The sequence below is a fragment of the Delphinapterus leucas genome, chromosome 2 (genome assembly GCF_059928025.1).
Source record: "Delphinapterus leucas isolate spDelLeu-1000000601 "Yukka" chromosome 2, BTC_Dleu_Yukka2, whole genome shotgun sequence".
Taxonomy (NCBI): Eukaryota; Metazoa; Chordata; class Mammalia; order Artiodactyla; family Monodontidae; genus Delphinapterus; species Delphinapterus leucas.
Window position 1 is genome coordinate 169,990,343 of NC_143130.1, and position 72,089 is coordinate 170,062,431.

A 72,089-nucleotide genomic window follows, 5' to 3' on the forward strand; every position below is an offset into this window, starting at 1 on the left:
CCTTCTACTTCATTCTCTCCAGGACCTCGGCCCTAACAGTCCTTGTAACCCTCCAGACTCTACAATCCATTTCACCCAATGTGCTTTGCTGTCTGCCACTTACCTCATGCTCTCACACCCTTTAACCCACTTTAAATTCCGTGGTCACTTTCATGGGCTCTCTCATTTCCTCAGACTTGCTTAGCTGAACCTGGCTAATCCATTGCTCCCCCTGCTTGGCCCAGGGCTTATGAGGCAGAATGCCACTGCAGGGGATCACGAAACCAGGCTGATACATCTCACTGTAAGTTCAGGGCCCAGCTTGAAGTGGGCCCTGGATGCTATCCAGAAATCACCCATATTCTCCCTATAATTTCGTTTCCCAGTCTGCTAAGTGGCACTTTCACATCTTCTCACTCCTAAAACCCCATGACCTCCCCCCCAATCCTCATGTTCAGCTGGTGACCTCCTTTCCTGTTTTTCTGAGACAAGTCAATCAATCAGAAGAGAACCTCTACAAGCACCCCCAGAGCATCCACCACTCTACCTGCATCTATGACTGTACAGTCTGCTTTGCTCCCTGTGAGGATGTGCAAGCAAAAGAGCAAAGAGCATCTCACTCTCCATCCAAGTTTACAAAGATTAACCCGCTGCAGCCGCTGACAGCGCACTTGGTGCTTCAGACAAAGACATTATGGCAATAACAGGATGAAGCCCTCTGTGCTTCAGACAGAGGAAATTAAAGGTGGTAACAGGATGTTCTGTGCTTTGGACAAACAGGTACTTAGATAGTTTGATGCATTTCAGGAAGAATTTTAATGAACCCTGCTTTTTGCATCCTCCGTACGTAGAAAAGCACTATAACCATTAACTTGAGATACCTGTTCTTTGTGATGAGCAGTAATCTTTTGTGGCCTCTCCCGTTGCGGAAAACAGGCTCCGGACGCGCAGGCTCAGCGGCCATGGCTCACGGGCCCAGGGCATGTGGGATCCTCCCGCACCGGGGCACGAACCCGTGTCCCCTGCATCGGCAGGCGGACTCCCAACCACTGCGCCACCAGGGAAGCCCAAGCAGTAATCTTTTACCAAGATGTATGCTGACTGCAAGTATTCCCTAACAACAACAAAAATCACATATAAACTAGCCTCCCCCCTGCCTCTTTGGAGCAGTTTCTCAGAGCTATCGGAGATGCTGTCTCCCAGGCTATAACCCTTAGTAAATCCTGAATAAAACCTAACTCACAACTCACATTGTGTGTTTTTCTTTAAGTTGACAGATGGACAAATTGTTCTTGTTCCTAGCTCAGGCATCCCTTCCACACATGTCCCATATGTGCCATCCCCTCTCATCAACTCAAAGGCATTGCTTCAGCTTCCCTTTTTCTCTTGCATTATCAGTTTTTCTTTCTCTTTTGGATCTTTCTTGAAAGAGAGATATTCCATGCTGTTTCTCCTCCAATCTTTAAAAAAAGGAAAAGCAGGGAAAGAAAAAATCCTCTCTTGACCCCATCAGCCCCTCTAGAAACTGCCGATTTTTCTTTTCCTTTACAACAAAATTCCTTAGAGGAATGGTCAGACTCACTCTTTCCAGGGTCCCATATTCCTCTCTCTCTCTTTCTCTCCAGATAGATAGATAGATAGATAGATAGATATAATGGAATACCACAGAATAATGAAAATTCCTCATGCTACAATGTGGTTAAATATTCCACCTAGTATTGACAAAATAAGCCAGACACAGGAGAAAACATACACAAGGACTCCGTGTACGTAGATTTCATAAGCAGGTGAAATTAAACTAGATGGTATAGCTATGCAAAGTTAGGGGTGCTGACTTAAAAAAATGCACAATGTGAGAGTTGTGAGTTAAGCTTTATTTGGGGCAAAATGAGGACTATAGCCCTGGAGACAGCATTTCAGATAGCTCTGAGAAACTGCTCCAAAGAGGTAGAGGGGAAGGTCAGTATATATGTGATTTTTGGTGAAGGGGGAGTGCATGCAATCAAGCACATATTTTTTGCGGAAGGTTTCTGCTAGTCACGAGGAGCAGACATCACCATGAAGGATTTTAGTGGTTTTCTAGACATGAAGAAATACAACAATTGGGCTCATAAAATTGTCTCCTGAAAATATCGAACTATCTGAAGACCTGTTCTGCTAGTTTTTCCCGGAGCACAGAGGGCCTCATTTCTGCCCTCCACCCTGAATTCTTTTCAGGGGGTGTTGAAAGTCAGAAGCTGCAACAGCTCATGGTTTAATCCTTATAGAGGTAGATGGCAAGTGCCAATTTGTAAGTGACCTTTTTTTGGTGTTCTGAGACCCATTTCCAGTGCCTGCTGAAAAGAAACGCCACACAACCTAAGAGCTGTGAGTTGCGTTTTACTCAGGATCTTACCGGGGATGATGGCCTGAGAAACAGCCTCTCAGTAACTCTGAGAAGCTGCTCTGAAGAGGTGGGGGAGGAACCAGTATATACATGAATGTTTTTGTCTAGGAAAACATGTAGCGAAGCATACATCTTGGTGAAAGGTTACCACTAATCACAAACAGTATCTCAGGTCGATGAGTTTAGTGCTTTTCTGTGTATGGGAAGATGCAAGAATCTGGGCTCACTGAAATTCTTCCTGAGATATATGCATCTTAGCTATCTAGGAGCCTGTTCTTAACCATCTGGAGCCTCACCCTGTTTATCCAAAGCACAGGATGCCTCACCTGTTTTTTCCATTCTGAATTCTCCTCAGGGTGCACAGTCACTGGGCAACTGCCCTAGGTAGTGATTTAACCCTTTGTATAACTGGAGGATGAGTGACATTCTTTGTTCCTTTTTTTATACCAACATGGCGGGGGTGAGGGGTGTGCCCCACACTAAAAAACGATTCCCAGACACCAACTGGGTGTCCTAGAGTTCAGCTCAATTCTGACGCTATCTACCTGGGGTTAGCATCAGACTCCACAGGTTAAGGCTTCGGTCCCCCCGCCCCTCACTTTAGAGGCCAGTCACAAGCCCAGGTTGTTATCTGTGGTAGCTGCTTCTTGCGCCACTGTGCCACCAGGGAAGCCCCAGGGAAGGGTTTTTAAAGGCAACGTTTGGGGTGAGGGCTGCAGCGTGCATGACTTTTTCTGATGGGTGGGAGGTGAGGTAACAGGGTGGTGTTTCAGGAATCTTAATCATCCACCTCCTGATTCCAACCAGTCTGGGGTCCGCATGCTTGTGGTCAGCAAGTAGTCGTCATCACTATGATGAGCAGGGGAAGAGGGGGCAGGGTGGGATCTTCATTTTTGCAGAACAACTCAAAGATATGCATCAGATTGTTATATATATATATATCCCTCGAGGAGGAACTAAGTCTCTGTTTTGTTGCTGAACTATTGTTTCTTGACTGCTTTCCCTCTGTTTCTGCATTCCCTCACTTCCCTAATTAGTAACTGCTTGAGTCTGCTCTTTGGAACTCAAGGAAGGCCTAGGAAACCAAAGCCTTTTTCCACAAACAAGAAACAGGAGACACAGAGGGGCTCTTATAACCAGGAAGGCCCCACAGGGCCCTGCTCAATTTCAATCCCCCTTTTCTTTGATATTTCTCAATCCTGAGGGGAATAGGGGTTGGACGAGAAAGGGAATAAAGTTTTGGATAGAGAGGTTAATCCTGAACTCAGCAGGGGAACTCTGTTTTAGGGGACTTGGTTTCAAGCACAGGGTAAGTGGGAAGGGGCACAGAGATTCCATGCCCTCTGTTGGCCAATTTGCCTCCCATCCGCTCATATTCACCAACCAGGAAGCTCTCCAAACTCTGTCCTTTTAGGTTTTGTACGGTGGCTCTATTACAGAGGCATGACTGATTAAATCATTGATAATTGGTGATGTATTCCATTTATTCTACCTCCAGCCCCTCTCCCCTCCCCACAGGGTGGGAATGAAAGTTGGTTGGTTCTCCTGGCAAACAGCCTCTACCCTTAGTGCTTCCATCAGTTCACTAACACAAGACACTTTTCATTACTCTCAACACTCAGGAAATTCCAAGCGTTTGGGGAGCTACGAGCCAGAAACTGTGGACAGAGACAAAATTATATATGGAGAAATATATGTTGGTCATCTGAATGACCAGATATATATTTCTTATAAATCACAATATCTCAGACCTCTGTAAAAATAAGGAACTGATCTCCATAAAAATCAGGATTGTTGTTACCTTCAGGAGAGAAGAGGGTTATGGTAGGAAAGAACACTCAGGGACCTCTGATGCACTGGCAAGCACATGTTTGTACATGTCTGTGATATGTATTTGTACACCCCTCTGCGTGTGTTATATTTCACTGTAAAAATAGGTTAAAAAAATGCAGGGGAAATTTGTGTCCAAGCAAGTTGTGTATAAAATATCCTGAACTCTTCCTACATTAAAATACCTAAAAAAACACTAGATAAAAATATTTTTAAAATATATTTTATATATACACATTATATACTTATAAAATACATATTTACATACATGTATATTGCCAACTTAAAAAAATGCACAATGTGAGAGTCGTGAGTTAAGCTTTATTTGGGGCAAAATGAGGACGACAGCCCGGGAGACAGCATTTCAGATAGCTCTGAGAAACTGCTCCAAAGAGGTAGAGGGGAAGGTCAGTATACACGTGATTCTGGTGAAGGGGGAGTGCATGCAATCAAGCACATACTTCTTGCAGAAGGTTTCTGCTAGTCACGAGGAGCAGACATCACCATGAAGGATTTTAGTGCTTTTCTAGATATGAAGAGATACAAGAATTGGGCTCATAATATCGTCTCCTGAAAATATCTAACTATCTGGAGGCCTGTTCTGCTAGTTCTTCCCAGAGCACAGAGGGCCTCATCTCTGCCCTCCACCCTGAACCCCTTTCAAGAGGTGTTGAAAGTCAGCAGCTGCAGCAGCTCATGGTTTAATCCTTGTAGAGCTCGATGGCAAGTGCCCATGGCAAGTGACAGTTTGTATTGACAATATCAAGGTGTACACATACAATATATGTTTACATATGAAAAACCACAGTGAGGCACCACTGGATACCCACCGAATTTGTGAAGCTGGAAAAAACCATCATTTTAAATGCATGAAGGAGTTAGCAGGAAAGAAAAAAGTATAAGAAATCTGCTGATGCCAAGGTCAAAACCAGATTCCAGAGGTGAGGGAGCCTTGAGGTTAATGAATAAAATGACAGAAGGAAAAAAACGCGATCCTTGCTTTGGCCCTGGGTGGAGAGGTAAAAATCTCCTGGGAGTACTGTGGCCCTCTGGCAGCCCTCACGTGTCCATTCTCCCTTTAATTTACTCTCCTTAGGTTTTTGCTCTACAGCCCCCCAAATAACTCCTGTCTAGACCACCCAAGACCTCCACACTTCTAAAATCCACCAGTCATTTCCCAATCTGAGCACACTTGATCTCTCACAGAACTTTTTTTATTGATGTGAAATTCACATAACATAAAATTAATCATTTTACAGTAAAATTCAATGGCATTTAATACATTCGCAACGTCGTGCAACCACCATCTCTGTCGAGTTTCAAGACATTTTCGTCACCCCAAAAGAAAACCCTATACCCAGTCAACAGCCACTCCCCACTCCCCTAACCCCTGGCAGCCACCAAATCTCCTCTTTGCCTTTATTGATTTACCTACTCCGGATATTTTGTGTATATGCAATCAAGCCCTCTCCCACAATTTGATGCAGTTGATCACTTCCTCTTCCTTTCAACATTTTCTCCACGAGGCTCCCAGGATCCCCACACTTCCTGGTTTCCCTTAACCTGATCTCTGAACTGGTGGGTCCAGGGCTTAGTCATGTACCTCTCCTTCTCTCTATCCCCACTCACTCCCTGGCTGACTCACCCAGTCACATGGGTTTAGGTTCCATCCACGTTCTGATCACCCCAAGCTTTTCTCTCCAGCCAGGACTCTCCCCGGAACTCCAGACTCACACATCCCATTGCCTACCTGACATCTCCACTCGGCATGTCATACTTGCCCTAATCAAGCCTGAGCTCCTGACCTTCCCCACCAAGCCTGCTCGTTCTGATTCATGTCGAGTCCTCCTTCCGGGTCCTCCAGCAGAAAACCTTGACGTTTTCATCCTTGACACTGCTCTTTCTTTCATACCCTACATTTGACCTGTCAGCAAAATCCTGTGGGTTCTCTTCAAAACAGATCCAGAATCTGACCACTTCCATCACCTCCACAGCTATCATTCTGGGGCAGGCGATCTCCTTTTTCACTAGAATTATTGCAATCACCCGATAACTGTTGTCCTACTCCTGTCCTTGGACCCCTTCAATCCATTCTCAACACACCATCCAGACGGATGTATTAGTCAGGGTTCTCTAGAGAAACAGTATGTATGTATGTATGTATGTATGTACGTCTGCATGTATGATAAGGGTATGGAATTGGCTACTGACTCATGCAGTTATGGAGGCTTAGAAGTCCCGTGATCGGCTATCCGCAAGCTGAGACCCAGGAAAGCCGATGGTGTGGTTGCAGCCTGAAGGTCTGAGAACTAGGAGAGCCAATGGTGTGATTCCCAGCCTGAGCGCAGAAGACCAACGTCCCAGCCTAGACAGTCATGCAGAAACCGAATTCTCCCTTCTTCTGCATTTTTGCTCTATTCAGGCCCTCATTGGATTGGTTGATACCCATTCACATTGGGGAGGGCAATCTGCTATACTCAGTCTACCGATTCAAATGCTAATCTCATCTGGAAACATCCTCCCAGACACACTGAGAAATAATGTTGAGCCAGCTATCTGGGCATGCCCAGATTCAGTCACGTGGACACATAAAATGTATATCACGTTGCTAAACGTGAGTTAAAGCAATTCTCTGCTGGAAACCTTCTAATGGCTTCCTAACACTTTTAGCCTAAAATGCAGAATCCTCCACAGGGCCTAGAAGGACCCATATTATCTGACCCCTGCCTGCTTCTCCACCCTCACCTCCAGCCATTCTGCCCCTTCTGCTCTTACAGTCCTGGCCCCCTTTGACCCTGATTTCCGGGTCCCTGCACTCACACTCCGCTCTGGCTGGAGCACTCTTCCTCTCCCTTGCCCCATGTCCTCTGGGCTCACTCCTTTACCTCCTTCAACTCTTTACAGAGGTGTCAGCTTTTCATTCAGCCTGCCTGACCATCCTATTGAAAACTGCAGTTTCCACCTGGAACACTGCCCCCTCCTTCCCTGCTTTGTATTCTCTCATAGCACTTACCACCATCTCATCTCAGCCAGAATTTGACTTATTTTATCTGTCTCCTCTCATTAGAATATAAGCTCCACAAGAACAGGGACCTTTGCTTTGGTCCCTTTTGTTTCTATCCCCAGCACCTGGATTTGTACTTAGCGCATAGTAAATGCTTAATAAATATTTGTTGAATCAATCAATGAATGAATTTTCCAAAAGCTAGTTTAAAGAAAGAAAAGGGGTTTGTACTGATCAAGAGAAAAATTCCTTATTGTTCATAGAAAGGAGAAACCTTTTAAGGATCCCACTTTCCCCAAGTCTCTGCCTTAGACATCTCACATGTATCCTTTTAAGAGAGGGGCATGGCCTTGGGAATTCAGTCCTAGACCTGTCTGCTCCTATCCACTGATAAGGTGGACATAAGACTCGTCACACCATGCGCGGGGGCTACAGGATTGAGTAGACTGAGGTATGTCCACATACCCAGACTTACTCACTAATTCACTAATTCATTCATTCCTCTGGCCTCCCTTTGCAGGACTTACTACCTTGTTTGTAATTGTCAGTTTTCTTATCTATCCACACAGACTTTGAGCTCTTTGAGAGCAGACATTCTATCTGTCTCCTTAATGCCTAGCTGTGCCTGGCACAGACTAGACAACTCAACAAAATGGAAAGAGTGGGTGAATGAAAAACAGTGGCCAGAGTGAAAGAAGGCCAGCAGCTGGGGAACTCACGAGGCTTGTCTTCAGAATGGGGGGGGCACCTGTCTGGATGGAGCAGTGGGTACCTGTTGGGGGAATAACATTGGATGGGTGAAGCTAGGCACCGAGTCCCTGCTAGGCTGCTGCAGTTCCCTAATTAGGGGAGAACAGACCGGTCGGGAGGGACATGAGTTGAAACAAGCACACATTTATTTGACTGCCTCCTATGTGGCTTCACACAGCTACCCCACCTGCATTCAGATGACGGATCCCCAAATCACGATTAACAGTCAGTTTACGTGGGACTGATGTCAATGACCCAGGTGTGCCCCTTCCTGGGCCCCGTCACTAGACTCAGGCACACTTCTCTCCTCCTTCTGCCCTCCGAGACCGGGGAGCCCCACCACTATCCCTCCTTCCTGAGACTCTCACCTCCTTCTCGGCCTCCTGAGGAGAAGGGGTTGGGTTGGCCCTGCCCCTTGGCCACGCCACCAAAGTCACACCTGATTGCAAAGATGATGTCTCCCCTGAGGGGTGATGAAGACCCCTCCTCTCAGGCCTGAGGAACTCCACCAGGCTTTTTTATGCTTGCATGATGGAATGTCTCCAGCATTTCAGTAGAATGTTCCACCCCCATGCTTCTGGGGTCCTTGAAAACCAAGTAGGGGAACTACTTGAGGTGAGTTTTGGGAGGAAAGAGGTAGATTGGCCTTGTGGGTTAGGCAGGCTGGATGGGAGGGGTCCAGGAGGTCCATGGCAAGACCCATGCCTTCATTTTGGATGGAACTAGACTTAGGATGTGGATTATGGATGGAGAAGAATAAGCAGAAGGTCATGCAGGGGGAAACTCAGAGAGACATAAAAATCATACCTACCATTTGTTATGCACCTGTTGTGTGCCAGGTATTGTGCTGGATGCCTACATATGCAATAGATTCTTTCTGAGGTACCTACCTATCTCGTGGAACCAGCTTCTCTAATCCACAGGGTGGGACCACTGCATTCATTCATTTAACAAAATATGTATGCACCTACCAAGTAGTAAGCCCTGTCCTAGGTGCTAGGCACACAAGAGAAGGACAGATGTGGCCTATGCCTTCATGGAGGGGAGAAGCACACTAAGTAAATAAACAAATAAAAGTACATTCTACAGATTATTATAAATTTGCATAATTATAATTGCACAAATTATAATTACACAAAATAAAATTGTATAATTATAAATATTATAAAGGAAAAGAATGAGGTATCGTGTGGAGCAGGACAGGACCTAGTGGACCCAGGGTGGCCAGGGAAACTTCCAGAGCGGGAGAATTTTATACCAAGACGTGAATGATGGGAAGGGACTGTCCGTGTGAATTGGGAATTGTGGGTGATGATGGGGTGGGGAATGTGTGGAGGGGAAATTTCCAAGGCAGTGGGAACATCAAGGCCAATGTTCTTGAGGGTGGGATGACTGGACACTGTGAGTCTGAGGGACAGCAGTTCCAGATGCAGCTGGCGAGGGCAGCCTGAGCCAGATCCTGCAGGGCCTTGTGGGCCACAGTAGGGAGGCTGGGTTTCATTTTATTTTATTTTATTTTTTTTGGCCCTGCCTGGCGGCATGTGGGATCTTAGTTCCCTTACCAGGGATGGAACTGTGCCCCCTATATTGGAAGTGCAGAGACTTAACCAGTGGATCTCCAGGGAAATCCCCCAGGTTTCATTTTACACACTGTTATTTGATGTGTTAATTTTAAAAGTATATAGATTATTGAATCATATAATTTTAAAGTATTTTGATAACTGTATTTCAATATTCCCACTATAATTTCTTTTGTCATACTGTGCATATTATTTTATGGTTCAAAAACACAATTCTGCCTCATGGTTCCAGTGGGGAGAGAAAGAGGAAGCAGGGGGTGCGGGCGGTTAGGGGGGACCCACCAACAGTTTCTGCTACCACCGCCCGGGCCGCCTCTGTGCTCTTGGCTGTGGGAAAGGAGATGTGGATCCTGGGTGCAAGGCCACACCTACAGGAGGGTGGGCAGTGGGACAGCGATGGCAGATACAAATAAACTCAACATCAACAGCCTCATCCAATGGCTGTTGGAAGTTAGAGGGTCCAAGCTAGGCAAGAATGTCCAGCTACAAGACAATGAAATCAGAGAACTGTGCTTAAAGTCCCAAGAGATCTTTCTCAGTCAGCCCATCCTACGAGAACTTGAAGCACCGCTAAAAATAGTGGTGATACCCACAGGTAATACTATGATTTGCTTCGACTTTTGGAGTATGGTGGTTTCCCACCAGAAAGCAATTATCTATTTCTTGGGGACAGGGAGAAGCAATCTTTGGAGAATATCTGCCTCTTATTGGCTAAAGAAAATCAAACATCCCAAGAATTTTTTTCTTCTCAGAGGAAACCACGAGTGTGTCAGTATCAATAGCATGTATGGATTTTTATGATGAATGTAAAAGAAGATACAACATTACACTATGGAAAACTTTCATAGACTGCTTTAACTGTTTACTGTTAGCAGCCGTTGTGGATGAGAAAACATTCTGCTGTCATGGAAGTTTGTCCCCAGGTCTTCAATCTATGGAGCAGATTCCGAGAGCTGTGCGGCCAACTGATATACCAGATCAAGGTCTTCTTTGTGCTCTTTTGTGGTCTGACCCAGGTAAAGATGTCTTAGGCTGGGGTGAAAATGACAGAGGAGTTGTCCTTCACATTTGGTGCTGAAGTGGTTGCCAAATTTCTCCATCAGCATAATTTGGATCTTATGTGTAGAGCCCGTCAGGTGGTTGAAAATGGTATGAATTTTTTGCAGAGAGGCAGTTGGTCACTCTGTCTTCTACAACTGATTATTGTGGAGAGTTTGACAATGGAGGTGCCATGCTGAGTGTGGACAAAGCACTAATTTGTTCTTTTCAGATTTTAAAGCCTGCAGAGAAAAAGAAGCAGAATGCCAGGAGCCCCTTTAACACCTCCAAGGGGTATGATCACAAAGCAAGCAAAGAAACAGGTGTCATTTTGACACTGCTTAATTGGGACTTGTAACATATAGTATACGATCTTCACTTTTTAAATCGTAATGTATATTGGTCAGCTTTGCTCAAATAGTGTTTGTGGGCATGCTCCTTCCATTTTTGACTTAATGAATGATATTTGCTAATTATAACAGCAAATAAAAGACTCTCCACTCCCAAGAAAAAAAATGTTTTGTTTTGTTTTTTAATTCTCTGGGTTTTCTTTGCAAACAATTTTAATGATGGTATTAAAGCAGTACACCCCAGGACAGTTTATCCTGTCTAGGGTGTAAGTATGCAATTGATCTATTTTAAATTCGGTACAACCCAAGAATAATGCAAATTTGTTTTCTTTAGGATATAAGGAGAGCCCTAGGGTGCTCAATCTGTACAAGTTTTTGTCATAAAATGCATACTGTTGATACAAACCACTGTGAACATATATTTTTAAAACTTTGTTTCAAAGGATTGTTTTTTTCTCTTACTGTCTTGTCATGTACAAACTAGTAACTTTCAACCTTGCCAGCATCACTGGTATGATGTATATTTAATCAAAGCACACTTTCCCCTACCATATACTTAAAATGATGATTAAAGCCATTACTTTATTTTACTTTATTTTTTAAAATAAATTTATTTATTTTATTTATTTATTTTTGGCTGCGTTGGGTCCTCCTTGTTGCACGTGGGCTTTCTCTAGTTGGGGGAGCAGGGGCTACTCTTCGTTGTGGTTCATGGGCTGTAGGCACACGGGCTTCAGAAGTTGTGGTACACGGGCTCAGTAGTTGTGACTCGCGGGCTCTAGAGCGCAGGCTCAGTAGTTGTGGTGCACAGGCTTAGTTGCTCTGCAGCATGTGGGGTCTTCCCGGACGAACCCATGTCCCCTGCATCGGCAGGTGGATTCTTAACCACTGCGCCACCAGGGAAGACCCAGAGTCGTTATTTTAAATGTTTGTTAACTCTTTCCTAAAGCCAAAGTTTCTGTTGAAATACGTATTGACACTCCTCTAAGTATAAGGTGGCTTGGTTGTGTACACATGCTGCCTTCCTGGGGATTCAAAAACAGGTTTTTGAGTTTGAATAGCGATTAGTAACATAGTTACTTCTTAAGCTATTAATGATTAAAGTTAATAACATTTTGTACAATTTCCATAGAGCCTATTCATTAAATAACCTTTGTACCATTACATCAGGCCTGAACCCGTTCATTCAGAAAGCTTCAAATTAAAGAAACAATACTGTTCTTTATGAGTGACCAATTATGCTTTCTTTGGTCTACATTCTTTATTCTACAGTGAAATTGAGGCTTGTAAGTCAAAACAAAGGAACTAACTTACTACCACTAGTTTATACAGAACTCAGGATATCTATGACTTTTTAAAACTATAATCTGTTACAATGTTTCAACAGATGACCCTTTACAATACCATGTGGTGAAAATGAATTCAGACTTATTAAATGATGAACTTGTTAAGACACACACACACACACACACACACACACAATTCTGCAAAAGGGTCCATGGCACAAAGAAGATAAGATGTAGGTCAATTCCCTGCACCCAAGCTGGACTGGCCTTCCACAGGATCCCAGAATCTCAGAGTGAGGCTCTTAAAGAACACCCGGGGAACTTCCAGTGGTTGGGACTTGGAGAGCTTTCACTGCCTGGCCAGGTTCAATCCCTGGTCGGGGAACTAGGGTCCCGCAAGCCTGTGGCTCACCCCCGGCAAAACAAAACAAAACAAACCCAGTACAGGGTGCAAAGAGTGCAAAGACATTTTAAACTCGCTAGTAGCTATATCAAGAGCTTCTTGGTAGGGCACGGGGAAAGACTGGGAGGGGCTCTGCATACCTTCTTCCCTGCCCCCCTCCCTCTTCCTCCACACTCTTCAATCAGGACTGCTTGACTTGGATGCACTTTATATACGGGGCATAGACATAAAGATTTCCTTTAAAGAAAGAAGCCCACAGTATAACAATCACTCACATACACCTTAAAAACCACTAACCACCCATTTTACAGGTGAGGAAACGGAGGCCCTGAGAGAGAAATGGAATTGCCTATGAGGCCAAAGCAAGGCATGTGATGTTTGTTGACTCTCAGGCATCTGCTTTTTCCAGGACAGCACAAAGCCTCTTCCCCACCCAGCCCTGCTGCCAATGTTGGGTCGTATGGGGGTTGGAGGCCTCTGAGCAGGGGCAATGACAGGCTGAGGATGTGGGGTGAATGGGTGCCTAGGAGGTTTCATCAGGGCTGCAGTGGCAGAGGGACTCATCTCTGGGAGCAGCTTAGCATTCCAGGTGACATGGAAAACACCAGAAATGGTCTGTCAATCTGGAGGAACTCCCAAACAGGTATGGGAATATGAAATTCCTGGGCGTCACCCAGCGTTGATTCATGGAAATATTACATTCTGTGCTCTATAAACAAAACGATCCAGCAATACTCATTTTACTTGTCAGTCCAGATGTAATATACAAACATACGTATATATTTTTAAGCATAGAGTGCCTCCTGCTGCCGGAAGCTAAAAGTGCACAAAGAGGTTCACAATTTCATTCGTCAGAGCTGCTCAGCAAGGAGTAGAATCACAGAAACCCGGAGCTGAAGAAACACAGGCATCTTCCAAAGGTCACAAAATTCCTAAGGAAAGCCTGCAGAGCTGGGCAGGTGACGTAAATGAAGGGTGTCAGGCTATCTGAGAGGAAGGGCTGTGAAGACATGAGGAATGCCTTCAGCCTCCAAGGGCGTTCAAAGCTAAAAAAGTTTTTTTATATTATTAACTTTTGAAAAATAATAGATTCTTATGGTACAGAGTTCAGAGGATACATACAAAAAAGGATTCATTGAAGAATAAACCTCCCTCTTACTCCTGTTGCCCAGCTGAATTCTCCAAGGAGGGAAAGAAAGTGTCCCTCAAGAGATAGACTCTACTCATCAAAGATATTTGTACACAAATGATAGCATATTACAAACACCATTTTTTAATTTTTTTTTTTAAAACATCAGATATTGTTAATATCTTGGAGCTCTTTTCGTATCCTTGCATAAGAGCTTCTGTTTCTTTTAAACACCTGCATAGTACTTCATTGGATGAATGTACCAAGGTTTTTAAATCAATGAACATTTAACTTGTTTCCAATATTTGCTATTATAAGCAATGCTGTAATTAATAACTTTGTCTATGTGTGAGTATATCTGTAGGATAATTTCCTAAAAGTAAAATTACCTTCTCAGAGGGTATGTGTATTTTTTTTGAATTGTTTTCATTGAGATATAACATACATGAAATAAAGTTAACAGTTGTTAAGTACAGAGTTTATAAACTCTTACATATGTATCCATACCCATAATCAACACCAAATTCAAGATATAGAACATTATCAGCCCTCTAGGAACCTCCATCTTGACCACTCCTAGTCAATATCTGGCCCCCAAAGGTAATTACTATTATAACTTCTATAATCACAGATTAGATTCACCTGTTCTTGTCCTTCATATTAATGGAATTATACAGTATGTGGTCTTTTGAGACAGGCTTCTTTTTTTTAAATTGAAGTATAGTTGATTTACAATGTTATATTAGTTTCTCATGTTCAGAAAAGTGATTCAGTTATACATATATATATTCTTTTTCATGTTCTTTTCCATTATGGTTTATTACAGGATATTAAATATAGCTCCCCGTGCTATATAATAGGACCTTGTTGTTTATCCATTCTATGTATAATAGTTTGCATCTGCTTGTCCCAAACCCCCAATCCAACCCTCCCCCGCCCCTGGGACTAGCTTCTTTGAACTCAACAATATTTCTTTAATTCAAGTAAGTCTGATTCATCCATGTTGCTGCATGTATAGTCATTTGTTTTTCATTGTACATGTCTTTTGATGGACACTTCACCTCCATTTCTCTTGAGTGGAACTGCTGACTCATAGGGTAGCCCTATGCTGGGCCATAGAGTAGGCCTACGTTTAGCTTTAAAGACAGAGCCCAAGTTTTCCAAAGTGGTTCTATCGCTTACAGTTGTGTCAAAAATGCACGAGTGTCCTAGCAGCTCCACAAACTCATCATTACTTGGCATTTTTCATCTTTTTACATTTTAGCAATTCTGGTGGATGTGTAAAGGTATTTCATTGTGATTTTAATTTGTATTTCTCTGATGACTAATAGTGTTGAATACTTTTTCCTGTGCTTTGGCCCATTGGATATTTTCTCTTGTGAAATGCTTATACATTAGTCTATTTTTGTTGGGTTGATTGATATTTTTTTATTGATTTGTTGGAGAGCTTTATATATTCTATATATAAATCCTTTGTCAGATGTATGTATTGTAAATATTATCTACCAATCTTTGGCTTGCCTTTCACTTAATGAAAGCCTTGCAAGCTTTAATGTTGCTGTGGTGGTTGTTGTTGTTGTTGTCGTTTTTGATGAAAAGAAATTCTTAATTTTAACAAAGTCCAAATTTCAATCTTTTCTTTTGTGGTTAGTATTTTGCATGTGTCTTGTACAAGGCAAAGTTGTAACCTCTTTCTGTTGGCTGTGTTGTTTTTCTGGCTAATCCAGCCTAGCCCCGATGACTTCTGGGTAGTATGTCTCTATATGCTGACTCTCTCAGGGATTGTACATGGGAATTCTTGAAACATTGGGGTAGTCTGCCCACTGCCTTTTTTTTTTTTTTCATATGGGAGATCTGGCTCTGCTTCAACTTCTTTCGTTCTCATCCCTTCACTGATTAACAATATTGTTTCTGGAGTCACACTGATGTAGGTTGGAATCCCAGATGTATTACCTACTTCCTGTGTGACCTTGGGAAAGTAGCTAAACCTCTCTGAATCTCAGTGTCTCCATCTGTTAAATGGGGTATGTATTGGATTTCATTAGGTAAGGCTGCATAAGAAACAACTACAAATCTCTAAAAGCAAAGGTTTCTTTTGCACTCATGTGACTTGTCAGGCGTGGGTTGCTTCACATCTCTTTCCTTCCAGGACCCAGGCTGAGGGAGCAGCTCCACCTGGGACAGGCCATTCTCATGAGAGAGGGAAAATATTAAGAGCGTTGGTAGGAATACATAATGGCTCTTAACACTATTGCTCAGATGTGGTGAAAGACACTTCTATTCGCATTCTATTGGCCAAAGCAAGTCACGTGATCAAGCCTGACATCAGTAAGGCTGGAAAGGACACTCTTCCTACAGGATGCGTTGCAGTCACAAGGCAACAGGTGATGATGTATAATCCTTGCTGACCTGAAACAACTAGGCTGCCAGGTATTTCTCCAGCAAAGATGTCTTTATTTGGAATCAGCAGAGAATTGCAATTTGGGGTCTGCCACCATGGTGAGCCACATGTAAGTCCCCACACAGCAAGGGAAGGAGAATGCTGTAATAGAAAGGGAAAGGGGTTGGAAGGGCTATACTAAAAAAAGTGTCCACAGCTTTTCATTGGCTGATTTGTTGCTAGGAGAGAAAAGGGGTCTTTCTACTTTTTGGGTGAGAGAGCCCTCCCTTCTGGTCTCCTGACTCTATTTAATTTAGGTTTCTGTTTCTTAATTTTTTACATCCTTAACAGGAGGAGTCACTTAATAGCTGGCAACAACAATGCCACCTACCACAGGATAATAACAGTACCTTCCTTATGGCTGTTTTGAGAATTAAATGAGGTGAAGCACGTCCAGTGCTTCACACAGTATACTGCACTTAGTAAGTACACAATAACTATTGGAGGCTATTATTATCATTATTACTATTACTATTTCCTGGTGCTGCCGAAAGTTCTTCTGCTCAGTGGACTGGGCTAAACCTTACTTGAGAGGAAGAAAAGAAGGATCTGTAATTACTCCCAATATTTAATTTGGAGACAATAAAACGTTGAGTCTAACGGCTCAAGCTTTGGAGGAATATGGACTCCTTACTAGGGCACATGATCTTAGACAAGTTACTTAACCTCTAGGGTCCTTGGGACTACGTTGTAGGCTTGTCATTAGGGCCAAGTTAAGTCAACCCTGTACACAAAGTAGGTGCTGAGTATTTGTTGAATTATTAAATGTGGATTTTAGACTTATTTCAAATATTCAGTGAACTGTATGCATAACTACAGTACAGTTGTATGGAAAGCCCGTTACTGGCCTTTTCCATCATTTGGGTCTCAGCTCAGATGTCACCTCCTCAGAGAGAGACCTTCCCTGTCCACATCATTTAAAGCGCTTCCTTCACCTCCAGTCACTTCTCCCTATTATCTTGTATTTACAGCTCTGGTAAAGCTCTGAAATTGTCTTGTTCATTCAGTGGTTTCTTTAATATGTCTCTGCCACTAGTTCTTGTTTTCTGTACTCTCATCCCCAGTTGAGGATGGGCCTCAACATCCTCATTCGTAAAACTAGGCGAGCGGAGGAAGAATGGGGAAAGGTAAACGCCGGCCGCTCCACCTGTGTCTCGGGCCTCCAATTCTTTCCGGCAGGGCACCGCCCCTGCCACCCACGTGGGCCGCTGTGGGGCACGCCCCCAGATGGGCGAGGCCTCCAATGTTGTGTCGGCCGCGTGCGGGCCGCGGTCCTAGGGAGGCGAGCTACGTCACACGTACGCAGGCCCTGCCCCCGCCCTTGCTCGCCACAGGCGGAAAAAGGGAGTGGCCAGGCGCAAGGGCCCCGCAGCCGGCGGCGGTGGTGCCTGAGCCGCCTCCAGGTGGCTGCTCTAGGCTCCCGCCCGCTCAGGCAGCTCGGAAGCCACTCTGTTTTGGGGTCCTCGCCGCTCTTCCACGTCTCCCGGAAGAGTAACTGAGCCGTGGCCGATCGAGGGACAGGTTTGCTCAACCTGGACCCTCTCCCGGCCGGCTGCTGAGGACGGGCGGCCTGGGAGGGTGACCAGGCCGCGGTGCAGCCGCTCCAGAGACCTCAGGTGAGGTGGCCGCGGGAGGCCGAGGGGTCCCCTTGGGGCCTTAACGGCCTTAGAGGCGGGGACGGCATCCCCTCAGCGGAGACCCTGCTCTCTCCGCCCTGCCGGGGGCTCAGGAACAGGGCAGGGGAGCCCCCTTGGGCCTCCACGGACGTGGCTTAGTGCCCTCCCCTTCTCTCCTTCCCCCACCCCAGCCTGGTTTGGCCGCTCTTCCCCCTCCGGAGGCTCAGTGCAGTGGGTAGGGAGCGAAGTGGGAGTCTGTACTCGTCCACCTGGGATTGACGACAGAGTCCCTGGGACCGACCAGCTGATCCCCAGCCTCCCTTCCTCTGTGTTGACACTTGGCCTTCGTGCAGGCCCTGCCACCGCCGTCGGCCGACCCATCCCCATCCCCATCCCCATCCCCATCCCCATCCCCATCCCCATCCCCATCCCCATCCCCATCCCCATCCCCATCCCCATCCCCATCCCTTGCGCTTTCACCCTCTCTCTCTTCAGCTCGGCGTGGGCCATTTACTGGGCGGAATTTCTTGAGGGCTCTGTACCTCGGAAGTCTGCTAGAGTTGTTCTTTTGTCCGCGGAGCAAGTGCCTAGGGCCCATCTTAACATTTAATTGGGTACTCAATCTTAAGGCACAGGCTTTTGTTTTAAAACCCTTTAAAACTTTACAGTGAGAGGTAAGATATAAGTTAATAAGTATGTTTTGATTGCTTTATTAGGAGAGATCATTTGTTCCCTACTTACCACCAGCGTTTACTCGGGAATGAGACATACTCTGTAGGGAGTTTTATATGTTATGGAGCATGTCACTTCCATTTTCATTGGATTTCACATAAGCTCTCTGAAATACACGGGCATGTAATTATCCCATTTTGTAAGGAACAGGTTTAGAGGGTGAGTTTCTTCTTGAGGTTGTTCAGATACTGGCAGGCTAGATGGGGAACGCAGGGGTTAAAAAGTGGGTTTGGCTGACTTAGATTTGCCTGTCTGCGCTGCTGTCTAAACTCTGGGATCTTTCTAAACCTTTCCCCCCATTTTTTTTGTGACAAAAGGGTATTGCTACTTACCGCACAATGTGGTTGTGAAAATTATGTGTGCTAAAGATAACGTTTGCAGGGCACCTAACATAAAACTTAATTCCATTCAGCAGTATTTATGGGTGCCTGCTGTGTGTTGAGAATTCATTGGTGAGCAAAACAGACGTGGCGTTTATCCACCCACTCCCCCCCTCTCCTTCCCCAAGAGGGAGAGACAGGGGAAAAAAATACACATAAAACATGAAGGGATGTGAGGGAAAAGAATAGTGTGTGAACAGAGAATGATAGGACCCAATTTAGATGGGACAAAAGAGCCATTTGGGGGGCAGATGACGTTCAGGTGAAGACCAAGAACAAAAAAAAAGTTAACTGTGAAAGAGCGCTCCAGGCAAAAGGAATAATGTGCACATTCAAGAAATGGTTGTTGACTTTTTTATATGCTACTCTTCTATGAAATGGAAACTAGTTATTTCATCATCATCTTGATTTATTGTGGCACTGGATAAGTACCCAAATATATGCATCAAGTGAATGTGCGATCGTAATTGTTTTATTCTGAACTTAGCTTAATGTGCCTATAGTAGGTACTGAGAATCCAAATTATTGAAGGTATATTTTAGACGTGTATATGCACACCTAAATTATCCATGATAGCGCTGCAGTATTTACACTTTGTTGAAATAGGAATAACAGTAGTAGTGGTAGTTGTAATTATGGTAGCAACTACTCAAATGAGTGCCTACTGTGGGCTAGGCATTTTTCAAAGTGTTTTTTAAATGTAGTATTTCATCTTAAAACCATCCTGTAAAGTAAGTACACTTATTTTCCTCATTTTCTAGGTGAAGTTTCTCAGTTTCAGTCAAGTAGTTTGTTTAGAGTTACGTAGTAAGAGGCAGGGTCAGGCTTTCCAACCCAGGACTATCTGTCTCTAGAGCCTGGTCTTAATCGCGGTGCTCTGCTGTTAAGCCACACTGATCATTTTATATCCTTTTTACAGGTTCACCAATAGGATTATTCTGCTGCCATCATGTCCTGGTTTGCTGATCTTGCTGGAAAGGCAGAGGATCTTTTAAACAGAGTTGATCAAGGGGCTGCAACAGCTCTCAGTAGAAAAGAGAACACCAGCGGCATTGTTTATAGCAAAAATACTGACTATCCTGAACTTCACCAGCAAAATACAGATTTGACTTACCAGACAGGACCTAAAACTACTTACATTTCCTCAGCAGCTGATAATATTAGGAATCAAAAAGCCACCATCTTAGCTGGGACCGCAAATGTGAAACTAGGATCTAGGACATCGGTGGAGGCCTCCCATCCTGTTGAAAATGCATCTGTTCCTAGGCCTTCATCCCAGTTTGTTCGAAGAAAAAAGTCAGAACCTGATGATGAGCTGCTGTTTGATTTTCTTAATAGTTCACAGAAGGAGCCTACTGGGAAAGTGGAAATCAAAAAAGAAAGGGGCAAAACACCTGTCTTGCAGAGTTCTCGGACAACAAGCGTCAGCTCTGAGAACACCAGAGTAACCACCGTCAAAACCATTGAAGAACATCCTTCTGGGAGCCAAAGCCACGGTAGTTAATCAGTCCTCTGTTTCTTTTAGAGTTAACCAAATTGGATGTCATCATAGCCTAAAATGTTCTGGTAGCATTTGTCATGCTTTGTTTTGTTACCTGTCCCTGCTGGCTCAAGGGCAGGCTCTCTGAAGTGTGTGGTGTAAATAAGGGGACAGCATAGAATACTATTAGCCAATATACGGTTACAGTAGGGACCTTTGAATGTTGTCTGTTGTAACTTTACCCAGCCCAGCATCTTATTTTTTAACTAATTAATTAATTTATTATTTATTTTTGGCTGTGTTGGGTCTTGGTTGCTGCGCACAGGCTTTCTCTAGTTGTGGTGAGCGGGGGCTACTCTTCGTTGCAGTGTGTGTGCTTCTCATTGCGGTGGCTTCCCTTGTTGCGGAGCATGGGCTCTAGGTGCGTGGGCTTCAGTAGTTGCGGCACGCAGCCTCAGTAGTTGTGGCTTGCGGGCTCTAGAGCGCAGGCTCAGTAGTTGTGGCACACGGGCTTAGTTGCTCCGCGGCATGTGGGATCTTCCCGGACCAGGGATCGAACCCGTCTCTCCTGCATTGGCAGGCGGATTCTTAACCACTGCGCCACCAGGGAAGTCCTCAGCCCAGCATCTTAAATTATATCCAAAATGATTCTCTAAGATGTTTTAAGATATAAAGAAGAAAATTTTGAAATCTGAAAGGAAACATATAGTTTTGGATTTGGAACTATCTCCAATTCATTTCTTTCTGTCATTGGTATTATAAAAGTAACAGGCGGCTGTACTTCACTTATATTCTGGATTGGGAACTTTTTGGTGTGTTTTTCCCCCTGCCTACCCTGAAAGTAAAGTGTGAGAAACTGAACTTTGATCTGAGTTGGAGGGTTAAAGGCATTGATTTAGTAGTGAAGTAAGAAGTTAGAATTCTGGTTTTCAGTTGTTTAATTTGCTATGAAATTACCTCAACATGTACATCTTCTCACCTGCAAAAAATGATGTTTACATGGTAATGTGGCTAATTTGAGTACCTAGGAAGCATTTTAAACTAACAATAAACATGATAGGTCCTTGCAGAGATTCTTTATAGAGCTGATAGCTCATGGGAGCTTGTTATGTTCTTAAACCTTTTAGCTTCTTCCACAGTCTTGGCTCTTAGTGAATAAAATCTTTCTTGTATTTCAAGATAAAAAAGTGGTAAAGAGACGGGTTTTGGGCACTAGCAGTTAATTAACTAGGTATGAACAATCCTAAATTTCTTTTCAACTATCTTTTGATTAATTATACAAACATTTAGTGAGACCCTATTGGGCCAGGATACAGAAGTGAATGGGTTATAGTTTATTGGATGAGATACACATGGACACATATAATATACATGTAATATAGTAAATGGAGCAGTTGAGGTATGGTCAGAGTGTTGTGGAAGCATGTCTTTTTCCTTATTGATTCATAGATACTCTTTTTATGTTCTAGATGGCAGTTCTTTCTCATCCTCCTCCAGTTTTACCTTGTTTTTTTCCTTTTTCTATAATGTCTCAATAGAAGTTCTTAATATAATGATTTTCAATTTTTTCTTTATGGTTTGTGTCTTTTGGGTCTTAGAAAATCTTTTCCTATCCTGAGGTCATAAAGGTATTTTTCTGTATTATAGGAAAAGGTTTTATACTTTTGCCTTTCATATTTAGATGTTTACCTAAAGTTGTTTTTTATGTATGGTGTGAGGTAGGCATCTAGTTCCCTTTTTTCCCCAAATGGAAATCAGTTATCCCAGCACCATTTATTGAAAATATTTCCTTTCCCTATTAATCTGCAGTACCATCTCTGTCATTTATCAAATATCCATCTATATGTTGGTATGTTTCTGACACTTAATTCTGTTTCATTGGTTTATTTGTCTTTGTGTCAGTGCCACATTGTCTTAATTACTGTGGTTTTATAATATGTCTTTATATCTCAAAGAGCAGATTCTACCACCTTGTCCTTCTCCAAGAATGTTTCGGCTATTCTCGGGACTTTTGTACTTCCATATGCATCTTAGAATTTGCTTGCCAAGTTCCACAAAAATTCTGTTGGTCTTTACTAGGAGTCCATTGCTTCTACTGACATCAGATAGTTTGGTGAGAATCAGCATCTTTACAACATAGAATCTTCTAACTTACTCACATGGTATAATTATTTTTTAGATGTCTTTCATTAAGATTTTATTGTTTCTTCCATAAGTGTCTTGCATACTTTTTGTTAGATTTATTCCTGGGTAGTTTATATTTTTTAAACCTCTTAAAAATGGTATGCTTTAAAATTTTTTACTTTCTGTTTGTTGCTGTCTATAGGTTTTTGTAAATACACACACACACACACACACCCCAACCTAAGATAGCTCTTAAGCTTCATATTTTTCTATACATTCATTTAAATTGTCAACAACACAATAATACCATATGTAGATAATGACTGTTTTCTGCTTAACCCTTTTATCTTTTTAAAAACTCTTTTTATTGCCTTACTACATTGGCTTGTACTTGAAAACCAATTTTGTGTCTTGTTCCTTGTCTTAAAGAGAATGCTTTGAGTGTTTCAGTTTGTGTTCAGTTTTTCATAGGTACTTTTTATTGGGTTAAGGAAGTTTCTGTGTATTTCTAATTTGAGTTTTTATGTTGAATTTTAGCAGTGTTTTTTTCATGTATGTATTGAGATACCATGATTTTTCTTCTTAATATTAATATGGTATACAAATCAGTTGATTTACTTAAACCTAAAACCAAACTTAACTTTCAGTAAATGTTTGCTAGAACTCACTGGTGAAACCATCAGGGTCTGGGGTGTTCTTAGTGGAAGATTTAACTTTGATTCAATTGATTTTCCATTTCTTTTTAAATCTGTTTTTGGTAAGTTATATTTTTTTCTAAGAATTTGTCTATTTCATATACTTTCGGGAGGATTATATTTATTTTACTTAATTTCAGGAAAATAATGTCACAGCTGAAATTTTAACACAGTCAGACACTAATCACTTATAGTAACCCTGCAGAAATCAAAGCTTGATCACAAATACCACCTGAAGAATACCAATATTTGGCACTCTGCTAAATGTTTGTTTTTTTAAAGCAGCATTAACGAAGTATAACTGATATGCAGTAAATTACACATTTTTAAAGTATACAGTTTGATGCGTTTCATCATCATGTACATTTAAAAATTTATTGACATAACGTAGTTTACAGTGTCTCCCTCAGAAGACCATTTTTGGTTATGTTGATCCTCTAGTATGTTTCTTTTCTATTTTGTTAATTTCTGATCTTTATTATTCTGCTTTCTTTGGGTTTATTTTGCTGTTTTTGTAATCCTTATGATGGGTGCATAACTCATTAATTCCTTTCATTTTTAAAAAAGTATATTTTATTTACTTATTTTTGGCTGCGTTGGGTCTTCGTTGCTGCGCGCGGGCTTTCTTTAGTTGGTGGTGAGCAGAGCCTACTCTTCGTTGCGGTGCGCTGCCTTCTCCTTGCTGTGCGCTGCCTTCTCATTGCAGTGCCTTCTCTTGTTGCAGAGCACAGGCTCTAGGTGTGCAGGCTTCAGTAGTTGCGGCACACGAGCTTAGTTGCTCCGCGGCATGTGAGATCTTCCGGGACCAGCGATCAATCCTGTGTCCCCTGCATTGGCAGGCGGATTCTCAACCACTGTGCCACCAGGGAAGCCCCCTACCTTTCTTTTTTTTTTTCTTTCATAATTGAAATTTTATTGGCTGTTTTGAGGATCAGTACACAAACATTTCAATTTGTACACAATTCTCAACATACGTACCAAAAATCTAAAACATCATGCAGTTGTGAATCTTTTCTGAACAGTTATTCCAGTGACTTTCCAGCTTAAAATTTGGAGGCAAATTTTCCTTCACAGGATGTCAAGTACCAATATCTTCAAATATTGATAATGCTCTTATATCGTAAGTCCCACTAATTCACAATTTAATATCATGTACACTACATACTCAAATTGTCCATCGTTCACAGCACATTAACAGTTACTAGAAGAACTGGACTACCACGACCAAAGATGTTACAGAGTGCACAAAATTCTGCCCAGGAGAACCAAGATCAAGGGGTGAGTGGTTTGCTTTAGGAAACAATTCTACCAAAAACAACATGGGAAGAGAAGTAATTTAAAGTGTTTAAGACATTAAATGCACAACTGACTCCAAACTGACATTTAGTGTGCTTTGTATTATAGGATATAAAAGCTGCCTTCCATCTGTGGAATGTTAAGCTGACACCCAAGACAATCAAAGCCTCCCATATTCAATATCCCACTATTTTCTGGTTGTACCAAAAAATAAACAACCAGCAAATGATTTCACCTCTTAAAAAAAGCATGTACACTTAACAAATGGGATGAGGTGGGATTCCCTCCTTTTAAAAAATATTTCTAGAGCTACTAAAAAACTTGCGTTTACAAAATAGTTGGTAAAAATATTCCTCTGGATTGTACAAGAGGGGAGACAGGGACCACTGACTTGGCTTCTTTCTCTCCTGCTTCATCAGAAGCTGGGCTCTCCTCGTTTTTAGTTTCTCCGTTTTCTGCAGGTACGTCTTCTTTAGTCTCCTGGTTAGCCACTTCAGCCTCTTTTCCCTTTGCTCCCCTTTTCCCTTTTGTTTGCACGTTTTTGTCTAAAGATTTATCCTTTCCTGCCTCCTTTTTTGGCTTCGTTTCCACTTTTGCAGGAGCCGGTTTAGCTGACAACCTCGCCGACCTCCTCTTGGGCTCCTCCTTCGCCGCCCCCTTGGCGGAGCCGACCTTCCTCTTGGGCATCGTGGCGGCGGGGCCGGCGCGTGCCGGGTGCCTGCGGGCCGCGCTGAGAGCCTGCACAGCTGGGCTGCCTGGCCGCTGCCACTCCTCCCCCCACCCGAGCTTCTTCCTGTCATTTTTAATGTAAATATTCAAGGCTATAAATGTCTAAATAGTACTTTAGATATATCTTACAGGTTTGGATGTATACTTTATTTCTTTTTAAAATCTTATAAAATTAAAAATAATTTTTAAAATTTTCTCAATTTTTATTCATTAAAAAAAATCTTTATTTTGGAAATTTCAAATACACCAAAGTAGAGATTGATGGTTCCCCTCAACCCCCATATTAACTTTTATCCAGTGATGATAATCAACAGCTCATAGCCATTCTTATTTCATTTATAACATCTCATTTTCAATCTCTTTCTTTACCTCTACCCACCACAGAATTATTTTGGAGCAAATCACAGGTCTCATATCATTTCTTCTATAAATATTTTATTAACTCTAAAAAATACAAGTTTTCAAAATGAACAGTCACGCCATTATCACCATAAAATTAATAATTCCTTTGTATCATCTAATATCTAGTCAGTATTCAAATTTCCCTGTTTGTCTCATCATTTTTACACGTTATTGAAATGCGAAAATCTTAGTTGTACAGACAAATGGCTACACCTATGAAACCCACACCTTTATCACGATAAAGAATGTTTCCTTTGCCCCAGAGAGTGCCCATGTCCTTTTCTAGTTAATCTCCCCACCCATCCCCCAAGCACCCACTGTTCTGATTTTTTTCCCTTTAGATTATTTTTGTCTGTTCTGAAACTTCACGTTTGCCAGCAAAAAGTGAGATCATATAGTGTGAATACTTTACCTGACTTCTTTTATTCAGCATGTTAGTGAGATTCACTCGCGTTATTGAGTATATTAATAATTCTTTTTTATTGTGTAGTATTTTACTGTAGTATTATACCACAATTTACCCAGTCTCTTTTATGGACATTGGGGATTTTCCAGTTTTTGTTTTTTGTGAATAAAGGTGCTATGAACATTTTTGTACTTGTCTTTTTGTGGAAAAATGTTTTTATTTCTGGTCAATAAATACCGAGGAATGGAACTACTGGGTCAAAAGGTAGGTACATGTTTAATTTCATAAGAAATTGTGAATACTTCCCCACAGTGTTTATGTCATTTATATTGCCACCAGCAACCTGTCTATAAGAGTTCCAGTTGTTTCATATCTTCACCAACATTTTATGTCGTCTTTTTAATTTTAGCCAGCTAGCGGGTGTGTTTTGGTCCTTGTTTTGGTTTTAATTTGCATTTCCTTGATCACTAAAGATGTTGAGGACTTTTTCATTTAGATATAGTTCATTTTTTAGCACATACTTAATTTTTTTGGAGTAAGTAAAAAGTGTATTTGCATCACATTTAGTAACAAAACCAAGATGAAACTGAATTAATGAGTATCTGAATTAATGAGTATCTCTTTGGGTAAGGCAGTTTAGACTCCAGTTTGGTATATAACAAATTGCTCTGACCTGTTATTACTCTCCTTGCCTCGAAACCCACAGCTGTTCTTTTATGCCTTTCCAGTATTTTCAATGTTGAAACTTCTCCCTTTTTTTCAAAAATGATTCATAGACAGAAGGGAGGACAAAACCCTTGTTTACCTAAACCCAACCACGTAAATTTCTCTGCTTTTTTTTTCCCCTTCCCAGAACTGTATTCTTGTATCTTTTCTTTATCACCATTTGTTCAGTGTATCCAGACTTCGAGGGTCCTTACAGATCTATAGGCTGTATGTATGAGAGCGAAATTTCATCAGAGGGAAGTCTATTAAAAATTTAAGTTTACTTTTTATGGTGTTTTAGCTATAGCAGTCAACTTGAGCCAAAAGGCATTCTACCACAGTAAGCTACTAGTGCATATATAGTGAGCATTCCAATGTAACAAAGATGTATTTGCTTTTTTTACAGAAGCCTCTAATAATTCAGATTCTGGCCATGAAGGCCAAGAGATTTCTTCAAAGGAAAATGTATCCTCAGGTGCTGCCTGTGCTGATCGCAACCCAGTGCCTGAAGATGATGGGAGATCACATGAACTATCTAATCTTCGGCTGGAGAATCAACTGCTGAGGAATGAGGTTCAGTCTCTAAATCAAGAAATGGCCTCATTACTTCAAAGATCCAAGGAAACTCAAGAGGGTAGAGCCTTATTTAAATTACCCAGGGTTAGGAATTTAGCATTTCAAAAATAAACTAAAAACTTGATTATATCTAAACTATTAGAAAGATTTTAGATGGGAGTTGTAAAATAGTGTTTTCACAGAAATATAGGGCCCAGATTTGGAAATGGGAACAGTCATCCTCCCACCCACCTGCAACAGAACACTGGCCTCTTTGGTCATTCTTTAGAAGCCGTGGATAGGAAGATAGTGTAAGCCTTGTTAGACTGACTTCAGAAGAAGCTTCACTTTAACCCAGACTAATTTAGACATGGAAATAGTTTTTCCAGAGACCCTGTACAGTTTGCTTCAATATTTAATTTTTTTTTTTTGGTTGGCACTCTGCACTGCATTGCTCTTTCTGCACCAATTTTCTAGGTTAAAAGAATATCTTTTTGCCACAGTAATTGAAAGAAACATTTCTTTCCGGTGTTTATCTTCAGGTTTTGTTTTTGTTTCTTTTGGTCTTACTGGGGTGTACATCGTCTACCCTTGATTTGGATGTGCATTCTTTCCTATCTGTAGCAGAACTCCAGAAATCCACTGACCATTTTAACCTTGTGAACTCTCGGCTGTCTACTGATTTTGGCTCCCAAATGCTTTATGACATATCTCCAGAAAAAGACATTTGTAGAAGAGCAGCTAGCTTCATGCCTGTTTCCAACCAATTAACTGTAATATAGATATGAATGTTGGCCTTGGAAAATGGAGGTCCCTCTTGGAGCAAAAAAGTTGAAGATATTTGTAAGCTTCTAATTTTGGCAATAAGTACTAAAGGGATTCAGAGGAGAATCTTTGTGTGCTCTGAGAAAGATGTGTTTACTTGTATGGAGAATTTTCTTTCCTTTTCTTTTTTTCTTTAAAGAACTAAACAAAGCAAGAGCAAGAGTTGAAAAGTGGAATGTTGACCATTCAAAGAGTGATCGAATAACTCGAGAACTTCAAGCACAAGTGGACGACCTGACTGAAGCGGTGGCTGCAAAGGATTCCCAGCTGGCTGTACTGAAAGTGAGACTCCAGGAAGCTGACCAGCTGCTGAATACTCGCACAGAAGCACTGGAAGCCTTACAGAGTGAAAAATCACGGTAGCTATGAGAAAATGAGCTAGAATGTTTATCAATGCAAGTAATGATAAACATGGTAGTAAATACTGTCTTATCAAAATTTAACTTTGTAAATTTACAAGAGAGAAAATGTGGCTTTTGGTAATGCTGGAAATGTGTGTGGTTAAAATGGATTTATTATCTGAATCTTGAGATGCATTGTTAGCAAATTCTGAATTTAAAAATATTTGAAGAGCAGTGTCATTAATCTTTTGACATACAATGATGTGTGGCGTGTGCTTATATTTGGATGCCTAAAGATATAGGTTACAGTCCATTAAAAGGGAAAAAGATTTCTCTAAGAAGGTTTTAGTCAAACCGTCTTTTTTGTGCTAATATGCCAGTGCTCTAAAAATTATTCTACCTTTTCATTTGTATACTGTGGAAATGAGTTATTTCAAGTGATGTCTTTTCTTTTAGAATAATGCAGGATCACAGCGAAGGTAGTAGCCTGCAGAATCAAGCTCTACAAACTCTTCAGGAGAGATTGCACGAAGCAGATGCCACTCTGAAGAGAGAGCAGGAGAGCTATAAACTAATGCAGGTTAGAATGGGGACAGCAGGGCTCTTTTATTATTTGGATGAGGAGGAATCGCTTTACACTGTTCCTAACATATTTACTGTAATAAAATTCTGCAGTGCATTTCAGAAAATTCTGTTTCTGTGGCAAAAACTAAGTATTTGAAAATTTAGCTTGATCCTTGCTAAATTTAATTTTCTATGTTGAAAAACAATTAAAGTACTTAATACTCATTAGATATATACATCTTTTCATTTAATTTGGTTGTGCAGCCAGCATTACCATTATTTGATTAAAAGCTGATTTGAGGGCTTCCCTGGTGGCGCAGTGGTTGAGCGTCCGCCTGCTGATGCAGGGGACGCGGGTTCGTGCCCCAGTCCGGGAGGATCCCACATGCCACGGAGCGGCTGGGCCCGTGAGCCATGGCCGCTGAGTCTGCGCGTCCGGAGCCTGTGCTCCACAACGGGAGAGGCCACAACAGTGAGAGGCCCGAGTACCGCAAAAAAAAAAAAAAAAAGCTGATTTGAGGCATCTCATTCTTTTCATTTAAGCTTTTTCTGATTCCAACTTAATCTGGTTCTGTTATTTCAAGAGAAAGTTGTACATAATGTTTATTTAGAGTTTTACACTTAAGTGAATTTTTGCATCTAGTTTAGTGATTTTCAGCTCTGTCTACACATTAGAACCTCCTGTGTGGTTTTAATACTTTCTGATGCTGAGTCTTCATTCCCAGGGAGTCAGATCCCATTGTGTGAGGTAGGGCATAGGTGTTGGTGATTTCGATTTACACGATTTGCGGGTGTAGCTGATGGGTAGTCAGGGTTGAGAACCTCTGGCTCACTGTCTTTTCAACAGGTGAAAATAGTTCAGCCCTAAAAGTAAGTAACAGGTAATATAGGCTTTTAAAATTTTTTATTAATATATTTTATATACCACAGTAAAATATCCCAAAGTACTATCATCTCATCATGTAGTTAATGTTAAAAATTATTCATGAGATATTTTACATTCTTTTTTGCATACTGATTCTTTAAAATATGGTGTGTTTTACACTTACAGCACATCTCAATTCATTCACTAAATTTTCTTTAGAAATACTTGATGTGTATTTAGATTTCATAAAATTTGTAGGTGAAAAAGTTGTTCTAAACATACTCAGAATAACAGTTCTTCAAAAAGTTAAGCATAGGGTCGCCATATGCTGCAGCAATTCTGCACCGAGGTGTGTATATACCCAAGGAAACTGGAGACACGTGTCCACACGAAAACTCGTGCATGGATGTTCACAGCAGCAGTATTCACAAGGGCCCCAAACTGGAAACAGTACAACGTCCATCAGTCGCTGAATGGGTAAACAAAATGTTGCATATCTGCACAAGGAGATATCATTCAGCCATAAAGAGGAATGAATTATTGACTCATGCTGTAACATGCATGAACCTTTAAAACATTATCCTAAGTGAAGAAAGCCAGACACAAAAGGCCACATTTTGTTGATTCCATTTGTGTGAAATGTCCAGAATAGGCAAATCTATAGAGAAAGAAAGTAGATAAATGGTTGCCAGGGGCCGGGAGGGAGGGGGACGTATGGGTAGAGGATTTCTGTTTGCGGTGAAAATGTTCTGAAATTAGATAATGGCAGTGGTTGCACAGCTCTGAGAACACTACGCTGAATTGTATTCAGGAAAACACTGAATTGTACATCCTAAAAGGGTGAACTCTGCGGAATGTGAATTATATCTCCATAAACCTATTATTAATTGAATTGAGCTTCAGTATTTATGTTAAACTAATTTAAATGAACAAACTTAAAAATGCACTTCTCAGTTGCAGACACATTTCACATGCTCAGTGTGCCTCACTGAGTGGTCCTCTTGCTCCTTTCCTTCCAAACAGGAGTTAATATTGGATCAAAGGTTTGTGGGCTTTAGTTATTGGCGTGTAACTATGAAAGCTTTCTGACTTCTGTCTCACCTTCTGAGTTTTTTGGTGATGGGAGCTTTTGAAAATAAGGGTAAAATATAAATAATTCTCAGAACTAAATTTAGGCTAAGGGACAGACCATGTGTTTTTTAGAGTGTACTTTAAAAGTTTCTTAAGCTAAAAAAATTAGGGAATAGTTTATTAGAAAAACTGAAATAAAGGAAAAACATTAGCCATGATATTAGAAAAGATGTAGCTGTGTACTTGTGTCTTCCATTTGTTTTCTAATAGACTTTCTAGTTTTCTGTAGACCTTTATTCATTTATCAGCTAGGTCAGACCAGACCTAGTATCCAAGTGACCAGATTCACCTGGGAAACTTCTTAAAAAACAGATTCCCAAGCCCAGTCTTGGAAATTCCAATTCAGTTAAGCCCAAGGAAGGCCTTGGGCAGCTGTATTTTTAACAGACTCCCTCACTGATTTTGATGAATTGCCATGTTTGGGAACCACAACCTTAGAGTTCCTGTTCTTCAGTTCCTAACAAATGAAGAACTTTTTTTACCTCCCTGTTATGTTGTTGGGCTGAGCTAATAAATCCCATAAGATATCTAAATGGATGGTTGTAAAGTATACCTCAAAGCAAAATGATATAATAAGTATAATATAAACTTTGACACAGAGTGAGTTTTCTGCACGCCTTAATAAAATGGGAGCGGAGCGCCAGAATTTGGCAGAAGCAGTTACCCTGGCGGAAAGAAAATACTCAGATGAGAAGAAGAGAGCGGATGAGCTACAGCAGCAAATCAAAATGCTTAAGTCCAACTTGGAGTCCTCTAAGCAGGAATTAATTGACTACAAGCAAAAAGCTACTAGAATACTCCAGGTAAGCGTGAGATGCACTTGTGTGAATGTTAAGATAGGCCAGATGACCGAGAGACATTCTGAGATTTTTTATAGATCTGTGAGATACTTTGTTCCCGTTTGACTGGGTTGGCTTGCTTCAGGTGTCTTGCTCTTCTTAGAAATATTATAAAAAAGATGAAATGTCTCCTGTTCCTACCACTTTTTTCCTTTTAAGAAAAAAATTCATTCTGCCACTACCTAGTTCAGGTCTTCAACCTGTCACCTTAATCACCAAAAGCAATGTTTTTTCCTCAGTTAGGTGTTTCAAGATCTGGTCTTTTTTCTTCCACTAAGTAACCATGTGCTGTTGAGCAAGCTGAGCCAGAAGAAGGCAGCAGAGAGAAAGATACAGAGGAAGAAAGAGGACAGACTTACGGAGAAAGGGCTTAAATGAGGTGAAAGGAGATGGAATCAATGCACAGGCGGAAGAATTATCCCCCCCCTCAAAAAAATGAAAGGGCACGTCTTCACTCTGATAAGAACGGCAAAGGAAAGAGAAGTTGAAAGCTACATTAGATGACTACAGTCTTAGATCTAAGGGAGGGGGAAAAAGCTGGGAGAGGAGATCTGAGAGCTGGAAGAGGCCTAGACCAGTCACTGAAAAATTCAAAAGAGGATCAACAAGGAAGAACATAACAACTGTTAAAAACATTGCTTTTGGCTCTTTTGACCACTTTGATCCATTTCCCTGTCCTTCTCCTTTCTTTTAATGCCAGACGTGCGACATCTGCCAGACGTATGATATCTGCTGTCTTCATTTTAGAATGTTAACTTTAACTCTTTTATGTAATTTCTGTCCCCACTACATTTCTGAAATTGTCTTCTCAAAAGTCTTTAGTGACCTAAGTGCTTTCTGTCCTCTTACTAGTTTTCATCCACTTTGATTTTGGTATAGCTTTTTGACCCTGTGAACCCTCCTACCTTCTTGAAAGTTGCCTTCTAATGTTACTTGTACTGCCTTAGCTCTCTGTCTTCTCTTTACTGCTGTTTCTCTTGGGTCCTCCTCTTCTGTCCTTTTTCGTTATTCTTTTTTATTTTGCTTTGTCATATACTCTGCTTCTGTCATTGATGTGACTTCAGCATGGCTCCAGCTTCCCACCTGGTTTCTGAATGCCTGCCATGCCCAACCCCCAAATCAGCTTCCCCTCCATTCTTCTGTTTGCATAAGTGATATGGCCACCTTCCTAGGCAGTGAAGCTTGAAACTGCAGTGGCATTTTGACTCCACCTTTTTCCTTTAGTGCCTGCCTCCTATTGGCTATGACCCCCTTTTTTATTCTACCTCCGTGAAATATCATATTCACCTCCTCTAAACTCTTCTTTCTAATTATTTGTGTTGTATCAGTGTAATTTGTTAATTCATCGAAGAGGTACTTAATTGAGCGCCTAACTATTCACTAGGCACTTTGATAGGTGCCGAGGATACCGAGCTCAAAAGATGTGTCCTCTTAAGGGAGCATTCAGTTTAGTGGGACAACACTGAGGCAATTGATAAAATGAAATTATTGATGCAGTACTATGGGAGCTTGAAAGAAGAAGTCCTTAAAACATACCTGGAGATGTCAGGAATCACTGGAGATGCTGTATGAAGAGGAACTTGAAGGATGAGTAGGAAGACTCAAGGTAGGGAGGAGATTTCAGGTAGAACAGCCTGTGCCAGAGCATAGCGGGCCTGAGGGAACATGGCGTATTTAGGAGACTGCAGCTAGTTCTCCGTTGCTAGAGCATCAAGTATTAGAGATTAAGAGATGGGAGAGAAAACTCAATGACAGCAGATGCCAGATTGTGGAAGGCCTTGCATACCGTGCAGAGGAGTTTTGATTTTATCCTTTAGGTGATGGTAGGGGGTGGGGAGGTTTCAGAGGACTTGAGCAGCATGACCAGATCTGGGTATAAGAACTGCGGCAGCCATGAAGAGGTTAGGGGGGTGCTGGATGTCTGTCTTGTTTATCATTGAATCCCCAGCATGGTGCCTGGCCCTTAGTAGGTTCTCAGTAAATTGTTGGCTACATCGAAGGGGTGAGGAGTGGGATGGCGAGATGTAGATGATGAAGAGGCTTTTATAAAAAATGATGGTAGGAAATTATGAGGACCTGATCTGAGTTTGTGGCAGTGAGGATGACAAACCAGGGACTGCTAGGAGAAATGTAGGAGGTAGAATATATGAGACTTGGAGATTTAATTGGAAGAAGAGAGAAAAAGGTAAATGGAAGCTAGGATGATTCCAGGTTTCTGGTGTGAGTGTACGAATGATGCTCCCGTGTACTACTACAAAAGGGAAAAAGGAAAGACAGTGGTTTAGGATTGAAGGAGATTATGATAACTTATGGTGAGTTTGCAATATTGATGTGACATCGAGGTGAAAGTATCAGGAAGGGCATCAGAAATGTAGGCCTGAAGCTCAGTAGAGAGGTCTGCTGTTTAGCCACATGGAGGTATGAATATATAAATACAGATGTAGATCTAATCATGTTTATTATAGAAAATTTGAAAAATACATAAAAGCTTGAAGACATCACCCATAAAAAGGAGAAACTGTCTTTGATGGAGGAGAGTGACTTTCAAATATTTATGGTGAAGGAACCAATGGTCCTTTTTATTACTGGCCTAGGATTACAGCACTTTTTAAACTAGTCTTCCCATGTCAAATCTCTTCTTCCAACTTATCTTTTATACTAGGTGTCGGCAAACTTTTTCTGTAAGGTGCCAAATAGTACCTGTTGTAGACTTTGAGGTCTGTATGTGATCTTCATCACATATTCTTTGTCTTTACTTTTTTATAATCCTTTGAAAATGTAAAGAACCATTCTTAGCTTAGTGAGCTATACAAAAGGCCACAGGCCAGATCTGGCCCATCGACGATAGTTTGTGAGCTGCCGCTTTAAACCTCTGCCAGAGTTACCTTCCTCAAACGCACCTCTGGTCATGTCACTTCCTTATCCACTTCCTGGTAACTGGCTCTGGACTGCCCAGTACAATTCACACATTTTAGCCTGGTATCCGAAGCCCTCACACACTGGTCCTGACATTCTGTCTGAATGCATCCCGGGATACTCTTGGGCCCTTGTGCTTTTTCATTTTACGCTTTGTCCTCTGTTTTCTCTACACCTTTTAAAATCTTAGCCATTTTCCAGGACCAGTATAAGAGCTATCTTTCAAGTAAAGCCTTCTCTTCCCCAGAAGTGTATTTTTTCTGCTCAGAACTCTGCCTTGTATCGGATATTTGTCACTTCCCTTTTAGTTTATAAGGCAGAGGGCGCTATCTGGAGTGACATTGTCTTTATTACATAGGATGCTTATCATAGTGCCAAACCCACTGTAGGTTCTCCAGAGATGTTTGTTGAGTGGGATGTGATTGTGTGGGGGAGGAAGTATAAGAAAGGACGAGAAGAATCTTGTTAATAACAAGTTTTCAACAATAACATGGTCCTGGGGACTACAGTCCAAGAACACTGTACAGCAAAGCTCTGTTGCATTTTTATCCCTATGGATTTAACATTCTGTGGACTTTCTCTGGTGGAGAATATAATTGGAATATTCCCAAAGCAGTTTAATTGGTGTGTGGTGGATGATATTCAGTGTACAAGCTAATCCCTGCTGTTCTTTTTTTTATGATAGTCTAAAGAAAAATTGATTAACAGCTTAAAGGAAGGATCTGGTTTTGAAGGCCTAGATAGCAGTACTGCAAACAGCGTGGAACTAGAAGAACTTCGGCATGAGAAGGAGATGCAAAGGGAGGACATACAGAAACTGATGGGCCAGATACATCAGCTGAGATCTGAATTACAGGTAAGATACATTACTGTTCAGCTTCACAGACAGCCATTTACCCTCAGGTATTAGTAGCTTGAGACATGATGGATTCTGTATTTTGGGGGAAGGGTATTGGTGAAATAATGTACGAAACTTTGGGAATATTAGTTACCATATAGAAGTGAATCTAAAGCAATAGGTTTCTTGTCCATTGATTGACTTAAAGTTATAGGAATAAGAAAGATAGGTAACCAGATTGATTCATTCAGCAAATACTTACCAGGTATTTGCCATGTGCCAGGCATCTTCTAGGCTTAGAGCTATAACAGAGAACCAGACAGTCTTCATATTTATGGACCTAACATTCTAGTGGTTAAAAACAAATGAGATTTGGGCTTGTTTCTAAAACTAGGGTGTTGTCTAACATTAGAATGGGCTTAGGGATGATCTTTTATAGTTTCACGCGTAATCTTATAATTTATAGTTTGTGTAATTAATATATTTAATCGAAAGGTAAAATTGGGCCACTTATTTATCTTAAACATGGGGTCTTTGACATAGAAGGGGTCTCTGAGGATGGGAAAGATAAAAGTGTGGGGTAATGAGCCTTCTGTTCTTAAAAAAGAAAAAAAAAAAAACAACAACTTTCTTCCAAGAATACTTATCCATGCATTAACTTAGGAAATTACTGATTTGTAAGATGTACATGAACAACAGTGGCAGGTATGGAAGTTGTGAGAATGGGCTGGCTTGTCTGGGATATGGGTTTGACTGTCAGATCTAGATGCAGATCCTGTATCCTGGCTTTGGCACTTAGTAGATGTGTTACCTTACACCAGGTACCACATCTCACTGAGCCTTAGTTGTCTCATCTGTAGGTTGCAGATGAGAACAAGGTTCTCTTGAGAATAAGGGATACTATGTATAAGGGGCCTAGCATTGTTCCTGACACATAATAGGCTCAGTAAATAGTAGCTGCTATTATTTCGGGGTTTTTTTCTTACTGTCCTTTAAAGTGTAGGATCTTTTTTCTCTAAATAATTTTGAATTCCAAAGACTTAAGTCCCATGAATTTGAAATTGAATAAATGCTAAACTTTTTCCTATCTATTCTGTGTCTTTTGTGTGAGATTGTGAAAAATATGATTTGTTTTACTTTAATATCTCATCCCTACCCCAGCACCATTGATGACACTGACACATTTTTCTATCCTTTCTCAAGAAGTTTATGAAATTGATAATAAGGACTGTAGGATTAGGTCTGGCAAAATGGAAGAATTGTTAATTACAGCAGCTTTCATTTGCTGAGCGCTTCATGTGCCAAGCGCTGCACAGAGCCCTCGACATATGTCCTTTCATTTATTCTGTACCAGAACCCTGTGAGGGAGATGATGCATTCTCATTTTACAGTTTGAAGAAATTTAGGTGCAGAGAAGGAAAGTAACTTGCCATGACTCGTAAAGTAGCAGAGCCAGGATTAGAACGCAGCCTGTCTGGTTCCAGGACATGTATCCTTAACCACTGCACTTACTGCCTATCTCTTGAGAATTCATCGGATTTAGTCAAATTTATAACAAAGATTAGCCTACTTTCTACTCACCTTGAAAATGGTAGGGAAAAATAATTTAACTTATTGCTGTTTTCCACTAAGTCCACAAAGTTGTGTGAATTTAGAGTATTTTACTGTGGTTATCTGGGAGTATCATTAATCTGTCCGTTCTTTGAAACAATATGCGAAGTGCCAGAGTTTGTGGAGATGAGTATATAACACAAATGTACCAAAAGATAAAAAGCAAAGTTAAGATGCCAGTTTTTGTTTCATGTAGTACTGTATGAATGGACTTGTGCTTATTAACCCATAGAGGGAAAATACAGAAACCCAGAGCAATGTTCTTTGCCACTAGTGGATTTCAGAGATATCTAGAAGCTGGTTTTTGAGTTTGAATAAGTGACACCAAGTGAAGAAGTTAGAGTGAGAAATATGGGAAGATGTGAAAACAGATGATAGTAGTAGAGCTAAAAAAGAAATATACTAACCTCAGGTGATATGAGAGAAAAGTTATTTTCACTGTATGTTACTGTATGTTGATACCCACACATGTACAAAAACTAATTATAACCTGCAATTTCAGGGGACTAAGGCAGTGAAGTCCTTTTGATGTTACGTTTCTATTCTTGAAATTGTTGCTTTTGAATAGAGAGATACATCTCCCCGTGAGCCGCTGTCTGCTCACGGTCATTAAACCAAATGGTTTCTGCTGCAGCATCCTGTCCATCTCTCTCACCATTTGCCGTGTTATATAAGGAGGTGCCAGTTTTTGTGCTCCGTTTAGTCTGCGTCTGTGTCTCATCCATCTTTATCCCCCCAGTGCCTGTTGAGCCCTGTTCACAGCACATTATCATCACTCAGTAAATACTGAACTGAACAGTTCATCATTGCTTTCACATGTACGGTTCATCTTTTTAGGATATGGAGGCTCAGCAGGTGAGTGAAGCAGAATCAGCAAGAGAACAATTACAGGATCTGCAAGACCAAATAGCTGGACAAAAAGCAGCCAAACAGGAACTAGAGGCAGAATTGGACCGACAGAAGCAGGTAAGGATTTTAGATTGATGATTACCTAGGAAGACTGTCCACTAGCGGTCATATGAGGAGACTTCTAGTAAAGCAGCTTACTGAAATTCTTAGAGGATGAGCTCAGAGGCCCCTCCTACCTTATTACCAGCCCACCCTCCTCGTTGTTCGTTTGTTTTAACAGGTGAAATATAGCGACACAAAATGATTTTGAGACTTGCTTAATATCACACAGCTAATTAGAGAACAGAATAGAATCCAGGATTCCTGTCCCAGAGCCCAGAATTCTTTCTACTGCTCTGTCTGTATTTTATTGTATCTCCTTGTCAGAGTATGTATATTAGAACGCTTGAAAACATCAGTCGATTTTTGTGTTTTATCAGATTTTTACTTTCTAGAAACAGTAGTAACTTCTATTTAATAGAAATATAAATACAACATTAGTGCCATAATAGACTGCTTTTTCTGTTTTGAGAAAAAATGCTTATAACAGACTTTACTTACAAATCATGTTTAAAATTATATTTCGTTATTCAATTAGCAGTTGTCTGCTCTCCAAGCCAAATTATTTTACTTCAATGTACTTATATGATAGTTTCAGTACTAACACGGTTAAACATGTTTACAGTCACATTTTCACAATAAGAATCTATATTTAATATTCGTAACATCTATAATTTACTGAGTAACAACATCGTTATAGGTACTTAGTATACATAATCTTATTTCACCTTCACAATAAAATCACTATTCTCTTCATTTTACAAAAGGGAAAGCTTTGTATATTCCTCAGCACATCACTTACAACGTCTCCAGCTTTGCATATTTATATTCTTTGAAGATTTTTTTCATTAGGATTTATCATTTCTGAAACTGGTTCTATTTTCAGGGAAGTGTTTGTTTTTATCATGACAGTGATTTCCTGAGTAGTAAGAGAAAAATTCACTGAGTAACAACCTGTAGGGTACATCATAGGCTATCTTAGATAATTTGCTTGTAAGATTAGCTCTCCTTTCAGAAATTGCATTTTAATTTATTTAAGGAGCTAGTATATATTAAAAGGCAAGAATTTGATGTTCTTGATGTTTAGTGAGATAACTTTCATTTTATTATGGCCGATGGTTTTACACATCCACTTGCAGTGTGCCCTTTTCTAAAATGAGGGAATTAAGTAGAGGAAAGTGGAGCTGAATGTAGCTCTAGGCTATTTATTTAGTAATCAGATGTTCTGGATGGGAAGTACTTAATCTTGGGATTAAATAGTCCTTTAAGTAATTTAAGTAAATTTCAGCCTTAAATTTTATGCTAGCCTAGAGCTTAAAAGAAACTGGGCAAACCTTCTTGTAAATTGTGATTCCCCTACCTAACCTCATTACCTTCCTCATTTTCTCTTTTCTCACTTATCTCAGTTTTTTTAGTCTGTGAAGTGAGCAGGTTGAACTAAATGTCTAAAGTAGTCTCTAGCAGTTTGATTCCATATCACGTTACTTCTTCATACAGCTCCCCTTACTTTGCACCGTTAAACATAATGCTTTTGAAGGTACTTAATGATTTACTCTTTCTTTCCTGGCATTGCTTTACTCTTTAATTCTCACCTGACTCTTACCGATCCTGTCCATCGTACAAACTAGTTTGGTGCAGTTGTTAGTGAATTTGGAGGTATTTCTTTTTTTCCTCTCTCTGTGTTTTATCAGTAATGGAGCAAAACAGGTGCAAGATATTGCCTGATAAAAATAAGCCCGTGAAAAGCTGCCCAAAATCATCAGGGGCATGCAAATTGAAACCACAGTGAGATATCACTACATGCCCACTATAATAGCCACACTTACAGAGACTGACAGTACCAAATGTTGGAAAGGTTGTAGAAGAACTGGAACTCTCTCATATTCCTGTAGGAATGCAAAATGGTACAGGCATTTTGAAAAGCATTCAGAGAACAGTTTGGCAGGTTTTCTTCCTTTATGCTAGGCATACACTTATCATATGATCCAGCAGTTCTGTTCCTACATTTTTCTACCCAAGAAAAATGAAAACATATGACCAATAAAGACTTGTGCTCTGGGACTTCCCTGGTGGCACAGTGGTTAAGAATCCACCTACCAGTGCAGGGGACTCGGGTTCAAGCCCTGGTCCAGGAAGATCCCACATGCCACAGAGCAGCTAAGCCCGTGCGCCACAACTACTGAGCCTGAGCTCTAGAGCCCATGAGCCACAACTACTGAAGCCCGCGCACCTGGAACCCGTGCTCTGCAACAAGAAAAGCCACTGCATTGAGAAGCCCACACGCTGCAACGAAGAGTAGCCCCCGCTCACCACCACTAGAGAAAAGCCCGCACGCAGCAATGAAGACCCAACGTAGCCAAAAAATAAATAGATAAATAAATTTATTTAAAAAAAAAAAAAAGACTTGTGCTTAGATAGTCATCATATACAAATTGATACATCATGCTGAAGTATTAACTTTTCATCAGATCCCTTGAAGTCTGTTCATTTACTCATTCAGTATACACGCAGCACATATTGATCAAGTGTCTACCTTGTGTCAAGCATTGTTTCAGGTACTGGAGATGACATAGGGAGCACTGACTTAGCTTTTGTTTATTTGTGCCTCACTTTGTAGGAATTCCACTACATGGAAGAAGACCTGTATCGAACAAAGAACACATTGCAAAGCAGAATTAAAGATCGAGAAGATGAAATTCAAAAACTCAGGAATCAGGTATGAAGCAGCATTCACAACTTGAGCAAAGATACCATTGTAAAACTACATTTTTTTTTAGAGATACAGTAAGACTTTCTTTTCCTGTATTTTCACCTGAATCCTATTGTTGGAGTAGTGAGGTAAGTTATTTTCAATGTGATATAGAATTTTCATCGAATGCCATTTGAGTCTGCATTTGCTGTATTCTAGGGCTTGCTTCTTATACAGGTATCTTGTAACCAGTCACCCAAGGAGATGTGGGTTACTCCAGAATTTCATACCATCTAACTTCAGTGGTAGTTTTGCTGATTGCCAATTTTACAGTTGTGTTTTCCTAAGAAAAATCCAACGATACATTTTCTTATTAATAGATCTTTCATTAGAGTCACTAAGACCTTTTTATAACTGAAAATGTGAAACATAGAAAATAACATGTGCCTACCACTCAGATTTGCCAGAGTCTTTATCATTAACTGACAAAATCGTGCATTCACTTACCCTGTCATTATACACTGTCCTCTCTTATGTTCACATGATTGACTTAATAAATAATGAACTTATTGATCATTTAAATAATTTGCATAAAGATTGACTAGTTCATTTTTCAGTTAGGTGATGACTTTGTTTGAACATGAAAAGTCAAATAATTTTAATTTTTTTAAGTTCTTAGACTTCTTAGTAGTCCATAATTTAAAATGTTTAAAAACTTTAAATTTTTATGAGTTGGGGACAGCTAACTGATTTTGAGTGTTCCCTTCTCCTTCCCTTTCCTACATTTGTGAAATGATTACAAATGGTAAGATGACTTGCTAACAGAAAATTAAAGAAAAGAAAGGAGCATAAACCATCAATCAGTTTAATGCTTAGGTAAACATTCCAATATTTTAAAAATATTTATTGAGTACATACTATGTCTAAGATATTGTGGTATTTCTGTTAATCAAGAATTAACCATAGGAGGTTATCTCTGAAAGATTTTTCATCTAAGTAAGAAGGAAGTTGTACAATTTAAAAAGATATCAACCCCTTAATACACTGCAAACAAAACAAAACAGAACAAAACCCCACTCAATTAGTGAGTTAAGATATATACTGAGTGAACAATAAAAAATGCTATTTCTGCTTATCTTATTACCTTTGGGCCTCCTCGGAGAAAAATATCTTTGTTAAAACATTACATTGCATGGGAGTTCCCTGGTGGTCCAGTGGTTAGGAGTCTGCCTTCCAGTGCAGGGCACGTGGGTTCGATCCTTGGCCGGGGAACTAGGATCCCACATGCTGCGGGGCAACTGGGCCCGTGTGCTGCAACTGGTGAGCCTGTGTGCTCTAGAGCCTGCACACCACAAACTAGAGAGAAGCCTGTGCACAGCGATGGAGAGCCCGCTTGCCACAACGAAAGATCCCACATGCTACAAAGACCCAATGCAACCAAATAATAATAATAAAAAAATTACATTGCAGTTTGACTATTTTTTCATTCTTTAAAAACTATTTTATGGGACTAGATAAAAACTTGTGGGAAAAAATGAACCTTGATCTTTATCCCCTAATTAGACTTGTAAAATTAACAAAAATTGATTTGGAATGAAGCTAGGTGTAAGCTACAAAGCTCCTACAAGAATGTATAGGGAAATCTTTTGCAATTTGGGAGAAGACAGATTTCTTAGGACACAAAAAGCACTAACCTAGACGGAAAAAGTGATAAAATTGGACTTCATCAAAATTAAAAATTTTTGCTTGTCAAGAGACTCCATTACAAAAATGAAGAGAGGTCAGCAACAGACTGGGAGGAGCTAGTTACAATGCATAGCACAGCTGGCAGAGGGTTTGTGACCAGGATAAGGACTCTTACTGAAACTAAAGAGAGGCACAACTACTTTTCTTTTAATGGACAAAAGACTTGGGTAGACAGTTCACAAAAGAAGATTATGAATAGCCAGATAAGAACATAAATAGGTGCTCAAAATCATTAGTCATCAGGGAGATGCAAATTAAAACCTCAGGGAGATACAGCACTCCACACCCACTAGACTGGCAGAAAGTGGAAAGATGGGCAATACCACGCGTTGAGGATGTGGTGCAGTTGAGACTGTCATACTCTGCTGGTGGAAGGGTACAGTAGTGCAGCCACTTTGGAAAACTGGCTGTTTCTGATAAGGTTAACAACATACATCTAACCTATAGCCTCAGATATTTACTCAGTCTAAGTGAAGCCATATGCCCACAGAAAGACTTTGTACAGGACTATTTGTAGTGGCTTTGTTCATAAATAGCCGAAACTGGAAACAACTGAAGTGTCTGTCAACAAGTACGTGGGGGCTTCCCTGGTGGTGCAGGTTAAGAATCCGCCTGCCAATGCAGGGGACACGGGTTCGAGCCCTGGTCTGGGAGGATCCCACATGCTGCGGAGCAGCTAAGCCCGTGCGCCACAACTGCTGAGCCTGCATGCCACGACTACTGAAGCCCGCGCGCCTAGAGCCCGTGCTCCACGATAAGAGAAGCCACCACAATGAGAAGCCCACGCACAACACAGAGTAGCCCCCACTCGCCGCAGCTAGAGAAAGCCTGTGCACAGCAACAAAGACCCAACGCAGCCAAAGGTTAATTAATTAAAAAAAAAAAAGTACATGGATAAACACATTGCATACTACTCAGCGATAAAAAGAAACTACTGATACAACAACATGGATAAATCTTTTTATTTTTTTAGTTTTTTTAAACATTATTTTATTTTTGGCTGCATTGGGTCTTTGTTACTGCATGTGGGCTTTTCTCTAGCTGCGGCGAGCGGGGGCTACTCTTCGTTGTGGTGTGCGGGCTTCTCTTTGTGGTGGCTTCTCTTGTTGTGGAGCATGGGCTCTAGGCACGCAGGCTTCAGTAGTTGTGGCGCATGGGCGTCAGTAGTTGTGGTGCGCAGGCTCAGTAGTTGTGACTCGCAGGCTCTAGAGCGCAGGCTCAGTAGTTGTGGTGCACGGGCTTAGTTGCTCTGCGGCATGTGGGATCTTTCTGGGCTCGAACCCATGTCTCCTGCGTTGGCAGGCGGATTCTTAACCACTGCGCCACCAGAGAAGCCCCGGATAAATCTTTTTAAAAAGCCACACACAAAAGTGATCATACCGTATGATTCCATTTATAGGAAATTCAAGAAAAGGCAAAACTAAATTCTGGTTATAGAAAGCAGCGCAGTGTTGTCTGGGAGTGATGGAAATATTCTGTGTTTTTATCTGGGTGTTGGTTGCACGGTTAACACGTTTGTTGAAACTCATTTTATACTTAAGATCTGGGTATTTCACTGAATGTAAATTTTGCCTCAACTCAAAAATATTGAAGTGTGGAGTAAGTAGATTGGGGATCACAGTACAATCTTAAAATTGAGCATTCCTTTTTAATAGTAAGTAAATCTTAGTTTATACTCAATATAATTCCATTTCGTAGTTACTTATTGTAGACCTAGCCCTGCAATTAATTTGTGGGAGTGCTGTAAGCGGTTTAGAAGGAAGGAAGCTTGATGGATGGTAACTAGACTTATTGTGTCGATCGTTTCACAGTGTATACAAATCTCAAATCATTAAGTTGTATACCTGAAACTAAAAGTCAGCTATACCTCAGTGTAGCTTGTAGTTTGCCCTAGGTTGTAGCTAAGAAGTGGCAGAGCTGGGGTTTTCAGCTTAGATCAGTCTCTCAGCCTCTTTTCCAGACTGTGTTGATGCAGACAGTGATTCTTGCCCTCACAGAGCTGAATGGCAGTTTCATTGAGGAGGCAAAATTGTTACCATAGTGAAGCTAAATGCCAAGATAGTCAGTAGGAGTCTAAAAGAAGGCTGAGATCAGCTCGGGCTGGAGTAGTTGGAAAGGGCTTCAAGGAAGAGGCTTTGAAGGGAGGCAGAGCCTGGAGAAGAGAAGGGGACTGGGGAGAAGAGAAGGGGACTGGGTTTGCCCAAAAGGGAAAATTTGAACAGCAGAGCAGAGGCCAAATGGGAACAGAGGAAGATGATACAGGTGAGAGCAAATAGAAGATGGAATGAAGTTATTAAGGAGCAACTGTCAGCCAGACCCTACTAGGAAAATTCTCCTTTCATATCCAAAGTGCCATGTGCAAAAGGCACTCTTATCCTCACAGGTGAGCAAACAGATTGGGGGAAGTGTAGCAACTTGTCCAAGGTCAGGTAGCTAGGAAATTGCAGTGCAGAGATTGTGGTTTTTGCAGTGCACCACAACTGTTGACTTACGGAGGGTTTTGAATCCAGGTTGAGAAGCTTGAACTGTGTCCCGTGTACCAGTGCTTTCAAATGTTTTTGACTGTGATGACATAGCAAGAAATACAATTTAAGTCATGTCTCTATACTCACACACACTTACACGTATAAAACCAAAACAGAAGTTTCACAAAAGAATACTCACACACACTGTGTGCTGTGCCCTCTTTGTACTATTCTGTTCTGTTTTTTTAAATGGCAACTGTGACCCACCAAATTGATTTCATGGTCCACTAATACAGTTTGAAAATCGCTTCTGTAGATGGTGAAAGAATCGTAGAGTTTTGAGAAATCATTTAATGCCACGGTTTACCTGTGGGAATGTAGTAACGTGGTTTCTGTGTTGTGTGCCTTTCATTTTATGTAGTAATCTTATGAATACTTTGCCTTTCAGCTTACGAATAAAGCTTTAAGCAATAGCAGTCAGTCTGAGTTAGAAAACCGACTCCATCAGCTGACAGAGACTCTCATCCAGAAGCAGACTATGCTGGAGAGTCTCAGCACAGAGAAGAACTCTCTGGTCTTCCAGCTGGAGCGCCTTGAGCAGCAAATGAACTCCGCCGCTGGAAGCAGTAGTAATGGGTCTTCTATTAACATGTCTGGAGTTGACGGTGGTGAAGGTAAAAAAAAAAAAAAAAAATAGGGAATCTCAAAAGAATATTTCATTGCCTTAATTTTCAATGTTGCTAATTCAAACATGATTTGAAAAGTTACAGAAAGACCATTTTTGTTTAAAAAGCTTAATCTAACAAAGCAGCCACTTTTCTCGAGGCCTGGGCTATGCACTGTTTGATATGATCGTTCATGAACTGGACAATGGGCTGATTACTATCCCACACTGGTTTCGAACCTGGAGAAGAAGGCCCAGGACACTTAACAGGGTGGTGAGGACAAATAATTCAGTTGAGAGGGGCTTTCAGGAATCTTAAAGTAAGACTTGCTTTAATAACCATAATTATTAATATTAAAGTTAATACATAGTCTCATGAGTATATCCGTGCTCTATAATTTTAATGGAGAAATGTATAGATTCTCAAAATACATGATCAAGAAGAATATTGAAGATTTTAGCATAAGTTTCAACAGATCGGGTTTTTAGTCTTAGAACTTCATAACTACTTTGACTACAAAGTAGTCATTCAACAAATCTTAGTTCTTTGGCTTTACATTTTTAGAACTTTTTTTCAAATAACATGTTATTTTATATATATTTTTTAATAACACAGTCTCAGTATAAAAAGAAATGCAAAAAAAAGGAAATTAAAATCACTTGATAATCTATTGCCCTCAGGTAACATTTTGGAACATCTTTGTCCAGACTTTTTTCCTATATATGTTTGCAGTACTTGTTTTATTGATTTTTAATTTTTTTCATATTAATATATTTTAATAATATATTTCATACAATATGTATATATTGCTTTATAGAAATTTATCACATGAAAATACTGTAGTTTGTTTAATCAGTTCCTTATTGTTGGAGATTGATAAATGATCAGAAATGGAACTGTTGGGTCAACAAGTACACACATTTAAAGGCTTTTGATTCTTGTTCCCGAAATCAGCAAATAATTATTAAGTGCCCACTCAGTATCAGGTGCTGTTGCAGAGATACAGTGGCCAACAAGAGGCCAGACTCTCTGCCCCATAGATCTCACATTCTGGTGTCGTGGGGGAATACAGGGGAGGAGACAGGCAGTAAACAAGTGGTATGAGCTGGAGATATGTGCTACAGAGGGAAATGGAGCAGAGAAAGATGTGCAGGGTGCCACATGTGAGGAGGGGATAATAATTTAAACAGGGTAGTCAAGGAAGACCTTGTTGAAAAGGTGGCATTATATTAAAGTCCCAAAGGAAGTCAGGTAGTAGACTATGACGAGATCTACAGAAAAAGTGTTCCAAGCAGAGAGAAGTGCAAAGGCCCTGAGGCAGGAGTATAGCTGGCATATTGCAGGAGACGAGTGCAGCTGGAGTAGACTGAATGAGGGGCCAGAACTTGGAGGAGGCTGTTTAGGTCTGTATAAGGACTTTTACTCTGAATGAAGTCGGAAGCCATAGAAGGGTCTTGAGAGGGGTAACTGAGCTGACCTGTATATTTTAACAAGATGTCTCTGGCTGCTGTGTCAAGAGTAGACTGCAGAGAGCTAAGCACTGAGGCAGGGAGACCAGGGAGGGGCATGGTATTAACCCATGTAAGACATGCTGGTGACTCAGACCAGAGTGGGGATGGAGGGGGGGTGGGTTCAGGATTTGTTTTAAAGGAAAGCAGGTGGAATTTGCGGGCAGATCAGATGTGGAGTTTGAGAGAAAGGAGTTAAAGGTTTTTGGAAAAGTGGAGTTGTGTATTGAGATGGGGAAAACTGCAGGAAGAGAAGGTTGGCAGCAAGGGCAGGCAATCAGGATAACAGTGCGCGGTGTGCTAAGTTGAGATGTCTACTAGACATCCAGATGGAAATGAAAGGCTGATGGACGAGCCTGGAGTTGGAGGTGGGCTGGGCTGGAGATGCGAATTTGGGAGTTACCAGCTTTGTAGAAAGGGTGTGTGGCCCTCACTCCTGCGGGCCCAGGAAGAAAGTGCCCATTAATGCTGCCTCTCACCAATACTTGGTAAACTCTGATTTTTGCTAATTTCATAGGAAAATAATTTTCTTAGTTTTTGAATTTTGATTTTTGCAGGTATGGAAGTTTACATATTTAAACTGTCTTTTTTTTTCATGTTTTCACCTTTGGTTATTGCTTAAAAGTTGACCTTGAGAATTTCTTCCATATGTAACATAAGGTATATTCAACTGTAATTTTGTTAGAAAGTTGACTTTGGTGTCTGTACGTTAATTACTTATTTTCTTGTTTAAACAGGCACACGTCTGCGAAACGTTCCTGTTCTTTTTACTGACACAGAAACTAATCTGGCAGGAATGTATGGAAAAGTCCGCAAAGCTGCTAGTTCAATTGACCAGTTTAGGTAAGCAGCGCCAGCACCAGTGAGTGACGGACCATATTTTTGTAACATTCTCCAGTGATTTCAGTCATAGTGAGTCCTGTCCAGCAGACCTGATATTGATTGATTGATTGACTGCGCCATGCGGCTTGCGGGACTAGTTTCCTCACCAGGGATTGAACCGGGCCCCCTGCAGTAGAAGCGCGGAGTCCTAACCACTGGGCCACCAGGGAATTCCCAAGCTGATTTTTTTTTTAAAATACTTATTTATTTATTTGGCTGCACCAGGTCTTAGTTGCGGCACGCGGGATCTTCGTTGCAGCATACGGGATGTTTAGTTGCGGCACGTGGGATCTTTTTTAGTTGTGGCATGCAGGATCTAGTTCCCTGACCAGGGATTAAACCCGGGCCCCCTGCCTTGGGAGCCCGGAGTCTTAACCACTGGACCACCAGGGAAGTCCCCCAAGCTGATATTTCAGTGTCATGAAATTGCTTTAAGAGGTCTGCCAGTGCCTGTGTTTTGTTGAAGGTGTTTAACTCTGATCATTTCTCTTCTTTCTGTAATAAACTCTGTTTGAAAACTCATTAAATTTCATTGAGAAAGCCTGTATCATGTAAATGCATCCATTTGAATGTTTTCTCTCCTTACTTCATCATATGGTTAGAATAAAAGATGCCGCTATATATAAATGAATAGTCCTTATTTTCATATATATTTGATATATACTATATAAATAACAATTTATATATATCTTATATATATTTATAAATAAAACTTTTTATACTAGTCGTCACCCACCTTATAAAGAAAACGTTTTACCAGTATATGTGTATAGCCTTGATAAAGTTCATATCTAAATAACCTACTAAACTCTCTTGCCTTTTAGTTTTTGTAATTAAACATAGTTGAAATGAATTGCTGCCTAACAGAACAGTCTCTTCTTACCTTTTTGTGTCACGATAGAGCTGTGGTGTTAAAAATGAGGATGATTTACTAACTTGGATTCCTGAAGCCATGAGCCTTGGATGCCATAGTCACTGTCTCCACACTACTGAGCACATCTATTTCAACTATTAATGTATTCAACATACATATTAATTTTTAGAGAACATATATGCAAGGCAAGGCATTGTGCTAGGGGTAGTGAAAGAAGCAGAAGGGCGTAGAAGAAAGGTGTATCTGTACATGTATCCGTCTTAGGGAAAAAATGTTGCAGAAAGGCATAGTAATAGGTCTGGACATCGTAATGCTTCCCACTCTTCAAGTGTTTACTTGAGTTTCTGTAGTTGGGAGCCTTTTAGAAGTTTGTGTCCATGCTGAAGCTCCCAGATTAGCTATTTACAGGTTCATTCCAACTAGACTCTTTTTTTCCTATTCATGTGTTCATACTTGTCTTTGGTTCCTAAAAGAAAAATGATTGCTAGAGGGACCAAGTTTGCCTTCTACAGTTGTAGCTGAAGAATTAAGAGGAATAGCTTGTGCTAAAAGCTTAGCAGTCAATCCCCAAATAATGATAAAAGTATTTGTGCACTGCTATGATATTTTATATGGTTATTTCAAGTAATCATTTAACAATCTACTATAAAAGAGAAATAACCTGTCTTTTGTGGTAGCCACATAAATAGTTTAAATGAGTAAAGTCTTAAAAAACATGATGAGATATTACCACAGGAACATGTTTTGAGTGTAACTCTCTCCTCTCTCTCCTCCCCTACCACTTGCACAGCATCCGTCTGGGAATTTTTCTCCGAAGATACCCCATAGCACGAGTTTTTGTAATTATATATATGGTAAGTAAACTTGTTTGCAAAAACAGTGCTGCATTTGATTTTTAACTAGTTTTTTTCAGCTGCTGATCTTTTTGACTAAACTTTTAGCAATCAATTTTGAAAGAGAATAGAACTCATTTTTGGTAATTAAGGTTTTTTTTCTTAAAGTATGCAAGTAATGTTGATAATTCATTATGTCTAAAAAATAAATTGCTTGAAGGCTTTTCCGACAGTAAAACTAACCGTAGTGCAGTTTAATGATTACCTTTATTTCCAAGCCCCTCCAGTGATACAATACAAAACAATTGATTTCATTTTTATCTTGAAGTAAAGTTTAATTATTTCCATGTGTTTTGCTTTATTTCCTAAAGGGATCTCAAAGGTGATGTATTTTCTTTCTTAGATTTCTTAGCTCTAATAAAATGGTTACCATAGTTTGGGATGCCGTGTCATATCTTCTGTGAGCCTAAAAAGCCCACTGACTGTTCTGAGTGGGGATGTCTAAAAGTAGTTGAACTGAATTAAGACGGGCAATTTTCTTGCGAAGAAATAAAAGCATACTTAGAAATTTCCTTGTGAGCCACTAGAGGGAAGAGTTACTCCTTTAAACAAAAAGGTTTTAAGATGAGGGGAATGGGGAGAGCGAAAGAAAAAAAATTGAATGGCATCAGAAAGGATTCAGAACATGCGCACATCTGGGTGGGGAGATTATGAGGAACACAGGCACCCTCTGTCAGCATGAGATGAGATGTTGCACTTCTCGTGTGCAAGGCACTTCGTGATGGAACCTCATCATGTCAGCACCACCATGAGGGAGTTAGTGGAAATGTATCACTGCAGGTCCTGTTCTGGACCCTAAATCGACCTCTGAAACCTGACACATTATTCCTGTCAAGAATGTCTTCCCATCTCCTCTTCACCAAATCATGGCTAAACCCTCTTTCAAAACACCAACCACAACTCTGTTCTAAAAAGCCTTTCCAGCCAACTTCATGTATAACTAGCAGTTTTAATCAGGCCATCTACTCTGCATTGTAATCCCCTGATGGGTTCGTTATGTGTACGTGTGCATGTTGTGAATGTGTTCAAGACTTTGCCCCTCTCAACTGAGAATGCTGTAGGTATTGTAGCTCTTTATTACCTTCCATTGCACTTTTTAGTTCATTTGACTGTACAGTTGTTTCTTCCTTGTTTATCCAGTAAACACGTACTGCACGCCTGCACTGTTGCAGACACACTAGCCACAGGAATACAGAGACAAACGAGACATAGCTCCTGCCCTCAGTGCACTGCACAGTGGGCCTTTAGGGAGGATTGATTTATTGGCTAATCCATAAATTGTTTTTTCTTTCTTCAGGCTTTGCTTCACCTCTGGGTCATGATTGTTCTGTTGACTTACACACCAGAAATGCACCATGACCAACCACATGGCAAATGAACTGAGCCAGGTTGTTTTGGTGATTGGTCATCTCTCTCCAGTTTTGGGGTCTGCAGAAGGGTCACTTGCCTGAAATTCCTGAGAAGGGTACACAAGATTATTTTATCACTACAGGCTTTTAACTTTTTAAGTTATTATACAAGTACTCTGCTACCAAAATCTTCTTCTGATTTCCTTCAAATGGTAAGAGTTTCTAAAAACAAAAATAATCTAACGAGCTCAGCTCTTGCTTTTTCTGAGGTCAGGGGCTCAGTGTATATATGCATACACACGGAGATGCTGGGGGTGTCTGCCTCTGTACAGACCATCCTGTATTTTAGGTGACACTCGTTATGGGTTATAATCAGGGAAACTAATTGTATTTAGTGACATAAATAAAATGTTTTCTTTTTGATAATTCAGTCTGCTTTGTATTTTCATATATTTAACTTTGCAAATGTAGATTTACTTTTTACGTTGTTAAATGCTTGATTGGTATAAATCTTTCTATAAATACGTAAGTAAAATTTACTGTGCATTTTTCTTTTAAAAATAATAATTTTTCACTCCCATTTAAACAAGACCTTTCCAGATCGGCGTTCACGAGCAGAGCCAGAAATCAGAGCTGATGCCACTTGTAATTGCATTAGTAGTGTGTGCACTTCTTTTCCTCCCCCTCCCACCCCACATGCTGTCTTCCTTTAATTCTTATTCGTTCACCCATTGTCTTCCTTCACCTCTTTTCCTTTTCTCTAGCCTATACCTTGGGTGGGCTCAGGACATCCATAGCCCCTCTGGTAGCACTTAGGAATCAAATTTGGTTTAACACCCTTTGTGTTTTTAAAATACTCCAAGGCAGAGACTATATAGAGTTATTCTTTGAAAAGGGACATTTTCTTTGCCTTAAGTCCAGTATAATGTCTGTTTTGGCTTTCCTTGTCATCTACATGTCTGAATTCTCATTTTGTCCATGCCGGGCACTGGCAGTCTCTCTTCATATATAATTGGCATATGTAGATCCTGGGCTGGGCAAAGGGTATAGTCCTTCCTGTCAGGAATGCCTTTGCAGTAGCCTGCTGGTGCCTAACAGAAAACCTGACCAGCTTCTATTCTTAATGATATTTGTACTATGACTTTAATTGTCCTATAAATTCTTCAAAAGTTTTGGTATGCTAGATGTATATGTTTCTTATTTTTCATCAGAGAATGAAGTTTTAAAGGTCATCTTAGGTGTGTTTGGGCTTTTTTCCAATTTAACATGAATGAAAAGGGTAGAGAGTTCTATACCATCTAAAAGTGGTATGAGATTTTGGAGGGTAGGGTAGAGACATGTTATTAAATCTACATGTCATAGTTTTGTTTTTTTTTTTAAATTAATTATTTTTGGCTGCGTTGGGTCTGTTGCTGCGCACAGGCTTTCTCTAGTTGCAGCAGCGGGGGCTACTCGTCATTGTGGTGCGGGAGCTTCTCATTGCGGTGGCTTCTCTTGTTGTGGAGCACGGGCTCTAGGAGTGCGGGCTTTAGTAGTTGTGGTGCACGGGCTTCAGTAGTTGTGGCTCACGGACTCTAGAGCGCAGGCTCAGTAATTGCGGTGCACGGGCTTAGTTGCTCCACAGCATGTGGGATCTTCCCCGACCAGGACTCAAACCCGTGTCCCCTGCATTGGCAGGCGGATTCTTAACCACTGCGCCACCAGGGATGTCCCTAGGTGTCATAGTTCTTCTTCAGGGGTGATAGCCTATTCGAGTCTGAGCTGTGAAGTCAACGTCTTATCTCAAACAGAGTGAAGAGTTTAGACTTATTAATATCTTTTAGAGGTTTTTTTTTTTTCTCTTCTAATTTGGAACCATTTCCGGAAAATGATTCAAAGCAGGCTCTGTGCTTAAGATGGAAAATGGCACCTGCTTCATCATCGTGTATTGCCGGACTTCCCGCCTCTGTGCGTCCTCCTGGCTTCTGTTGGGATGGCTCTAAATCTTTTGTTCAGTTTTTATGCATTCTTGGCTTTGGAAATAGTTTGACAAAGTGTTTCTGAGATTATTTTTCTGAAGTTACTTAAATCTTTAATTGACTTTCAGTTTCTGTATTCTTGACCACTAACACACTAGGGGATTTTTAAAAGTCTCCCATTCACTTATCCTCAAATAACATGAAACCTTCTTGACTTACTTAAAAGGATTGTGTGAAAGCTGAATTTTTTTCTTCTCAATGTACTGCTTTGTATTTATAGCTGTCAGTTGGAAAATAAGATTATTTTATTATCTTAAGATTTCCCTTTCTCTAGACTTCGTGCTTTCTAAAACCTACCATTTCTATTGCTGCAGAACAGAAACTTCAAAGGAAAAGCATGAGTTGTTAAAACGTGGAACTGTGTCTACCCTGGTTAGTTTTGTCGTTAAGGGAATAATGTCTGGGGCTGGACATTCTAGCCTTCATTTAGGAAGACTTACATACAACTCACCCTGGGCGGGGAAAAAACCAACCTACTCAAATATGCCTCGCTGGGCTCCAGCTCCCTACTTTAGGAGGTCAGCTGTATTGGAAAAGGCCAGTATGGGCATCTTGGGCTAGATGGAAGTAGAAGGACAAAACTGGCAAAGCCAAAGGGACTAATAGCCTAAAGCCCTTCAGGCTGTGATTGGTCAGAAGAAAGAAATGACAGAAAAATGTCTTGTGGTTATTCTGAACATGTTGAGGCTAGTATTCTTAGGAACTCTTTCCTGAGTGAGAAGGCTGTGGATTGAATGTTTCTGAACTTCTACAGTTCTAACATGTGGTCTGCTCTTCAGACACAGATTCCAACACAAACACCTCCAAGTAAAGAAAACTTTTTTTTTGTATGAACAGTTGAGTCATCAAGTGTGTTACACACAGAAACCTCATTTACAGATGTCTCGAAGAAAAAAAAGTGGTGGTAATATAATCTTAAGCCATCACAGGACTATAAGATAGTTCAAATTACATACCCTTGTGCTGGCCTCTTCTAGGAACTGGGAATAGAGTGGCGAACAAAAGTCCCTGCCCTCTTGGAGCTTACCTTAGAATGGGGAAGGCAGACTACAAACATACGCATAATGTGTCACTAAGAGTTAAATGCTGGGAATAAAAATAAAACGAGGCAAAGGTGTAGAGAGACGTGGGGGAGGAGAGAGGGCAGTCCTCCCTGTAGAGGTGACACTGGTGCAGAGCCTGAATAAGGTGACAGGCCATGCAAAGTAGAGTGGCAGTGGGTTAAAATGCAAAGCCCCTGAAAGGTGCTAAATTTGCTGAGGTGAGGACAGGCTGAACCCAAGGAGGTGATTTTCCTATGTAGTTGCGAAGAATACCAGGTCAATGAATTGGTACTTTCCCCCATAACTTCTTGGTCTCCGCATTCATAGTTAATGCCTCATCTTTGTTCAAGTCAAGGACAAAGAGAAAAATGAAATCCAAGAGCAGAGCCCTTCATATCTGAAGGCAATATCTCTCATCCTTTGATCAACCAGCCTAAGCACGGCTCACTGTCCGGCACCCCTGCTCTTGTGCTATCAGAGCTCATAGACTCAAAATGACATTTCTGATCCCGTGAGGACAAAGATACTACCTTTTTTATCCACTATTATATCCTTAACACCTAGAACACTGCCTGACACATAACTGGCCTTCAGTTGTTGTTCACTGAACTTCATTGACTGAATCAGGCAAAACACTAAATTCACGCATGACTCCTCGAGAGCTCCTCGGACCTTCACTCAGGATCTGTCCTGTCCGCGCAGCACGTCTGGTTTCCAAAGCCAGAGCAGAGAACTGTAACTGGCCAGGCACATTGCTAGTAGCGAGGACTTTGATTGGGCAGCTTGTCAGGGTTTTCCCAAAGAGGGAAAAGCCATAATAATTTAAAATATAAAAGCAAAAGGTGACCTGAGGATTTCGCTGGTCCTAGATGTTCATAGTGAAGACCTTTAATCATCAGGGAGAGTTCAGTCTTGCTTAATGACTCTCCCAAAAGACAGGCAAGGCTGCCTTACCGTGGAGAAGCCTTCTGAAAGCAATACGATATTTAGATTCACTTTTTGAAAGTTCTGCAAAGCAGCATGTAGGTACAATCAGGTTCTTTTCTAATGGCAAATTAAGTTTCCTCTCTACTCCGCTGGACCTCTCCTCTTTAGCCGATTAGCTTCTTGTGGTGCTAGTTAAACTGAGTTTACACAAAGTATATAATAAGGTTTATGCATGTAAACTTATCAACTATTAACAATTTGCTTTCACTCACAAATGTGGCTTAAGTCAACTGAACTCAAGAATTAATTAAAACAAATGTAACTGGAGCTAGAACATGCATTCTCAACGTGGGCTGATATCACCTTCAAGGGGGTGAAAATTGAGTTTTAGATGGGGAAAAGTATCTTACTGTTTATATTTATAAAGCCCAAATATACATGCGGTACATAACAGTATATCTGTGACATTAAGGTTTTATTGGGGTAGGGAGTAATAATGAAGAAAAAAAAAGGTTGAGAAATACTGGGCTAGAAAGATCAAGCAACCTAGATCCTGCCCTGGTGGAGCCTACATTCTTTTTTTTTTTTTTTTTTTTTAATTTTATTTTTTTATACAGCAGGTTCTTATTAGTTATCCATTTTATACATATTAGTGTATACATGCCAAACCCAATCTCCCAATTCATCCCACCAGCACCACTACCACCCTCCCTGCCGCTTTCCCCGCTTGGTGTCCATATCTACATCTGTGTCTCCATTTCTGCCTTGCAAACCGGTTCATCTGTACCATTTTTCTAGATTCCACATATATGCGTCAACATACAATATTTGTTTTTCTCTTTCTAACTTCCCTCTGTATGACAGTTTGTAGGTCCATCCACATCTCTACAAATGACCCAATTTCATTCCTTTTTATGGCTGACTGATATTCCATTGTATACATGTACCACATAATCTTTATCCATTCATTTGTCAATGGGTATTTAGGTTGCTTCCATGACCTGGCTATTGTAAATAGTGCTGCAGTGAACATTGGGGTGCATATGTCTTTTTGAATTATGGTTTTCTCTGGGTATATGCCCAGTAGTGGGATTGCTGGGTTATATGGTAATTCTATTTTTAGTTTTTCAAGGAACCTCCATACTGTTTTCCATAGTGTCTGTATCAGTTTACATTCCCACCAGCAGTGCAGGAGAGTTCCCTTTTCTCCACACCCTCTCCAGCATTTGTTGTTTGTAGATTTTCTGATGATGCCCATTCTGACCGGCGTAAGGTGATACCTCACTGTAGTTTTGATTTGCATTTCTCTAATAATTAGTGATGCTGAGCAGCTTTTCATGTGCTTCTTGGCCATCTGTATGTCTTCTTTGGAGAAATGTCTATTTAGGTCTTCTGCCCATTTTTTGATTGGGTTGTTTGTTTTTTTTAATATTGAGCTGCATGAGCTGTTTATATATTTTGGAGATTAATCCTTTGTCCGTTGACTCATTTGCAAATATTTTCTCCCATTCTGAGGGTTGTCTTTTCGTCTTGTTTATAGTTTCCTTTGCTGTGCAAAAGCTTTTAAGTTTCATTAGGTCCCATTTGTTTATTTTTGTTTTTATTTCCATTACTCTAGGAGGTGGGTCAAAAAAGATCTTGCTGTGATTTATGTCAAACAGTGTTCTTCCTATGTCTTCCTCTAAGAGTTGTATATTTTTCTTTTATAAATTTATTTTTTATTTTTATTTTTGGCTGCGTTGGGTCTTTGTTGCTGTGCGTGGGCTTCCTCTGGTTGCAGCGAGCTTGGGCTACTCTTTGTTGCAGTGCGCTGGCTTCTCATTGCAGCGGCTTCTCTTGTTGCGGAGCACGGGCTCTAGGTGCACGGGCTTCAGTAGTTGTGGCACGTGAGCTCTAGAGCGCAGGCTCAGTAGTTGTGGTGCACGGGCTTAGTTGCTCCGCGGCATGTGGGATCTTCCCGGGCCAGGGCTCGAACCCATGTCCCCTGCATTGGCAGGCGGATTCTGAACCACTGCGCCACCAGGGAAGCCCCTCCTCTAAGAGTTTTATAGTGTCCAGTCTTACATTTAGGGCTTTAATCCATTTTGAGTTTATTTCTGTGTATGGTGTTAGGGAGTGTTCTAATTTCATTCTTTTATGTGTAGCTGTCCGGTTTTCTCAGCACCACTTACTGAAGAGACTGTCTTTTCTCCATTGTATATCCTTGCCTCCTTTGTCATAGATTAGTTGACCATAGGTGCGTGGGTTTATCTCTGTGGAGCCTACATTCTAAGGAAACTGGTTTTTAAAGTCATGCATGATCTGCCCTCACTCATGAGCTTGAAGCCACCCCCACATCTACTACACTCCAGCCTTTTGTCCTGTCCTAGTCTGTTGCTGTTCCGACTATTCACTGCCTGTTCTTATGGGAAGATTTTACTTCCTGTCCCGCTGATGTCAGCCTTGGCCATATGACCTGACTTGCTTTGTCTGATGAAATGTGAGTGGAAGGGGCATGAGCCATTCCCAAGCAGAAGTTTTAAGCATCATCTTATGGTTTTGCCCCCTAACTTGTTCCTCCACCATGAGCCCAACATGTTCTAGACAGGGGCTGCTCCTGGAATGAAGAGGACGTAGAGCAGAGCCAAAACATGGCGCATGTCAACAATGGACATGTAGTTTGAACAAAAAGTAGAACTTGGCTTTTGTGAGCCCCTGAGATTTGGGAGTTTGGTTGTTACTGCCTCACGACCCAGCGATAGATGACTGATGGACCCACCAATGCCCCCTGCTTTCTCTCCACCTCCAGACCTCCCCTCTGCTTAAAGACACTTCCGTTCTTGGTTCCTGGCCCCTCCTGCTGTCAGCTTAGATGCTTCTTTCTCTATTAAGTCAGAATTCCTCCCTTCCCCTCCCCACCAAAAAAATACCAGGCTAGGTGTCTCTAGTAGGCAGAATAATGTCCACCCCCCAAATGTGTCCATGTCCTAATCCCTGAAACATATAAATATGTTATGTCAAAACATTGCAGATGTGATTAAGGATTGTAACAAAAGATTATCCTAAATTAACCAGCTGTGCCCGATGTAATCATAAGGGTCCTTAAAAGATGGAAGAAGAAAGCAGCAGAGTCAGAGATGTCATGACAGCAGAAGTCAGAATGATTGAATAGCTGGCTTTGAAGATGGAGGAGGGGCCATGAGCCAAGGAATGCAGGCAGCCTCTAGAAGCTGGAAAAGGCCAGGAAGCAGATTCTCCCCTAGAGCCTCCGCAAAGGATTACAGCCCTGCCAGGACTTTGATTTGAACCCAGTGAGACCCACTTCAGACTTCTGACCTCCACGACTGTAAGAGAATAAATTTGTGTTGTTTTTAGGCACTTAGTTTGTGGTAATTTGTTACAGCAGCAATAGACTCTGATACGGTGTCCTTCCCTGGTTATGAACCCCAATCACACAGTAGTTCCCTAAACATAATACTGACGCTGAATTGAATTGCCTCTTAACTTTCCATCACACCATCATTCTGGAATGAAGAAACAACTTTATAAACCAGGACTAATGAGGAACAGTGATGGGTGACAAAGTAGTATAAACCTAAGGGTGGATGCTACAACTTTCTGGCTTGCTTAAGCCAGCTGTGGTGCTGGGCAAGTCACTAAAATGTCTCTGACCCTCGATTTCCTAATCTTTAAGAATGGAGAAGCTGGAAAGATTCACAAAGGATTTCCCCAGGTAAAAAGAGCATTTTCTAAGTTGAAAGTGTATCCGAGTGTTAGTTTTTCATCGGGTGCTATGTTTATTTTAAAGCTGGATGGGAGTGAGAAAGTAGAAAACGGCCCTACTGACAAACAGTCAGCCATGTTCCCAGCTGGACATGAACAATACTCAGAACAAGACATTGAAAAGGCCACTCTTGTGAGCCCCCAAATTACTAACCGACCCCCCGACAAGCATTCCTCCTTTCTGAGCAATTGCTGCTGTTTCACCAATAACAACTCAAGCCCCATTTTAACTCTCCTTCTAGGTGACAGCCACTGAAGTACTCAATCACCCAGTTGCCCCTGCTTCTTGACAGCATCCAACCCAGAACAGGCCCTTGGTTCTTTAATGCCCCCCACAATCATCCAACACAAACACAAACCCTAGAAGAAGCCCCTCTCGTCTCCCCTGCTGGGATGCTCCTGAGGACACCTTCTCCTTGGCTGCAGCAAGCTTGGTAAACCTAACTTTGAAAGTTTGTGTTTTGTTTATTTGTTTTGACTACAGGTGTGGTCTTTGGTCCTCATATTTAATTCTAAATTCACAGACCCGCAAACAGGTTCGGAGACCCATCAGGGTCCTCTAATTAGCTATAAAAATGAGATCAAACATGTCTTTAGTTTGTTTTCATGTAGCCATGGGCTTGGACTGTTTGGTTACTGAACGTGTCAGCTTACCAGATCTGCCTGGCACCAGGTCTTCTGTGTACCTTCTTGGCGAGAACTTTCCAGTAGCTTTTAGTCACTGGAGAAAACCTGCCATATTTTTTCAAATAATGCTTCGTCCTGTGGCAAAGCCAGATGCATTCTGATGAGAGTTTATCAGTGTGAGGGGAAGCAGGTGTGTGTTCCCCGCTGCCATCTGATTTCTTTCTTTGAGTTCTAGAAGCAGACACTCCATCAGCCACCCAGGCAGGAGATTGCCTTTCTACAGAAGGTAAACAAGAGGGTTTGCTTTATTTTCAGCCATAATATTGGACCTAAAAAACATTTCAAATCACTTTTTTTAAAAATCTGATAATATTAGAGTAATATTCCTATTGTGAAAAATACAGAAAAGTGTAAAGAAGAAAGTATCATTCATCCATAGACCCATCACTCTAATAAGTCTTCACATCTGGGCCTGTTTCCTTGCAGTCTTTTCCCGTTGTGTATGTGTATGTACATAGGAAGGTCCAGAAGTGGAGAAAAAACAGCTTATAGTGGAAGTCACACTGTATATTCAATTTTCTATTTTAATTGTATTTCTAAATTACATACTACATGCTCATTATAAAAATTCTAAGCAATACCATATGCCATACCGTACCAAAGTTCGGGCACCCTTTTAGTGCCTCCCCATCCAGCCACTTCCCAGTGATAACTCCTCTTAAATTAGGAAGAAACGAGCTTTAGTGCTCAATTGTAAATAATAAATAAGAATTTAGTGGTGGGTAGGGGTGGGTGTGGCAGTTGTAGAGTGGATTCTTCCCATCCCTTTCGTGGCAGACAGACCCTAAGTTGACCCCCAAGGATCTCCTGTCCATGCCTTTGTGTAATTCCCGCCTAACGAGTGCAGATGGGATCTGTGACTTGCATCTAACCTGTAGAATATGGCAAATGTAATAGGATATTAATGTCTTGATTTGGTTACATTATAAGGCAAAGGTGGTAGGATGTCAGCTTCCTGATTACATTACATTATGTAAGATTCCATCTTAGCAGACTGGATTCTCCTTGTTGGCTTGATGAAGTGAGTGGCTGTGTTGAGGAAACCCATGGGTCAAGGGATGGTGTGTAACGTTTAGGACCTGATGGCAGCCTCCAGCTGACAGGCAGCAAAAAGCTAGGCCCTCAGTAATACAACTGCCAGGAAATGAATTCTGCTGACAACTTGCACAAACTTGGAAGGAGATTCTTCCCCAGTCAAGCCTCCAGATGAGACCTGGCCAGCATCCTGATTATAGCCTTGTAAGACCCAGAACAGAGAACCCAGCTAAACTGTGTCCAGACTCCTGACCCACAGAAGTTTCAAGATAATAAATGGGTATTGTTTGAAGGTGCTAGAATTGGGATAATTTGTTACACAGTGATAGGAAACAAATACACCTTTTCTATGCATTTCCATGCTGTAGGGCTAGGTAGGACTCCTTGGGTGCAAGCAACAGGTACCAGCTCAAACTGGTATAAGCAAAAAGGAAATCCATAGGTTCACCTAACTTCAGGCACGTTTAAATCCAGGTGCTCAAACAGTGTCAACTGGTATCTTTCTCTTTCCTTCTTAGTTCTCCTGTGTCAGCTTGACTCACAGGTAGCTACTCCCCAAAGATGACCACACTGCTTCAGTTCACATCCTCTCAACCTGACAACCTCAGTGAAAAAAAGTACCACCTCTTCCCCACGGGTCCAGCAAGAGCCCTGGGGTAGATGTCCATTGGCTCTGGTTGGACTAACTGAAGACATATGCCCACCAATCCCTGGAGACAGATGGATGTAGATGGCCCCCACATCCAAACCCCATGAAGCAAAAGAGGGAGGGTAGGTGCCAAAAGAAAATAAGGGTGCTGCTAGTTATGCATGTTATAATCAGTGCAAAGGCAGTGATTACAAACAACAGCTGTCTACCATGGGTACACGCATATTTGTACATCCAGATGTATACACAACTTCATATCCTACTTTGATGACATAATAGTATCTGACAGTATTGTAGTAAATACCGCCCACATTATTTTTTGCCTATGTTTTTCAAAATAAACATGAAAAACTTCATACTCACAGAAAAGTTGAAAAGACAACACTGAATATCCATATGCCCTTCACCTAGATTCCCCCATTGTTAACATTTTGCACCATCTGTTCTCTCTCTTTTTTTTTTTTTTTTTTCTCTCTGAATGACCTAAAATTAAATTGCAGACCTCATGGCACTTCATCCCAGGATAGATCCCAGCTTGGATCTGAGAAGAGAGGCAGTCTCCTATATAACAAGAGTACCATTGACACAGCCAATAAATTTAACATTGTGCAAGGATATTACCTAATATCCAGTCCATATACACATTTTTCTAATAGTCCAAAAAATGTTCTTTGTAAGCTGTTTAAAACTGTTTTCTGGTCCAGGATCCAATCCAAGATTACACTGGATTATCCCATCCCACCCCCCCCGCCCCGCCCCGGTCCCTTTCATCTAGAACAGCCCTTTCTCCCCCTGCCCCTTTTTTAGTCCTTCTTGTTTTGATATTTAAAAAATATTTTTTTTACTGGAGTAGAGTTGATTTACAATGTTGTGTTCGTTTCAGGTGTACAGCAAAGTGAACCCGTTATACATATACACATATCCACTCTCTTTTTTAGATTCTTTTCCATGTAGGTCATTACAGAGCAGTAATGTAGTAATTGAGCAGAGCTCCCTGTGCTGTACAGTAGGTCCTTATTTGTTATCGATTTTATACATAGTAGTGTGTATGTGTCAATCCCAATCTCCCAGTTTATCCCTCCCCACCCCAATATTTTGAAGAGTGTGGGCCAGTTATCCTGTAGAAAGACAAACAGCATGGATGTCTATTTCTTCACAATTCGATTCAGGTCTCACATTATGGGGAGGAATTCCTGTACAAGTGATGTCAGGTCAGCACATCCATCCCGGAGCCACAGAATGTCAATGATGCTAAGTTGACCACTTAGTTAAAATGGCTCCTGCCCGGTCTCCATCATAAAAGCATATTTTAACTTTTTTTTTTTTTTTTTGGTAATAAGTATTTTGTGGAGTGATACCATGAGACCATGCAAATACCCTTTTCCCCAACAAATTTTCAGTGGTTTTAGAATGCACTGTCAAAAAGAAAAAACAAGAAAGCACTGGTGATCCTTGCCTGAATTATTATATTGGTGGTTACAAAATGATGATTTTATAAATATATCATTTTTTTCTACCGTTGTTTGCTGGCCTTTTTCTTTCCCACCACTCTTTTTTTTTTTTTTAAATACCATCACTGTGTACTTATGAATTATTTTTAAAAAAATTATTTGTGGGCTTCCCTGGTGGCGCAGTGGTTGAGAGTCCGCCTGCCGATGCAGGGGACACGGGTTCGTGCCCCGGTCCGGGAAGATCCCACATGCCGCGGAGCGGCTGGGCCCGTGAGCCATGGCCGCTGAACCTGCGCATCTGGAGCCTGTGCTCCGCAACGGGAGAGGCCACAACAGTGAGAGGCCCGCGTACCGCAAAAAAAAAAAAAACAAAAAAATACTTATTTGTGTTGAAATTCAACGTGGTCATTATCCTTGTTGATAATTAAACTGTCCCAGGTTTGGCCAGGGGGAGCCCCTTCAAGCCAGCTCTGGCGTCCTTTCCACCTGTCCCCCTTTGGAGCACATGTTTGCTTTCCAGCATACCAAGATGTTCCAGTCTAATCTGGAACATTCCTTTCCTGGACCTGGAATCAGCCATTTCTGCAAAAAAGTTTCCTTTTCATGGAGAAAGATAGAAAGCAAGATCTCGACATTAGGACCTTCCAGACAATTTTTCAAGTTGCTAACCACATAATATTTCCAGTAACTGGTTGGACCACCACTTAACTATTCCATTAATATTGGGTACTTTGGAGGGAAGGAATCTTTCACTATTCAAAGTAACACTGATGAAATGCCTTGTGCATAAATACATTTTTTGAACTGAGTGCCTTAGGACACATTCCAGAGGGGAGTCACTGGGTTAAAGGTAGAGGCACTTTTCTGACACGCTGTGCAAGTCACCCAACTGCCCTCCAGAGAGACAGTAGCCAGCTTGCCACCCACCAGGAGTAGACCAATTTCTTAGTGCCTTTTCACCTGCAGCAAGTATTAGAATAGAAACGAGAGAGCAGTTCTTAAAATCCAATGGAGAGCACGCTATCTCATTGGTTTAATATTCATTTGACTACTGGTTAGGTTGAATATAACCAGGTAGAACATTTTTCATGTTTATTATTTGAATATGTTTTATAAAATCAAGTCATTTTAATGGGAAGACTCAGTAAAAGAGGAACTGCGTGAGTACTAGGTTCTCGTAATTTCTGGATAGTGTATGTGTTTGGTATGATCCCCAAGTGGGAGGGGGACAGACTCTGCTGGGGTCACCAGCAAATGAGGCTCAAAGACCAGAGGCCCCCAGCCTCTGGTCAGCACCTGCTGCAGCACCCAGGGCGCCCCCAGGTGACCAGTGCAGCACCCTTCCCTGCGTGCAAAGCCAAGTGGGGAATCACAGCCACAAAGGAGCCCTTAGTTCCTGCCAAACAGCTCTATAAGCCCCAAGTGGTGGCCTTCACCCCAAGGATTTTATTCTTAGAGGTGAGGGCGGCTATCAGGAGGAAGCGGCATGCCACCTGGGGTTTGACTCACTTCCTTCGATGTACTGATCAACAGTCAACGTTAGGGAATGCTGGAAAGCAAAGGAGAGAGCTTGTCACCAACATGAGAGCATGCAATGCCACCATTTGTGGCTGAACGATTAAGTACATAGTCAGCCAGCAATAGGCCATCTGCTTCCAACCAAGCATGTATAGACAGAAGAGCTTTGATCCCATGCCAGCTAGTCATAGGTTTAATACCACCATTGTTTCAAGGTAGTGAATGAGGGTAAACAATATTTCAAGATATCTGCAGCAGCTGTAATGGGATATCAAAACATCTGTGACTTCCACTGGAAACATATTCACAGGTATAAAATTGTGGTTGGTTGTCTATATTCATAATAAAAGGAAAATGCTAAATTTTATTCAATAATAAAGAAAATAATGATATAACTTTCCCCATTTAAGTTCATGGGTCCCCTGAATTCTATCCATAGACCTCTCAAGGGTCCAGCAGTGGCTAACAACCCCTGCATAGATGGAAGGACCCTGGGTCCCTGGGCCCCTGCTAAGAAGGTCACCTGATGACCACCTACTTGCTCTGAGTGAACAATAAATGAACTCTTTTTCTACTAGGCCACTGAGATTTGGAAGTTGTTTGTTACAGCAGCTAGCATTACTTGTTCTAACCAACACAGAAATCAAGCCTTAGATTCAAGAAGTCCAACGAAGCCCAGACAGATGTGCCAGGATGAGAACCAGGCAGTCTGACAGCAGGGCCAGTCTTTTACCCCCATCCCCACACCCACCCCACTGTCTTCCTGGGTGTGTGACTGGGTGTACGTCACAATCTCTCTGGGCTTCAGATACTTCAGCCTTTTGTTTTCTTAGTGAACAAATATGAGACAAAGACAAAACAAGACCTGGGAATGCTTTGGAGAGAGAAAAAACACAGGTTCAAGGTCAGAGTGAAAAACAATACCGTTAAGATACCATTCCTCAGCAACAAGTAGTGGGAATTAGGCACCTGCAGCTCAGACAGACCTGGCTCTGCCAATTGCTTGGAGAGTCACTAGGCCTCTCTGAGCCTCTGTTTGCTTATCTGTAAAATGGAGACCGAGCCCCTGCAGTGATTGCAAAGATTAGATGAGCTAGGGTACGCAACCGTGTCTGATTCTGCCTGGCATACATCAGGCGCTGGATAAATGCAGGCTCCCTTCTCCAGTGTCTCCTGTTCACTGGGAAAACCCGGGGGCTTGGAAGGGAGACTTGGAGCAGTTTTGCCAGCCACCTGATGAAAAGAGGGTGTCTTCGCAAGCTCCGTTTCCTTGCTCAGCCTATGTGGATTGCCGTTTCCTGCCAAGGCTTAATTAAATCCTGGAGCAGTGAGCACAGATAATTAACGGTGAGGCTCATTAGGTGTGACTTTGGTTAATGTCTATGACTGTGGAAGATCCTAGTCATGGGCAATTAGTATTTATCATGTAATTAGGATGCTCAGTTGGCAGGAAGGGGGTGAGCAGCTTGGCTGTGTGGGGCGGCAGGTGGAGGGCTGGGCCTCGCCTGGGCATAGCAGGTTGGATGCGAGCCCGACAGGGACAGGTGTCCTGGGAGGGGTTGTGGCCGAGCTTCCCTCTGTGCGTGGAGGCCACACGGACAGCTTGAACCCTGAGCAGCTCTGCCTTCAGCCAGACGCTTTCAGCTCAGGGATTCAACAAGCAGAAGCCCGGCGGGGGCGTACGTGAACTTTGAGTTACAATAAAATGGGAAAAGAAACTATTGAAAATTTTACACTGTATTTATTTGCATTCTGAATAGGTAATATATTCACATAGCATCAAAATGTATAAAAAGATAAACTGTGGAAAACTTCTTCCCGCCCTGTCCCCCATCTGCCCAGTTCCCACCCATCTGCACCCTTGGGTGAGACTGATAACTACTGACCCTGGGTTTCTGTGGATCCTTTTCAGATGTGGTGCTTTGCATGTACAAGCAAATCCAAATATGTACCCTCTCCCCACTTGAAAAAAAAGTATTAGCACAGAAATATACTGTTTTGATTCTTGTTTTTTTTTTCTTTTTAACAATAAAGCTTTTCTTTAGGGCAGTGAAACGGCTCAGTGTGATACTATAACGGTGGATACATGTCGTCATAAACACGCCCAAACCATGGACAAGAGTGAACCCCAATGTGAGCTATGGAGTTTGGGTGATGACGATGTGTCAGTGTGAGCTCATCAACTGTGGTAAATGCACCTCTCCGTGTGGGTGTTGGTGGAGGATGCTCTGCCTGCCGGGGCGTGTGGTATATGGGAAACATCTGTACCTTTGGCTCAATTTTGCTATGAATCTAAAACTGCTCGAAAAAATAGTCTATTAAATTTTTTAACTTCATTTTTTAAAGAGCTGCAGGGAATTCCACTGGACAGATGTCTCCTTTTTTTTAACTGTTGCCCCCTAGTGGACATTTAGGCCATTTCCAGTCTTCTGCTCTGACAAACAGCACCCCAGTGAATAACACTGAAGGGACAATGGCCACTGTGATCTTTACGTGGGGGTGTGTCCCTGCAGGCCAAATGCTGTGACAAAGAGACCTTGGCTGGCAGGACAGGGTGGGCCACCATCCCTTGGACCACTGTCCTGTGCTCTGTTTGCAGGAAGGAGAGAGAGAAACCCCAGGTAAACGAGCCCTTTAAACAGTTAGTTGTGTGGATCACTTCTGTCCCCATTCCACGGGTGAGGACATAGTGGCACGGCCGCAGCTGGCTGCTGGGAAGTGTGTCCAGCTGGAAGCATGCCTGGAAGAAGGGGGCACAGAACTGGCAGCACAGATAGCCAGCAATCAGCCCCAAGGGAAATCCCCAGACCTGCGCATACTGGACCAATGGATAGAGACTAGAAGATAACGAGTTCTTGGTAAAATGTGTTTGATAGACAAACATCTCTTGAACCGTGAGCTCAAAAGAAAGACATGAAATTTGGGAACCACTGACCAGATGATCCCTTCCGGCTCTTTAAAAGAAATCTCAAAAAAAAAAAACCACACAAAACAAAACCTAAAATCCAGAAAACAGCAAGTGTTGGCAAGGATGTAGAGAAATTAGAACCCTTTGTGCACTGCTGGTAGGATTGTAAAATAGTCTTACAGTTATGGAAAAATATATGGAGATTCCTCAAAAAATTAAAAATAGATGACCATATGATGTATCAATCCCACTTCTAGATATGTATCCGAAAGAACTAAAAGCAGTGACTCAAACAAATATCGTTTGTATGTTTATTGCTATATATTCATAGCATTATTCACAATAGCTAAGAGGTGGAAGCAACCCAGATGTCCATCAACACATGAATGGATAAACAAAATATGGTATAAAAATACAAAGGAATATTATTCAGCCTCGAAAAAGAAAGTCGGACACGTGCCACAACTTGGATGAATCTTGAGGACATTATGCTAAGTGAAATAAGCCAGTCATGAAAAGATAAATACTGTATGATTCTACTTATATGTGGTATCTTAAATGATCAAATTCTTAGAAACAGAAAGTAGAATGGTGGTTGCCAGGGGCTGGGGTAAGGGCAGGGGGGACGAGAGAGGAACGGTGAGCTGATGTTCAATGGATACAGACTTTGACTTGCAAGATGTAAAAGCTCTGGAGCTCTAGTTCATAACAATGTAAATATACTTAACACTGCTGAACTGTACACTTAAAAATGGTTAAGAGGGTAAATTTTACGTGTTTTTTGCCACAATAAAAAATCTATGAATGCACAACTGAAACTAATACAACATTGTAAATCAACTATACTTCAAGAAAAAGTTGTTTGTTTTGAAAAAAAATTTTTAATGCATTAAAAAAGAAAGAAATCTCTGGGATATCTTTAAAATGTTCATGCTCTCTGACTCAGCTACTCCACTTCTTAGCAAGTGTGGGGGGGGAACCTATACAATTATTTAAGCATCAACAGTTCAAGGTGGACTTATTTATATTTATATTAGCATAAAATTGAAAACAACCCCAGTGTCTAGAAATGGAAGCGTAGTTAAAGAACTATGGCATCCCCAGTCATGGAAAAATACTGAAGACATTTAAAAAATGCACAAGAAAAAATGCTTACAGAGAATTTATGGACACGGAGAAAGCAAAGTTATAATTAATGAGAAAAGGGGAATCAAAATGTTATGTACCGGGCTTCCCTGGTGGCGCAGTGGTTGAGAGTCCGCCTGCCGATGCAGGGGATGCTGGTTTGTGCCCCGGTCCGGTAAGATCCCACATGCCGCAGAGCGGCTGGGCCCGTGAGCCATGGCCGCTGAGCCTGCGCGTCCGGAGCCTGTGCTCCGCAACGGGAGAGGCCACGGCATTGAGAGGCCCGTGTACCGCAAAAAAAAAAAAAAAAAAAAAAAGTTATGTACCATGCTACATCAAACCAAAAAAGATCTTCGTGTAAACACACGCACACACACACACACACACACGAAGGAAATGATAGCAAAGTGCTCACAGCATAATCTTCAGGCATAAGATTACAGGGGATTGTTTTTCTTCCTTTCTTCTTGGTTTCTCTCAGTTTCCAAAAGTTAGCATACAATTTTTTATCATGAAAAACCCCCCACTTGTGGATAAACAACTATGGTGCCTCCAGACAGTGGAATATTATCCAGCTCTACCCGTTATGCCCTCAAATGACAGGGAGGATTCTGAAAGGTGTATGAGTGAAAGAACCCAGTCTGAAAAGGCCACACTGTTTTAGTTGCATGATTCCAACCACGAGACATTCTGGAAAAGGCAAAATAATGATGGAGACAGTGAAACGATGAGCAGTTGCCAGAGGTTAGGAGGGAAGGGGAGAACGAATAGGTGGGATGTTTAGGGCCGTGAAACTACTCTGTATGACCCTGTGATGGAGGCTACATGTCAACGCGTTTGTCCAAACGCACAGAACGTGCGGCTCTGTGGGGAGTCGCTGTCTAACGGGTACCGAGTTTCTGTCCGAGAGACGGCTAGTGGTGATGGTTGCAGAAGAGCGCGAAAGCACTTTATGTCACTGAGCTGTACACTTGAAAATGGCTAGAACGGTAAATTCTGTGTTATGTGTATTTTACTACAACTAAAAAAAAATCGTGACCCCTGTAAACTCTGGACTTTAGGAATAATAATTCACTGATTGTGACAAACGTGCCACATGAATGCAAGGGGTTTGTAGGGGAAACTGAGGGGTGGGGAGGCAGAGGCTCTACGGGAACTCTGCACTTCCTGCTAAATTTTTCTGTAAACTTAAAATTGCTCTAAAAAAAATAAAGTCTATTCATTAAAAACAAAATCCTCACTTTGCTTTTCATTAAAACCACAGCCTGGATTTTGTCAACAGCTATCTTGCAGGCTGTATGTCTTCCCGGTGGATCTGGACGGGCTCTTGTGCCTGGAGAGAAGGGTCAGCTATGAATCACTCCTTGGATTGGAGAGGTGACCAGTCTCAGCCTGGCCTTGAGAGCAGCCATTTGTCATCCTGGTGGGACACTGCTCTCTCCAGGGACGCTCATGGCACGGGGGACACTTGTGAGTGTCGCCTCCCCTGGGGAGGTCAGTTCTCAGGCAGTGTCAGAGCGAGGGAGGGTGAGGGTGAGGGGACGTGCCTGGCCATCAGGTACAGGGGCGGAGGGACAGAGACCATGAAGCCACCCTTCCCCCTGCACTGGGGTTCCAATTCCAGCCTCCAGACCTCAGTCACCTCGTCTGCAAATGGGACAATAACCTTCCTTTGCTCCCCACTGCTGCCAAATCTCCTGGATCTCTGGGGCACCTAGAGGGGTTACAGCCCTGTGCTGGATGCTACATACATCCTTGCCCCAATCCACATGGGAGAAGGCAGAGCCCATGGAGAGGGCCAGTGACCTGCTGCAGGGCACAGCCTCCATCCGCTTTGGTGGGACTGGGCTTTGGGCATACTGATGTACTCTGACAATTGCCTGGAGTGATTTCTGGGGGCTTAAGGTAACCTTGAACTTTTTTCCAGAAAGATCCTGTACCCAAGGGCCCTGAGGTAAAGGCTGGTCTTTCCCTGCTTTGTATTGATTGTTTTTAAATAATTTACCATTGTTTTTAAGTAATTGCATTTGTTGTAAATAATTTACCAGATAAACGAATCAATGTTCTGTGTGGAACATTTAGACCATACAGATAGAAAGAAGAAAATTAAGATTACCTCTATTCACACCACCCAGAAATACAGCTCTGGACATTGTGAAGGACACCCTTTTGGTCCCTTTTCCTAGGGCTCTTTACTCATTCATTATACAAACTCTTATTACCACTTCCTGGTTGTCAGGCACTGTCCTAGGCCCTGAGAACACAGTATGGCAAATAAGATTTGGTCTCTGACCTCAAGGAGATTTAAATGGAGACACACACACGCACACGCACACATGCACACGCACACTCTCTCTCTCTCTCTCTCTCTCTCTTGCTCTCTCAGTGGGTTTGGCTTCGGTACTCAGAATAATGATCATCAGGAAGAGGACGTCTTGGGACCATTTTCCCCACTTAATGTATTAGGAACACTCTCCCAAGTGATTAAATATGGCTTCACAGAATCACCTAAATGGCTACATAGTGTTCCATTCTGTGGACGTGCCACCCTTTATTTAACCAGTCTATTGTTGAACATTTAATGCTTCAGTGAAAAGCTTTTATAGCTGCATCTTTGTGCACAGCAATGGTTCTTTCTTTAGGCTAACTACCTAGAAGAGGAATTGCTGGGTCAAGTCATGTTGCTATTTATTGCCTACCTCTCCTCCAGAACACGGAAATGGCTTTCTCTCCCTTTGGCAGGACAAGAGTTCTCATGTCCTCCTGCCAGCACTGAGCATCGTCAAGCGTTGTAAGCTTTTGTTTTTCACTTTTTGATATAATTTCAGATTTTCAGAAAGATTGTAAGAATAGTGCAAAGAACTTCCTCCTGACCAAGATTTACCAAGTGCTAACATTTCCCCCATTTGCTCGTCTTCTCCCTTTTTTCTGAACAATTTGAGACTACGTTGCAGGTATCATGACTCTTTACCCCAAGTATTTCACTGTGTTTCCTAACAACCTCTTATGTAACCACTGGACAATGATAAAAAAAATCAGTAATTTAGCCTTGATACAATACTACTATTTTCTAATCCATAGTCCATATTCAAAATTTACCAATTATTCTAATAATGTCCCTCCTGTCTAGGATCCAAATGCAGGATTGATTATACACTGGGTTTAGTTGTCACTTCTCTATGGTCACCTATAACCTGGAGCATTATACATTTTTAATACCTTTGCCAACATGACAGGTCCAAATAGTATCCTGTTGTAATGTTCATGTCCTTGATTTCTGGTGAATTGTTCATTTGTCTATCTCCTTTTATGCACTGCCTACTGGTGTCTCTGTGTACCCCCGGAGAGGGGGATGTCCTCTTTCTCTCATGTATTTATACCAGTACGTTAGGAATCAGACGTGGTTCCTGGAAAAAGGGCTGACCAGTCATCGCCCCCCCCGCCCCGGATCCTCCCGGTGTCCCGTCTCCAGATCGGCCTTTGGCCAGGGTTTTGAAAGAGCGCAGTTGTCTGATCGGAGCAAGGACACCCCATCCTTCCTTCTAAACTCTGGGGAGGATGAATGTGATTCCTGTTGGGTTTGACATTTCCTGTGGGATCTGACCCTCTGCCAAGCTGGGCTCTGTTTCCGAGAGGCCACCTGCTGAGTGTCAGCGGCCCCCAAGGTTGCCACTGATCAATGGTTCCTGGCAACCAAGGCCGGTCTGTGTCCTGGGAGGAGG

General features: G+C 41.5%; 1 protein-coding gene and 2 pseudogenes across 4 annotated transcripts; 2 read left to right on the plus strand and 1 right to left on the minus strand.

The window, feature by feature from the left end:
- Window positions 1–9,741: 9,741 nt before the first annotated feature.
- LOC111175936 (serine/threonine-protein phosphatase PP1-gamma catalytic subunit B-like) lies at window positions 9,742–12,149 on the plus strand (annotated as a pseudogene).
- Window positions 12,150–17,548: 5,399 nt separating this feature from the next.
- GOLGA5 (golgin A5) lies at window positions 17,549–59,789 on the plus strand. Of its 4 annotated transcripts, XR_016392260.1 has the most exons (15): window positions 17,549–17,791; window positions 19,823–20,399; window positions 27,147–27,374; window positions 28,260–28,479; window positions 28,918–29,041; window positions 31,621–31,824; window positions 35,462–35,632; window positions 38,063–38,191; window positions 40,791–40,889; window positions 45,522–45,747; window positions 47,984–48,089; window positions 49,793–49,856; window positions 51,193–51,456; window positions 58,309–58,557; window positions 59,237–59,789. XR_016392260.1 is itself a non-coding variant. In XM_089908142.1 (13 exons), the coding sequence occupies exons 2-13, from the start codon at window positions 19,853–19,855 to the stop codon at window positions 58,315–58,317; spliced, it is 2,127 nt and encodes a 708-aa protein (XP_089764268.1). In that variant the 5' UTR covers window positions 17,549–17,791; window positions 19,823–19,852; the 3' UTR covers window positions 58,318–58,589. The 4 variants fall into 4 exon arrangements, 2 of the variants coding, with proteins under 2 accessions (XP_089764268.1, XP_022431950.2); XR_002644892.3 differs by lacking the exon at window positions 59,237–59,789 and having other exon boundaries at window positions 58,309–58,589; XM_089908142.1 differs by lacking the exons at window positions 51,193–51,456; window positions 59,237–59,789 and having other exon boundaries at window positions 58,309–58,589.
- On the minus strand, window positions 23,727–26,012 carry LOC149750351 (non-histone chromosomal protein HMG-14 pseudogene; annotated as a pseudogene).
- Window positions 59,790–72,089: the final 12,300 nt, after the last annotated feature.

Coding starts and splice junctions, on each gene's coding strand:
- GOLGA5 (XM_022576242.3), top strand. CDS start 19,853: ATGTCCTGGTTTGCTGATCTTGCTGGAAAGGCAGAGGATCTTTTAAAC. Junction 20,400..27,146: donor TTCTGGGAGCCAAAGCCACG/GTAGTTAATCAG, acceptor CTTTTTTTACAG/AAGCCTCTAATAATTCAGAT. Junction 38,192..40,790: donor AATTGGACCGACAGAAGCAG/GTAAGGATTTTA, acceptor CTCACTTTGTAG/GAATTCCACTACATGGAAGA.